We start from the raw sequence: 72,089 nt of genomic DNA on the forward strand, positions 1-72,089 counted from the left end.
AAAAGAATATCTCAGAAATAAAATGCTCAGTACATTCACAGTTCCAGAGAAATAGGAATTTCTTTTTAAGTATCTCAGTGAAAACCCAAATCTTTTACCGAAAAAGCCAAAAATATGAGTAAGTTTGAAAACTGTAATTTTTTTTCAAATATCCTTTTCATAATAAATAAGATGTTTCATTTTCTTCCCAGATAGCAAGTGTGAAATACCTTTTTATGCCCACATATCAATGTGTGTAAAAAGTCATGAATGACATGATACCGTACAACATGAGGAAAAATGCATCTCTATGCATGTATGTCATGTGTGCATGACAATGCCATGTATCTCAGAGATGAACCATGTACTCACACTATCAGAGTACTCAATCTCACTGTCTCACACTTTCCGCTCATCATGCTCAAACACTCGGTTCTGTATATGGCCCATAAGGCCTAGGGAAGATCCATCCCGGAATACATATATCACTGACCATCAGTCACTCAGTACCGAGGAAGGCCAGTCCGGCCCGTGGAGAAAATCCATCTCCAGGTATATAATGCTTCGGACAAGATCCATGTCCAGGGAAGATCCATCCCTTAATAATATCAACCGTGGTCACTGGGGGTGTGCAGACTTCGGAGGGGCTCTGTCACGCCCCGAACCTAGGAGCGAAACCAGCACCCGGTGCCTCACCTAATCTGGCGTACCATATTGCGACTAAGGGACTCTGAACATATAATGTCATACTTTGGCCATGGGGCCACCTTGCAAGACAATTTGCGAAGCAAAATATAAAAATGAATGGAAACTAGCGCTAACTAAACATCAATATAAAGCTAGGCCGACAAGGCCGTCATAGCTACTACAGCTGACAAACCACCAATTTATACAAACCCAACATACAACACTAACCAACAGGATATGTCTACAAGCCTCTACTGATAGATGTACTGTGATCGGAACAGGGCCCCGACCTACCCATAACATATATACAGATATACATAAGATGTACACAAAACTCTAGACCTGGCAACTCCGAAAGACATGGAGCTTACCGATCAGGCGGAACTCGGGAAACACCTACTGAGGAGGTCTACCCGTCTGTCTGTCTGAACCTGCACGCATGAAATGCAGCGCCCCCAGAAAAGGGACGTCAGTACGAAATAATGTACCGAGTATGTAAGGCAATAAAATAACTGAAAGCTGAAACTGAACTGATAATATGATAACTGAAATTAACTGGGAGTCAAAGATGGTCTGGAGATATACTTACGTGCTGATACTGACTCAACTCTCTCAATATATTAAGTAAAATAAATGTCCGGCCCTATAAGGTTCGGTACGTGTAACTGCTCGGCCGTAGTAGGCTCGCTCATAAGCGCTCGGCCATACTGGGCATCTGTACCTCGGCCATCCTGGGCTCGCTCATAGGCGCTCGGCCACAGTAGGCTCGGTATATATAACTTACCATCTGATCAGAGGTTGCCCAATAGGGGCCTGCCCACCGATTATAGCTCGATGGTGGTGCAAATACTATAATATTGTGTGTGTATATATATATATATATATATATATATAGACCCTCTGCTCTCTTGACTGAATAAAGACAAAACTAAACTGAATATGAAGTCTCGATAAGGAATAATATTGTAACTTATGAGACTAGAATAATGTGAATAAATTCATGAATACGAACTTCTCTTTATGTCTCATTATTAACACATGTAGCTACGAGATCATGCCAAAATGAAGGAAGGGATTAGCCTTAACATACCTTATCACAATCTTCCCAATCACCAAGTTGAACTCACCTCTTTGCACCTTAATCTACAAGAATGATAATAATACTATCGTTAAGTTACGAAAGGTACAACTATCGCACAACGAACGACAAACTTATTTTGTATTAAAACGGGCAGCATCTCCCCTATAATCCTTATTCCTCCAAATTCAAGATAACACCAACAATACAAGAACAGAACAATAACAACATAAATACATCATTTTCCAGCCCTATATACGCCATCAAACACTACAAAATAGCCCAACACACCCCAATCTCTTCATACTCAAAACGACCACCGTAGTAGTGTCAAACGACCCGAAAATGTTATGACGAATGACCAGCCAACCACCCTACATTTATATGGTGTTTCTACACCCCCTTACTCCTCCAAAACTCCACAAAATAGTAGTAAAACACGCAGCCCAACAGCAACATAAAACAGTCCACAAAACAGTCCGCTACAAGTGAATAACTCGAACTCACTGCTTTCGATCACCGTCCCGTTAGTTCTTACAAGTATAGAACGACTTGCCATGAATTTATAGAAGAACAAATGGATGAAAGAGAGCAGTAAACTCACCTTATTTGTTGGATAACTCAGCTCCTATCTTGGTTCTTCAAACTTTAGGTTTTACCTCTAATTAGAACTTGAAAGGTAGAGAAAATCAATTAGGGTTTGTGGGAAATTTTTTGGGAGGATTCTTTGCAGAGTTTATGTCTGGTTATTATGCTCTATTTTAAGTCTAATATATGAATAAAATGGGCCTTTAAAAGGCCTCTTTGGATGACCCGAAATGGTCCATTTTTGGGCTTTCATTTAAGCAAGTAGGTGACACACCTACTTGTCACCTAGCAGCTTGCGCAATATCACAAAAATGCCCATATCTCTCTCTACTCCGATGTCGTATTGACAAACGGTTTAATGCGTTGGAAAATAGACTCATAGATCTTTAATTTGATGGGTGGAACACCCCATAACTCTAAGTATATTGGGAGAAAATTGCAGTTACATTTGACCCAAAGTTTCAATAAAACTTATGAATGTAACTTGTGATGACTTTCATCGACTTTTGTTCCACAACTCGCTTGACTTCAAAACATAACACACGGATGTCATACGACTAATATAAATCATAACATAATCTCTTTATCATGTTAATCACCCTAGTCTCACCCCAAAGGTACATGTTATAACATTCCCAACTTGTCGACTTTCGACGAAACATTGTTTTATTCAATTGCTTTAGCTTCTGAACTGTCCAACCCTCTTTGTACTTGTTGTTCATGATCTTCAATATTTGTAACCTCATAGGTAACATGATTAACTTACTTTATATACTTTTAAATATTATCTCATTTTTGGTCCTACATTAGTTTGCTTACGACACATTTTTACGTACAAAAATATAGGGTGTAACAGGCTCCTACAGCCCAAGCGCTATAATCCGCACGGACAAATCACGTGCCATAATATTAATATCTGGATCCGCACGGACAACTCATGTGATATAGTATCAATATCCTCACAAACAGGCCTCTGACCTCACTCAGTCATCAATCTCTCCAGTCTCACTCACGGGCTCACAATGTCATGAAACTAGCCCGACAACAATGATATGATGTATCAATAAATAACAACTGAGACTGAGATATGATATGAATGCATGAATATGACTGAGTATGAAATATCAATAAAATCAGTGAAATGACGACAAGAAACGGCCACTATGGGTCCCAACAGTATCGGCATAAACCTAAACATGATATCTAGTATGATTGACAACTCAAATACTTTATCATATGGTAAAAACACGGATATAAACAAAATAGGACTACTATACAGTACCATGAAAACAACAGAGTCCCAAATCACTTGGTGCACTCCCACACACCCGTCACCTAGCATGTGTGTCACCTCAACACCAATCACATAACACATATTACGGGGTTTCATACCCTCAGCACTAAGTTTAGAAGAGTTACTTACTTCGAACAAGCCAATACCAATGCCGTGCAAGCCAAATGATACTCCAAAGATGCCATCCTGCATGTTCCAACCTCCAAACGACTCGAAACTAACCAAAAATAACTCAAGTACATCAAACAATGCTAAAGGAACCAATCCCAATCGAAAAAGATCAAATCTTGAATCAAAAGCCCAAATATCGGCCAAAGGCCCAACCCAGGCCTGCACCTCGGAACCCAACAAAATTTAAAAAATCCAACAACTCATTCAATTACGAGTCCAACCATACTAGTTTCACTCAAATCCGATTCCACTTCGATGTTAAAAACCGAAAAAATCACATTATGAAACTTTAGGCTAAAACCCCCAATTTCTCTTTAAAGTTCATCAACCAATTGCCAAAAATGAAGATAGATTCGTGGAATAAGATGAAAACCAAGTGTAGAATACTTACCCCAAATCCTTGTGGTGAAAATTTCTCCAACAATCGCCTCAATCCGAGTCCCACATCTCAAAATATGAAGAAAGAACCAAAACCTCGATTTATAGCTTCTGCTAGCATTTTCGCACCAGCGACACATTAGCCGTTTCTGCGACATAACCTCCGCTTCTGCTGAATCAGCTGAGGAATCGACCCTCGCACCTACGGACAACATATCTGTTTCTGCGACATTGCCGGTGTGAGCCACCATCCGCACCTTTGAAATACCATGCACCTGCGCATTCGCATATGCGCCCAAATCTCTGCTTTTGCGGTCTTCCTCACCCAGCACTATTTTCGCTCCTGCGACCCCTTTGTCGCTTCTGTGACCATTGCACCTGTGCAAACTAGCGGCAGGTTCGGTAACACTAGAACCAGCAATAGCAACATGAAGTAAAATGATCTGAACCTCGTCCAAAACTCATCCGAGCTACTCGGGACCCCGTCCAAATATACCAACAAGTCCAATAACATAACACAGACCTACTCGAGGCCTCAAATCACGCATAACAACATCAAAACGATGAATCGCACCTCAAATCGAAATCTATGAACTTTGAACTTTCAAACTCAATAAGTCGTGTCGAAACATAGCAAATCAATCCGGAATGACTTCACATTCTGCGCACAAGTCCCAAATAACATAACGAAGTTATTCCAATTCCCGGAATCACAATCCGAATCCGATATCAAAAAGTCCACTCCCGGTCAAACTTTCAAAATTTTAACTTTCGCCATTTCGAGCCGAATTCAACCGCGGACCTCTAAATCACAATACAGACGCGCTCCTAAGTCCAAAATCACCCAACGAAGCTAACGGAACCATCAAAATTCCAATCCGAGGTCAAATGCTAAAAGTCAAACTTGGTTAACTCTTCCAAATTTAAAGCTCCCTAGTTGAGAATCATTATTCCAAATCAGTCTCGAATAACTTGAAAATCAAAACCGACGATTCACACAAGTCAAAATACCTCATACAGAGCTACACATGCCTGTAAACTACCGTACTCAAAATGACCGGTCGGGTCGTTACATAAGCGCTTCGAGTCTAGTCGCCTGGATGCATACAGATGGCGTAGGCTATAGCAAACCAAAATCTGGGAATCAGATAAAATTCCAATTTTATGGGTCTAAATGCCAAAAAATGAGGAACGGTCATGGAGAAGCGATAACTATAGTTCCTTAGGCCGTTTTTGATAGGCCGGCAAAATTTTAGCCGATTTGGGTCCGATCGCCCAGATGCATGCAGATAGCGTGGGTTATAACACATGAAAAATGGGAATCAGGCAGAATTTCAGTTTTATATTCCCTAAAACACCAAAAAATAAGGAACGTTCATGGCGAATTGATGACTATTGTTCCTTAGGTTCGTTTTTATGGGTCGAAGGTCCGTTCACCCGGATGCATGCAAATGGCATGGGCTATAGCACACGAAAATTAGATAATCATGCTGAATTCTTACTTTATGGCCCTGGAACGCCAAAAATCGAGGAACAGTCACGGTGAAGCGATGACTATTTTTCATTAGGTTATTTTTTATGGTCCTGCAAAACTTTAGGGGATTCAAAGTCGGTCGCCCGAATTCATACAAATAGCGTGGAATATAGCACACGAAAATTTAGAAATCGTGTTGAATTCCTATTTTATGGCCCTAAAATGCTAATAAACGAGGAACAGTCATGGCAAAGCGATAAATACTGTTCATTAGGTGAATTTTATTATCCCACAAAATTTTAATCTGTTAAGCTATAGCACACAAAAAATTGAAAATCTTCCTGAATTCCGGTTTTATGGCCCTAAAACGCTAAAAAATGAAGAACGTTCATGGTGAAGCGATGACTATTGTTCATTATGTCATTTTTATGGTCCCACAAAATTTTAAGGGATTCGGAGCCGGTCGTCTAAATTCATGCAGATGATGTGGACTACAGCACACGAAAATTTAGAAATCATGTTGAATTCCTATTTTATGGTACTAAAACGCCAGAAAACAAGGAATGGTCATGGCCAAGCGATAACTATTGTTTTAGGTCATTTTTATAGTCCCGCAAAATTTTAAGCGATCAGGAGCCGGTCGCCCAAATTCATGCAGATGGCTTGGACTATTGTACACAAAAATTTGGAAATCGTGCTAAATTTCTATTTTATAGCCCTAAAACGCCAATAATATGGAACGGTCATGACGGAGAAATAACTATTGTTTATTAGGTTATTTTTTATGGTCCTGCAAAATTTTAGGAGATACGGAGCCGGTCGCCCGAATTCATGCAGATGGTGTGGACCATAAAAAATAGCACATAAAAATTTAAAAATCGTGTTGAATTCCTGTTTTATGGCCCTAAACGTAAAAAATGAGGACCAGTCATGGTGAAGTGATGACTATTGTACATTAGGTCTTTTTTTATGGTCCCGCAAAATTTTAGAAAATTTGTAGTCAGTCGCCCGAATTCATGCAGATGACGTGTACTATAACACACGAAAATTTAGAAATCGTGTTGAATTCATGTTTTATGGTCTTAAAATGCCAAAAAGAGAAACGGTCACGACGAAGCGATGGCTACTATTCATTAGGTCATTTTTATGGACCCGTAAAATTTTTGGGGATTCGAAGTCGATCGCCCGAATTCATATAGAAGGTGTGGACTATCCTGTTCTATGGTCCTAAAATGTTAAAATACGAGGAACGGTCATGGCGAAGCAATGATTATTGCTTACTCGGTCATTTTTTTATGGTCCTGCAAAATCTAAAGGGATTCGGAGTCGATTGCCCTAATTCATGCAGATGTCGTGGACTATAGCACACGAAAATTTGAAAATCATACTGAATTCCTGTTTTATGGCCCTAAAACACTAATAAACGAGGAACAATCATGGCGAAGCGATGACTATTATTCATTAGGTCATTTTATATGGTCCCATAAAATTTTAGGGGATTCGGAGCCGACCGCCCGAATTCATACAGATGGCATAGACTATAGCACACGAAAATTTAGAAATCATGTTGAATTCCTATTTTATTGCCCAAAAATAACAAAAAATAAGGAACGATCATGAAAAATAATGGTTGTTGTTCATTAAGTCATTTTTTATGATCCCGCAAAATTTTAGGGGATTCATAGTCGGTCGCCCGAATTCATGTAGATGACATGGACTATAACACACGAAAATTTAGAAATCATGTTGAGTTCCTGTTTTATGGATCTAAATGCCAAAGAACAAGGAACGGTCATGGCAAAGCAATGACTATTGTTCATTAGGTTATTTTTTATGGTTTCACAAAATTTTAGGTTATTCAGAGTTGGTCGCCCGAATTTATGCAGACGACATGGACTATAGCACACGAAAATTTGGAAATCGTGTTGAATTCCTTTTTGATTGCCCCAAAACACCAAAAAATGAGGAATGGTCATGACGATGCGATGATTATTGTTCATTAGGTCATTTCTTCTGGTCCCGCATAATTTTAGGGGATTCTAAGTTGGTCGCCTGAATTCATGCAGATGGCGTGGACTATAGCACACGAAAATTTGCAAATCATCTTGAATTCCTATTTTGTGGTCCAAAAATGCCAAAAATAAGGATCGGTCATGGCTAATCGATGACTATTGTCCATTAGGTCTTTTTTTGTGGCCTCGCAAAATTTTAGGCGATTCTAAGTCGGTCGCATGAAAATTTGAAAATCATGCTGAATTTCTTTTTTACGGTTTTAGAACGCCAAGAAAGGAGGAACGGTCATGGTGAAGCGATGGTTATTGTTCATTTGGTCATTTTTTATGGTCCCGCAAAATTTTAGGGGATTCAGAGTTGGTCGCCCGAATTCATAAAGATAGCGTGGACTATAGCTAACGAAAATTTAAAAATCGTGCTGAATTTCTGTTTTATTTTCCTAAAACGCCAAAAACGAGGAACGGGCATGCCGAAGCGATGACTATTGTGTATTAGATTATTTTTTATGGTCCCGCAAAGTTTGGTATTCGCTTTGGGGTTTGATTAATCCGGATTCGATTTGGAAAGTCTCACTTTAGGGGGTAAAGCACTCTCTACTAAAGGTAGGATTCAAATAATCCGAATTCGATTTGGAAAGTCTCACTTTAGGGTAAAGCGTTCCTACCAAAGGCGACTCCCGTTACTTCTGAATTAAAAATGGAGGGGCACTAACTCCCCAACAACCCTTTGATACTATTAATGGTGCTTAAGGAGATATTAGAATGCTCCTACAAAGTTTGGAGAGACCTTGGCCAGTGTCTTGTCGATTATCCTAATCCACCAGAATTGTGCCATCCGATTATGCTGAAAAAGAACCAAACAACTTTTGTAAAAGTAGGTGCAAGGATCCCTATTCCATAACTTGTGGTGACCACGCGTAAATGCTTAGTATATTCATATTTATGTATAGTCGTGTCACTTTCCTTGCCTTTCCCATTTTTACCTTATCTCCAACAACTACTTAACTAGTGCACGAACCAAAGCATACATTCAACTTCATACTCAGATTCTTGAAATTAATCAATTCTTGTTTGCTTTGTATTACCAATGGCTAATATGGTGAATGCTTCACCAATTGCTTTCACCAAACACCCCTCTCCTTCTTTTTCTTTCCTTAGTTCTCAACCAATTACCTCCTCCAAATTTGCTTCTGATTCTTTTAAAAGTGCAATGTTTAGCATTGCCAAAAGAAGGGCATTTTTTGCTCCTACCTTAGCTTACAAGAACTTGAATTCTGAAGATATTGTTGATATAAATATAGTTGAATTAGTGAAAGAAGATGAAGTGGAAGAAGAGTCTTTGACAAATGAGACACTTTTGTATTCATTCAGTCCTTTGCCGTTGATTTTTGCTGCTGCTCTTCCTGGAGGTAATACTGCTGTAATATTGGTTTAAACTTTTATTTGGTGGCCAAAAGATAACTATAGTTACAGTCCGTTATTGAAATTAGTAACCTAGAATATATTGCAGTTTACCACCTAAACATATTAAAGTGCACCAAAAAGGGTAGCCAGGTGTACAAGGTATCTCACCCTTACGCAGGGTCCGAGGAAAAGTTTACTATACCGCGGTTTGGTAACCTACAACATGTTAAAGTGCACTAAAAAGGGTAATCCGGTGCACAAGGCATCCCGCCCTCACGCAGGGTTCTGGAAAGAGCCGCACCCTAAGGAGTGTGATATAGACAGCCTACCCTAATGCAAGCATTAGTGGCTGTTTATACGGCTCGAACTCATAACCTATAGATCACATGGAGACAACTTACTCCGAGACTCCCCTTATGTTAAAGTGCATTATCAGTGTAAATTTTTTTACACAGTCGGTCAATGTATATAATTTAAATACATTTGAACTTCTTAACATATCCTGAAAATAGTTACCATAGTAACAAATGCTTATCTTCTTTGTTCATAATAGTATCTTTCATGTCCTTTTCCAAATGCCAATTTGACTAGAAATTTGTCAAATTTTTGTTGTTGAATTTTTTTTTTCTACCCGATATTTGTACTTGTATTGGGGGCCGACTAATTCCGATTCATGGGGCATGTTAAAGAGGGAGTTTCTTGTTGAATTTAAAGATTGTCAAATTGAATAAAGTACTTTTAAGATGAAGGAGTAAGTATTATTTTGAAGATTTTTGCTCAAAGAAAACTCTTTTTGACTCTTAGTAAGAATAATAGAAAACTTTAGTATGAATTATCTCATAAAAGTCGAATACTTCTTTCATATCCTTTCAAGTTTCAAGAACTGAGAAACCATTTTGATAGCTTTGCTTTATTCTTATATGCTAGTTAGTTAAAAGCAAATTGGCAACTATTAATATCTAAGTTATGTTGTAAATCCGCTTAGTAGAATTGTTTTCACAACTTATTGCTTGCATTTCAATTTATGTGCACCATTTAATTGGGAACGGTCCTTGAGCCGAGGGTCTATCCAAAACAGTCTCTCTACCTTCTCAAGGTAAGAATTACACTGAGTTTATTGTTGTTGCTGTACTTAATTGGGAACGGTGTTTGAGATACTAGTTGACTATATATTATACAGGCAACATCGGAACATAAGATAATATCGTTTGTAGAACAATGTCATACATTTTAGAACGCCGTACAAAAATAGAAAGAATGTCATAAGAATTGGGACGACATACAAGTTATAATTGTATGTTACAATTTAATCTGATAAAAATTGTTGGTCCTTTGATTCAGCTGGAACTATAAGGTCTTTGTTTGGTCCTTCTGTTGAGCTTGTAAAATCATGGAATTTACCAGATTGGCTTGTGCATTGGGGTCATCCTGGTAACATGGTATGTATGCTGTTAACAAAAGAATTCAGATGATACTAAATTGAAGTGATAAATTTGCTAAAAGAATTCAATTCCCTTTTCAGGCTGTTGTCCTCTTTGCTATGGGTGGATATGGGACTTACCTTGGTTTCCGAATACGCTTTTCTGATGATGTGGTAAGAACTAACGAAAATTTTATTTATATTGTCAGTGTTACAAAAGTTAAATTCGTAAAGAATTTAATGTTATTGTCTTTTCATATTTTTCGCTTTTTATTGAGGTGTTCGATGAATTATTTTATTTGAATACACTTTTCTGATGATGTGGTAAGAATTGACGAAAATGATTCAACTTATATACACGGACAATTTAACGAAAAATTCTTTTACGTTACCGTTAGTGTACAGAAGTTAAACTCGTAAAGGATTTATGTTGTTGTTGTCTTGCCCTCTTCACTTTTTTTTGTTTGTTTATTTGATTGAAATGTTCAATGAATTATTTTATTCTTTGGTAATTTGTAGGAGGAAAAGGCCAAAGCCAAAGATTTGCATCCAAAACTTCTAGGAGGAATGTTCTTCTTCTTTGCTCTTGGAGCTACTGGTGGAATAACATCACTACTTACTTCAGATAAGCCTATTTTAGAAAGGTAGCTTATTTAATCTCTTGCCACCAAAAAATTGCAATTTTTATAGATTCATATAAGAGTTTAAATTCTATGTGTTAAATGATGTAAAAAATATATTGCTTATAAGATAATTATAGTTAAATTTGATGATAACATCAATTGGTAACATGAATAAAATGGTAATTAACCTGTTGTAAGACGTTAAACTACACCGATAATGTCAAAAAAAATTACATTGTCAATATATATAACTTAAATCCTTTAGATAAATAGTCGAACTAATTTTTTCTGTTTTTATTGTAGTCCTCATGCTGTCACAGGTTTTATTGGCCTAACTCTTTTGACTATACAGACCATTTTACCTGCACTATTTGAGGTAAATCTGCTCAAATTGTCCAAATTATGACTCTTATTTCATCAAGAAAACGATTTCTTCTTTCTTTTTACATTAACAATAACTAATTTAGAATTAAGACATAGTTAATTGGTTTATACTGATATTACGTTCTCTTGAACTCGGTTTCTTTTTTTAGGGAAATCCCGGGTTGAGGAACGTTCATGGCATATTGGGTAGTGGCATAATGACTTTGTTTCTAGTTCACGTGGCACTTGGACTTCAGCTTGGATTAAGTTACTAATCCATTAAAAGATTAAAGATTTTGTTTAGAGGTGGGACTATTAATATTTTTTGGCATTATACAGAGAAAGAAACTGCTATTTAAGTGTAGTTCCAATTTGAGAAACAGTATAGTTATAATTAGTGGATTCAATAAATAGTAAGTCATGTTCAAATTTGCAAAAAAGATTGATTAGTAGATTCAATGGAATAGTAAATCATGTTCAAATTTGGAGGAAAAAAAAATTATTAGTGGATTCAATGAAATAGTAAGTCATGTTCAAATTTGAGCAAAAAAGATAGTTCAAAAAGATTAATTAGTAGATTCAATGAAATAGTAAGAAGAAGTATGGTCAGAAAGATCAATAGTGGATTCAATGAAATACTAAGTCATGTTCAAATTTGAAAAAAGATTAATTATTTGTGGATTTAATGAAATAGTAAGTCATGTTCAAATTTGAGCAAAGTATAGTTCAGAAAGATTAATTAGTGGATTCAATGAAATACCAAGTCATGTTCCAATTTGAGAAAGGGTATAACAAAGATGCATGTTTCTGCTAATTAATTGAAAATGCAACTTAATTAGGTATCTCAAAAGATTAAAATTAGAATTTGTCAGCTTCAACTGGTGATTTTTTTTTTTTTTGGGTTTTCCCAAATCAACCGCAGAAGTTGTAGAGTTTTTTTTTCACCAAAAAATAAAGAAAAAAGAATTGAACGATTCCAATGCCCATTTTATATGACTAGGATTCCAATGTCCGATCATGTGAACAGAAAAACAAATGATTTTGTTATAACTAAACAAACGAATAAGCAAACAGATTAAGAACTCTTTAACGTGTGATCGATACTTTTCTTCATCATTTTACATCCTGTCTACATTGTACTTGGTGGTAAAAATTTAATAATCAATAAATATAAAATATATATCACTTAAGTGAAAAGTAAAAAGTAATATGTATTTTATCATTTTGGCTTTTGAATGAGATGACCCTCATTTCCGGCCAACTCTTTCGAAATTTATTTTTACTTAAAGTTAATTTTTAATTGTAGTAAATCTTCTTTTATAATTCTATTGTTCATTTAGGACGTCCAATATTCGCGAGTTCACCATTTTATTTTTTTTATTAAAAAAAAAAAAAAAAAGCGTGTGACCGACACAGAGAAATCCTACTTGCATCATCTCTGGTCCAAGAAGTACAAATATAAACACTTGACAAGGTCTATATAGATCATGTGCAAAATTAGCTTAGCTTTAAGTGAACTGTCAATGATTGTAATTTGTAAGTGTAAGTTGTAACGGATCTAACTTCTTTTCCTCTTTTCCACGTTGGCTGGATCTGCCCTAGGGATCCACACATGATCTGTTCTTTTTTTCTTTTATTGGTTTTCTCATATTTTTTTTACTTACCTTGTCGGTTTCATTTTAAGAAATATTATTTTCTTATTAGTCCGTTTTAAAAAAATAATTCATTTTACAACAACAACAATAACATACCCAATATTATCTCACATCGTGGGGTCTGCGGAGGGTAGTGTGTACGCAGACCTTACCCCTACCTTGAGAGGATAGAGAGGTTGTTTCCAATAGACCCTCGGCTTAGGATAGTATAAGTACCACATTATTGAAAATATAGGCAAGAAGGGACAATATCAAAAAGTCATATAAAAGCACAATAAAACAACAAGACAGTAAAGTGATCAATAATGAAAGAACAACGATTAGTCATAAAAACCTACTACCAACAGAAAACGAGATTGCGTGCTAATACTACTGTTATGAATACTCTAAACTACCTACTCTACTACCCTAATCCTCGACCTCCATACATTTCTATCAAGGGTCATGTCCTCGGTCAGCTGAAGTTGTGCCATGTCTTGCCTAATCACCTCTCCCCACCTCTTCTTTGGCCTACCTCTACCACTCCGTAGGCCCTCCAATGTCAACCTCTCACACCTCCTCATCGGGGCGTCTGTACTCCTCCTCCTCACATGACCAAACCACCTAAGTCGCGCTTCCCGCATCTTGTCCTCAATAGATGCCATACCCACCTTATCGCGAATAACCTCATTTCTGATTCTATCTAACCTGGTGTGCCCGCACATCCATCTCAACATCCTCATCTCCACTACTTTTATCTTCTGGACATGAGCAATCTTGACTGGCCAACACTCAGCCTCATACAACATCGTTGGTCTGACCACCACTCTGTAGAACTTACCCTTAAGTTTCGGTGGCACCTTCTTGTCACACAAAACACCGGAAGCTTCTATTTCATCCATCTCGCCTCAATACGATGTGCGACATCTTTATCAATCTCCCCATCCCCCTGAATAATTGACACGAGGTACTTAAAACTCCCTCTCCTAGGGATGATCTGCGAGTCCAGCCTCACCTCCTCTTCCCCTCCTAGAGTCTAGCCACTGAACTTACACTCCAAGTATTCTGTCCTGGTTCTGCTCAACTTGAAACCTTTAGATTCCAGAGTCTGCCTCCATACCTCTAATTGTGCATTCACACCATCTCGCGTCTCGTCAATCAATACAATATCATCTGCAAATAGCATGCACCACGGCACCTCCCCTTGGATGTGGCACGTCAGTACGTCCATCACCAGAGCAAATAAAAACGGGCTGAGTGCTGACCCTTGATGCAACCCCATCATAACCAGGAAATGGTCCGAGCCTCCCCCCTCCCCCCCCCCAACCGTCCTCACTCGAGTCTTTACTCAATCATACATGTCCTTAATCAACCTAACGTAAGCAACAGGTACACCTCTAGCCTCCAAATATCTCCACAAAACCTCCCTCGAAACTTTATCGTACGCCTTTTCTAAGTCGATGAACACCATATACAAGTATTTCTTTCTCTCTCTATACTGCTCCATCAATCTCCTAACAAGATAGATGGCTTCTGTAGTCGAACGCTCCGGCATAAACCCAAATTGGTTCTCGAAAATAGTCACACTCCTTCTCACTCTTAACTCTACCACTCTCTCCCAGACTTTCATAGTATGGCTAAGCAGCTTGATACCCCGATAATTATTGCAATTTTGGCTATCATCCTTGTGCTTGTATACAGGAACCATCGTGCTCCACCTCCACTCTTCGGGCATCTTCTTTGTTCTAAAAATGATATTAAATAACTTAGTGAGCCACTCCACGCTCGCCTTGCCCACACTCTTCCAAAACTCTACCGAGATTTCATCCTGCCCGGTCGCTTTACCCCTCCTCATCTTACGCATAGCACCCTCAACTTCATCAACTCTAATCCGCCTACAATACCCAAAGTCACAACGACTCCCGAAGAGTTCCAAATTACCTAGTACAATGCTCTTGTCCCCCTCCTCGTTCAAGAGACTATGGAAGTAGGTCTGCCATCTCCGATGGATAAGCCCCTCATCTAACAAAACTCTACCTTCTTCGTCCTTGATGTACTTCACTTGGTCCAAGTCATGCGCATTCCTTTCTCACGCCTTGGCTAACCTGAACAACCTCTTATCCCCACATCGACCCTCGAGTTCCTTATACAGACGACTAAAAGCTGCAGTCTTGGCCACCGTAACTGCTAGCTTAGCCTCTTTCTTAGCCAACTTATAATGCTCCCTATTCACCCTCTTCTCCTCCTCATCTACATTTTCCATTAGCTTCAGATACGCTATTTTTTTTTGGTATCTACTTTTCCTTGCACCTCTCCATTCCACCACCAGTCTCCCTTGTGACCATCAGAGTAACCTTTTGAGACCCCTAATACCTCTCTCGCGGCTTTCCTAATGCATTGCGCAGTCATGGTCCACATAGCGTTTGCGTCCCCACTACTCCTCCAAGCCCCCATAGTCACTAGCTTGACCCCAATAACATACTTTTACACTTAGAAATAATTTAATTTTAAATTTTTTATTTTATCTTTAATAACATACTTTTATATATAGTTGCATGAGATTGACGCGTTAAAGACCACAAATTTTAAAATTTGTTCTTTCTTAAGTTTCATATCCAATCGAACTATGCTATATAATTAAGGGATTCGACAAATGTAGAATGCTTGGTCGAAGATTTAGTACAGTAGAATGCGTGTTCATTTTGGCTCCAGAGCTAGAACGATAAATAGGCGATGCACCATCCTTGTTGCTACGTAGTACATTATACATCTACTAGCTAACATCGGATGATGTTCGATTCTCATTATACGCAATGTGGTGAAAAAGATTAAATCAACGAGATGTGCCAACATGTCAAGAGTTCGGAGCATTTTCTTCACATTTTATTTTCACTGGATTTGGTTTAATTCAAGATCAAGTTGGAACAACTGTTTGGAAATGTACCTCGTGCTCACTTCATGTGCTTGAATTGTACTCAAATGTTTGCAAAGAGATTGAGCATTTATGAATCTTTGTAATTGCAAGAAATATAACAATAAATATTTAAGGAAATTGAAAACGATAATTGACATAAAATATAGTATAACATGCTTTTAAACTATACAAAGTATTCCGTGAAATTAGTCGATGGATGCAAACTGTTTCCGGACATCACGATTATAATATTTTTTTTTAAAAAAGGGGGGGAGTGGGGTGGGGAGGTCAAAAGTTGTGAAAGGAACAAAAAAACAGATCAATTGCTTGAGTAATTGTCAAACATACAGCTAAAGCTCTCCAAGATTTTTTTTGGTCACCCAAAAAAGACTTATTTGAGCTTTGACATATGTTTGCAATTTGCATTACTCTTAAGTCTTAAATCATATTTTAATCATTCATTTTTTGGTCGGAATGAAAGGGAGATCCGCCCTACAAGCCATGTTACTCTTGAGTCTTGACGTGGAACGCATATTTATATTTATACTATATTAAAAGCACGAATGCCTTTAACGAAATGTTATTCGTTTTTTATATTCCTTTACAATAGAATTCACACTAGATAAAATAGTCATTTAATTATTTTTCTATATTTAGAAATATTCATTTAATTAATTTCCTACTATTTAGGAACAATCATTTAATTATTCCCCATTTCTTTTAGATCTAAAATTTCAAGCAACTAAAAGTAGGAAAGTTTTCGTCATTCAACTAAAACTACAAATGTTTTGTCTTTCAACTAACTTAGGAAAATTTTATTCACTTTCAAGAAAGTATCGTAGGATTTTTTTTAGTTAATAAACTTTTGAAAGATTAATTCTTCAAACAAATATTAGGTAAAAAGGAGCAATTTGATTTCCTTTTTGGTTTAAGAGTCTTTATTTTCTAATAAACCATTAAGCTATACATAATTTTACTTTGTATAAATCCCTTCCTGTTTCAGATTATATACCCAAAAACTTTTATTAAAAAAGCTACAATTCTACGTTTTCATCATCAAAACTTTGCCGTATTGAGCAACAACTGTATTAAGGACTTTCAGGTTCTTCTTTGAGTAAAAACTTTTTATAGTAGTTGAATTTTGCATTCACGTGTTTATATTAATAGTTAAATTTTGCATTCACATATTTATTTTAATGAAATTTTGCATTCACATATTCAACAAATACATCTTTATTTTAGTATTCTTAATTGTGAATGTTGAATGAACATAAGCCTCTTGGGCCAAATTCTCAAAAAAAAAATTGTTTATAATTTTTACAGTATTTTTTATTAATTAATTTTTTTTTAATAATTCACATTTTGCTTGCGAAAAAAAGAAAAAGATCCTGTGTGTGTTTTTTAGAATGAACTTAAGAATATATACTCATCAAAAAGATTTCAAAAAGAAAAACTCATAAATCTTCAAGAGTTTATGTGCTCTTGATGAAAATAAAAAGAAGCACGACAACTTGTAAAATATAGTAATGAGTAAATTATAAGTTGAAAATATTGACTAGGATGCTTGAGGACTACTATTATCACTGTTTCTTCACAAGCTTATTCTATAACTCAAAAGTAATTAGTTAATATAGTATTTATGTTATTTTTTTTTATAAATGTACTTATTGAGACGGGATACGTGCGTTGGATACACGCGCAACGCGCGTATCGTATAACTAGTATATATAATTAAAGAAGATATTTTGTTTCTTTTGTGGTATTTAGTGTAATTTATCTTTTATTTAATTAAGGTATTTTAAAGTGTAATTCAATGCAAACCTATCACTTCATAACTTCACCTCATCTTGATTCGGTAGAAATCAAGAAAATATTCTCTATTAGCTTTCAGGATTTTATTCTCCAATGTTAGATCTGCCAAACAATCAAAGAAATTAAAGAATCAATTAGGCAAGCTATAATTTCTCTAAAAAGAATCTCATAATTAATTGATGAATCTCATAAGCAATAAATAGAAGTTGCAATAATCTAGTTTCTTAAACTATAAAAAGATCTTTTTTAAAATTAAAAAAAAAAGCATACAAACATGATTTTCGCATTCTTTCTTCTTCCATCTTTTCTTTCACATCAAACAAAATATGAGTACTATATTACTTAATGCTCGTTTGAATGAGCTTGTTTTAAGTGACTTTTAAGCCAAAAGCCATAAGTTAGGAAGGCTTTTGACTTATTTTTGTCATTTAAATTTAAAAACAAGTGGTTAAAAGCGCCTTTTTACTTTATCTAAACACTAAGCAATTTTGGCTTAAAACACTTAAAATAAGCCAATTCAAACGGGCTCTTAATTAATTGAGATATAAGTTAGAAATCACAAAGCTAAAAGGGAAGATATGAAGTTAGACTCTTTATGTAACATTATTAAATTGAATACTAAAAGTTTAAAACATTAGTTTGACTCGCATATTATGTAAATGTTATGGTACGGAAATTCCAATGTTTGAACGATAAAATATAATACAAATTAAACTAACCATTTAATATGTTAAATATTGTTGAATTTAAATACTTATATAAGTTAGATAAAATAATACTCCCCCAAAAGAATAACGGGATTCAGAATACGATGACCATCCTAAATTGGTTCCTATATTTTTTTGAAATAAGAAACTACATAAAGTAGATAAACTGCAATTGTAGCTGATATGTAGTAAATATTTAGACACTCTTAATGAAAAATTTATTTGACTTCAACTGGGAAGCATTTCATATTAGATTTTTTTTAATTACCCAAGATTCAAATCCGAAATATTTGGTAACTAGCTAAAGGATTCTATTATATTGTACCAACTTTAGATAGCTAGAGTTATTAGTGCAAATGTTTCAACATTTTGAAACGCTACACCATATAAAAAGTGACATATAGTTTGCAAAAAAGAGTATTTAATTTAATTAATATGAAACCTTAAACAAGCTTTTGTTCTACAAAACCTACCACTTCATTTCCTTCTACCAACTATATACAAAAAAAATCAAATCATGTCAAAAAGTAGGTAACTTCCTCCCTATGGTCAAAAGTGACATCTACCAACATCGTTGTTGGTGAGTTAAAAAGCCGACTAGTATGAAAAATTAATTCGACTTTTAAACAAGCAAATCCAATTCTCAAAACACAACGTACAACTCTGCAATGCAAATTCTCACCAACCAACTTCTTCTTATTCTTATTATTATTCTTCTTCTTATTATTATTATTATTATTATTATTATTATTATTTTTTCTTTCTTTTTTAAGATTCTCACCAACTTCTAACTGATAGAAAAACTTGCACAAAACCATGTAATAAGAACATGTGAGTCATGACTCAATGTGACGACGCACAAACCCCCGAAAATAGAATGGAAACGTACGTTCAAGATTGGCTCCACTGAATTTTAAGGATCATCTGAACCGTTAAAATAATAAACAGTGGGTCCCGCAAAGGGAGGGTAAAGTTGGGGTGCTAAACCGTGTTTTTAAAATTAAAAAAAGGTGTGGTGCTAAATGGGTCCCACAGAAGGTCATTGTGGGCCATAGGTTGGTTGGTGTACGAAATGAAAGTGAGAAGAAAAGAGAGATTGAGAAAGCGAGTGAATCATACGCGCCATTTCCCACTTCAATTTCGCTTGTGTATAAATACTGGACCACAACTTCCCCAAACTCGTGACCTCACACAGATCAGATCCAATTCTCTTGTCTTTCCCTTCTCTGCTCTCAAATTCTTCAGATCTGCAAAGTTTTCTTCATTTTCAGAGGTAGGTTTTTCAAATCCATGCCGCAAATTTATAGTTGTTACTTTCGTTTTTCTGTATCAAATTCGTAATTTGTGTTTACTCCTATTAGATCTGTTATGAATCTCATGCATATTTTTTGTTGATTTACGATCTAGATCTCAGCATTTCTGAGGTGAATATTCTCGTTATATTGAGTTATATTTATGAATATGAGTATCACACATGTTAGGATTTGTTTGGTAATAGTTGAATGTATGTAAATTTAGCGTTTGTCTTTCGACATTTTTCGATATGGAGTCTTATTCATGCATTGCTTAGGTTAATAGTTAGATCTCTGCATTTTTGCAGTGAATATTCTCGTTATATTGAGTTATATTTGTGAACATGAGTACCCTATATGTTGATTCGTTTGGTAATTGTTGAATTTCTGTAAATTTTCTATATGGAGGCTTATGCATGCATTACTTAGGTTAATGGTTAGATCTCTTTGTTTACTGGTGATATTATCTTTGATTGTTACGTTATTTGTTGATATTGGTAAAACTAGTAGTCAGATCTCATTGATAAACTAGTTTTACCGTAACACAGAGTTGTATTTCGACAAAAGTTTGGTACTTTTTCGTAAATTTGGGTAGTTTAAGTGTTAATCGTGAGTATAACGGCATAAGCCTGTTTGATCTTGGTTAATTATTGAAAATGAAAAAGGAAAATAGTTATTTTTGATTGTTGCGTTGTCTCATCTGAAGTAATACTCAAATCTCATTTATAAACTCCGTACAAGGTGTTGCATCTGCATAAAAAATGTAAATTTTCGTGAATTTGGGTGATTTAAGTGCTAACAATGTAACTCTTCATTGTTAATTTTAGAAAGGAAAAGCCAAAAAAGCAACAAATAAAAACGTTGACTCTCATTATTATATTGTCTTCTAAGGTTATTTGAAGTGTGTTAATCTCATTGCTAAAAACTGGTGTTTACAGTAGAAAAGTTGCATCCTGTACTTGTATGGTCTACAAGTGCTATCAGCAAAATAATTATGGAAATGTGTTATATTATCATATGAATAAAAGCTAAAATAGTGTTCAGATTGATGATTCAATCTTGTATTGCTTACATTAAGTTAGGGAAATGTTTTATGGAGTTCTCAGCAAGAATACCAAGGATTTTTGAAAATGTCTGAAGTTGAGTTTTGGGTTAAAATCTGTGATGAATCTTCATGCATATTTGATCCTTAAAATGTTCTGGTCCACTAGATCTTTTTAATAACAACGTTTCCACTACAATTATGACCTAGTTATATTGCCAAATAAGTGTTAATATAATAATGGAGGTCAACTCTGGTTATTCCATCAGCTTTAATACTTCTGGTCTTCTGCCTCTAGGTGGAGAATTCTTTTGTCTTTGAGCACCTCAAATGGTTCCTCGAGATGATTAAATTTCTTTTCTGTTATTGAGTTCTGAGTTCTATCTACTTTTTATTGTCTCATGTGTAATGCAAGCAGCTTTTCCTTGATTTTCTGGTAAATTGAATATTTTAAGATAGGTTTTAACACTTGCTCTTAAATTTGATCAGGGCAGACATGGAAACTTTCTTGTTCACCTCAGAGTCAGTCAATGAAGGCCACCCCGACAAGCTCTGCGACCAGGTCTCAGATGCAATTCTTGATGCTTGCTTAGAACAGGATCCAGAAAGCAAGGTTGCATGTGAAACCTGCACAAAGACAAACATGGTTATGGTCTTTGGAGAGATCACAACCAAGGCCACTGTCGACTATGAGAAGATAGTACGTGACACATGCAGAGGCATTGGGTTCACCTCAGCAGATGTCGGCCTTGACGCTGACAACTGCAAGGTCCTTGTCAACATTGAGCAGCAGAGCCCTGACATTGCCCAAGGTGTTCACGGGCATCTTACCAAGAAACCAGAAGAGATTGGAGCTGGTGACCAAGGTCACATGTTTGGCTATGCCACTGATGAAACTCCAGAGCTCATGCCCCTTACCCATGTTTTGGCCACTAAGCTTGGCGCCAAGCTTACTGAAGTGAGAAAGAACAAGACTTGCCCATGGCTCAGACCAGATGGCAAGACCCAAGTTACTGTTGAGTACAAGAACGACAATGGTGCCATGGTCCCCATTAGAGTTCACACTGTTCTCATCTCTACTCAACATGATGAAACTGTCACAAACGACCAGATTGCCCAGGACTTGAAAGAGCATGTGATCAAACCTGTGATCCCAGCTCAGTACCTTGATGAGAATACCATCTTCCACCTCAACCCATCAGGTCGCTTCGTCATCGGTGGACCACACGGAGATGCTGGACTTACCGGCAGGAAAATTATCATTGACACCTACGGAGGCTGGGGTGCCCATGGTGGAGGTGCTTTCTCAGGAAAGGATCCTACTAAGGTGGACAGGAGTGGTGCTTATATTGTTAGACAGGCAGCAAAGAGTGTGGTCGCCTCAGGACTTGCTCGCCGCTGTATTGTGCAGGTTTCTTATGCTATCGGTGTGGCTGAACCACTTTCCGTGTTTGTTGACACTTACAAGACTGGAACAATTCCAGACAAGGATATTTTGGCTCTGATCAAGGAGAACTTTGACTTCAGGCCTGGAATGATGTCAATCAATCTTGACTTGTTAAGAGGAGGCAACTTCAGGTACCAGAAGACTGCAGCTTATGGTCACTTTGGCCGTGATGACCCCGACTTCACATGGGAGACTGTCAAGAGCCTCAAGCCAAAAGCTTAAGTGAGGTCTTGCATTTTGGCCATTATTTTTCTTGCAGACCAATAAACAAGCTTCATCATATCATGCATTGTTGGCAGGAGAAGAGAATTTGTGTCTCCATTGAGGATTCTACGAGCTCTTGAGTCATTGAACATTTGTTATTTTTCTTTCTTTTTTCACCCTTTTCTGCAGTACCTTATTTTTATGTTGTTACTGTTAAGTAGCAGTAAGTTTCCCTGTTAAGTAGCAGTGAATTAAGTTTCCCTTGTTCTATCATATTATAGATGAATTTGTCAAATTATCTCCCGAGGTGAAAACTTCCTTTGTTTATCAATTGGTTTGCCTTAGTCTGGAAATACTGTTATGCAAATACAATCAGGTAATAGTTTATTGCTACCTGTGAACTTCCATGCCCATGGTAAACTGATAATTGTGATAAAACTAAAAGCAGAAATACCAAAATTTGGTGATCTACAATTGATAATAATGAAATACTTTTAGTCTGTTGACGATACAAAAGTACAGTAATCTATTATAGTAACTGCCATTCAAGATTTAATGATTTGTTTCTGTTAGTTTACAACATGTATATAGTGTAGTATTGTCCCACATTAGTAGTAGAAGAGTAGTATGTCCTTGTATAGTATAGCTATAAATAAGGATCTTTTATATTGTATTGTTCATCCAATATCAATAACATATTTTCTCCTGTGCCTTCTCACATGGTATCAGAGCAATTGTGAGAGACTTATCGCTGTGCATAAATTCCAGCGATTCCGGGAAAGAAAAATCGCTGTGCATAAATTCCAGCGATTCCGGAAAAGAGAAATCAGTATTTTTTAAGGTTGTTTTCTATCTGCTTCATTTCTGTCAGTGTTGTGCAAAATCCAACACTACCACAAGAGTCGTCACTGTCCGGCGACCAAACCCCAGTGAAAAACTCCGGCATCAGCCTCCTCACGCGCCTCCACGCGCCACCAGAAGCTCACGCGCGTGAGCTCACGCGCCGGCGCGTACGACCACTTCCGGCCATTTTTTGAAAATCTTCCTTCAGAACAGTTGGGTTGCCTGGTAATTCCGATCCTACCCCTACTGTTTTCATTTCATTCCGACAACTTTGAGTTTTTTCCGGCAGCTACAGTACTATTCCGACAGCTACAGTACTATTCCGGCAACTACAGTAGATTCCGACAGCTACAGTTTTTCAGTATTCTATTTCTGTGTTTCCGTACACTGTTTTATTGGATTACAGTTGATTCTTTCTCCTATTTGGTAATAATTTGCAACAATGTCTTTGGGATTTGATGCTTTTGGGTCTAGAAACATGAGTTCTGGAAGCTCTAGTGCTATTATTACCTCGGAACCTTTAATGGGAGGTTCAAACTACTTAGCTTGGGCTTCATCTGTCAAGTTATGGTGTAGAGGTCAAGGTGTTCAAGATCATCTAATCAAACAGTCTAGCGATGGAGATGAAAAGGCAATAGCACTTTGGGCAAAAATCGATGCTCATTCAGCTGCAGCACCAAGTCCACCAGTGATCTCATCACAGATACTTGATTCCTTTGTTCTTGCATCCCAAACAATGGATGTTCGGGCATCTCAAACTATGGAGCATAGACGAGGAGAATGTCGTTTTGGAAGATCTAGACCCAAGTGTTCTTATTGTCACAAACTTGGACACACTCGTGAAATGTGCTATTCCTTACATGGTCGTCCACCCAAAAATGCTTACATTGCTCAGACAGAGACTCCAGGTAACCAAGGATTTTCTTTATCTAAAGAAGAATATAATGAGCTCATTCAGTATCGAGCAAGTAAGCAGACATCTCCACAAGTAGCCTCAGTTGCTCAGACTGATACTTCTGTTTCTGGTAATTCTTTTGCTTGTGTTTCCCAGTCTAGCACTCTTGGCCCATGGGTCATGGACTCTGGCGCTTCTGATCACATCTCTGGTAATATATCACTTTTGTCAAATATTGTATATTCACAGTCTCTTCCCACTGTTACTTTAGCCAATGGATGTCAAACTAAGGCAAAAGGAGTTGGACAAGCTAATCCCTTGTCTTCTATCACCCTAGATTCCGTTCTTTATGTCCCTGGCTGTCCTTTTAGTCTTGCATCTGTTAGTCGTTTGACTCGTGCCCTCCATTGTGGTATATATTTTATTGACGATTCTTTTATTATGCAGGACCGCAGTACGGGACAGACAATTGGTACAGGACGTGAATCAGAAGGCCTTTACTACCTTAACTCGCTCAGTCCTTCCAAAACATGTCTAGTTACAGATCCTCCAGATCTAATCCACAGACGTTTAGGACATCCGAGTTTATCCAAACTTCAGAAGATGGTGCCTAGTTTATCTAGTTTGTCTACATTAGATTGTGAGTCGTGTCAACTTGGGAAACATACCCGAGCCTCCTTTTCGCGTAGTGTTGAGAGTCATGCAGAGTCTGTCTTCTCCTTAGTTCATTCTGATATATGGGGTCCTAGTAGAGTCAGTTCATCCTTGGGATTTCGTTATTTTGTCAGTTTCATTGATGATTATTCAAGATGTACTTGGCTTTTCTTAATGAAAGATCGTTCTGAGTTATTTTCTATATTCCAGAGTTTCTGTGCTGAAATCAAAAACCAATTTGGTGTTTCTATTCGCATTTTTCGCAGTGATAATGCCTTAGAATATTTATCTTCTCAATTTCAGCAGTTTATGACTTCTCAGGGAATTATTCATCAGACATCTTGTCCTTATACCCCTCAGCAAAATGGGGTTGCTGAGAGAAAGAATAGGCACCTTATTGAGACTGCTCGCACACTTCTAATTGAATCTCGTGTTCCGTTGCGTTTTTGGGGCGATGCAGTTCTCACAGCTTGTTATTTGATTAATCGGATGCCTTCATCTCCTATCAAGGATCAGATTCCGCATTCAGTATTGTTTCCCAGTCACCCTTATACTCTCTTCCACCTCGTGTTTTTGGGAGCACGTGTTTTGTTCATAACTTAGCCCCTGGGAAAGATAAGTTAGCTCCTCGTGCTCTCAAGTATGTCTTCCTTGGTTATTCTCGTGTTTAGAAGGGATATCGTTGTTATTCTCCAGATCTTCGTAGGTACCTTATGTCAGCTGACGTCACATTTTTTGAGTCTAAACCTTTCTTTACCTCTGCTGACCACCATGATATATCTGAAGTCTTACCTATACCGACCTTTGAGGAATTTACTATAGCTCTTCATCCACCTTCGACCACAGAGGTTTCATCCATACCAACCGTTGAGGAGTCTAGTGTTGTTCCCCCTAGTTCCCCAGCCACAGGAACACCACTCGTGACTTATCATCGTCGTTTGCGTCTTCCATCAGGCCCAACTGGTTCTTGTCCTGCACCTGACCCTGCTCCTGCTGCGGACCCTGCTCCTAGTACACCGATTGCACTTCGGAAAGGTATACGGACCACACTTAACCTTAATCCTCATTATGTCGGTTTGAGCTATCATCGTCTGTCATCTCCCCATTATGCTTTTATATCTTCTTTATCCTTGGTTTCCATCCCTAAGTCTACAGGTGAAGCGTTGTCTCATCCAGGATGGCGACAGGCTATGAGTGACGAGATGTCTGCTTTACATACAAGTGGTACTTGGGAGCTTGTTCCTCTTCCCTCAGGTAAATCTACTGTTGGTTGTCGTTGGGTTTATGCAGTCAAAGTTGGTCCCGATGGACAGATTGATCGACTTAAGGCCCGTCTTGTTGCCAAAGGATATACTCAGATATTTGGGCTCGATTACAGTGATACCTTCTCTCCCGTGGCTAAAGTGGCTTCAGTCCGCCTTTTTCTATCCATGGCTGCGGTTCGTCATTGGCCCCTCTATCAGCTGGACATTAAAAATGCCTTTCTTCACGGTGATCTTGAGGATGAGGTTTATATGGAGCAACCACCTGGTTTTGTTGCTCAGGGGGAGTCTCGTGGCCTTGTATGTCGCTTGCGTCGGTCACTTTATGGTCTAAAGCAGTCTCCTCGAGCCTGGTTTGGTAAGTTCAGCACGGTTATCCAGGAGTTTGGCATGATTCGTAGTGAAGCTGATCACTCTGTGTTTTATCGGCACTCTGCTTCAAGTCTCTGTATTTATCTGGTAGTCTATGTTGATGATATTGTTATTACTGGCAATGATCAGGATGGTATTACCAATCTGAAGCAGCATCTCTTCCAGCACTTCCAAACTAAGGATCTAGGCAGATTGAAGTACTTTCTAGGTATTGAGGTTGCCCAGTCTAGCTCAGGTATTGTTATTTCTCAAAGAAAATATGCTTTAGACATTCTTGAGAAGACGGGGATGATAGGTTGCAGACCTGTTGACACTCCGATGGATCCGAATTCTAAACTTATGCCAGGACAGGGGGAGCCGCTTAGCGATCCTGCAAGCTATAGGCGGCTGGTTGAAAAATTAAATTATCTCACAGTGACTAGACCCGACATTTCTTATCCTGTGAGTGTTGTAAGTCAGTTTATGAATTCTCCCTGTGATAGTCATTGGGATGCAGTTGTCCGCATTATTCGATATATAAAATCGGCTCCAGGCAAATGGTTACTCTTTGAGGATCGAGGTCATGAGCAGATCATTGGATACTCAGATGCTGATTGGGCAGGATCACCTTCTGATAGACGTTCTACGTCTGGATATTGTGTTTTAGTAGGAGGAAATTTGGTGTCCTGGAAGAGCAAGAAACAGAATGTAGTTGCTCGGTCTAGTGCAGAAGCAGAATATCGAGCAATGGCTATGGCAACATGTGAGCTAGTCTGGACCAAACAATTGCTCAAGGAGTTGAAATTTGGTGAAATCAGTCGGATGGAACTTGTGTGCGATAATCAAGCTGCCCTTCATATTGCATCAAATCCGGTGTTCCATGAGAGAACTAAACACATTGAGATTGATTGTCACTTCGTCAGAGAAAAGATACTTTCAGGAGAGATTGCTACAAAGTTTGTGAGGTCGAATGATCAACTTGCAGATATTTTCACCAAGTCTCTCACTGGTCCTCGTATTGGTTATATATGTAACAAGCTCGGTACATATGATTTGTATGCACCTGCTTGAGGGGGAGTGTTAGTTTACAGTATGTATATAGTGTAGTATTGTCCCACATTGGTAGAAGAGTAATATGTCCTTGTATAGTATAGCTATAAATAAGGACCTCTTGTATTGTATTGTTCATCCAATATCAATAACATATTTTCTCCCGTGCCTTCTCACAGTTTCAATTGCAAAAGGTACTGAAAGTTACTTCTAAGAGTGCAACCACAGACGGTCGTACAATCGCTCTTCTCCTCCACCAAACATCTCATCAACCCTCTCACCATCTCTGTAGAAATGAAAAGTTGGCGTGAAACGAATGTTTTGAGTTGTCTCTGGACATTCATCGATATCAGCATATATGAAAGAGAGTTTTGGGAACTTCTTGCTCAACTCCTGAAATGTAGGAAGGATCTGGTTGCAGACACGGCACCTGCAAATGCAAAAACGATAATTGTCGGTACCGGAGAAATTAGAACGTCAAACACTTTTGAGTAGTTTCTTGATCAATTAATATCTTTCAGAATACAAAATTCATCACATTGTGACAGTATAATTTCCATACATTGGTCTTATGATAGCAACATAATAAGTTCCAGCTGCCCACCAAAAATCGTATAGTAGAGGCAAAACTCACACCCATAGCGTCTTAATTCCATTTACTTTTGCAAAACTGAGAAGCGGTCACACTTGTCTGTTGACAACAATGGAACATTCTCTTTATATCTGCTTTGTTCATAGCCGAACCTCTAGGAGGACTTAGAGAAGATACAGAGCCATGTTCACTAGCTAATAACAAGATTGACAATGGAAGACAAACTAATTTCAAGTAGTGTTTTGAAACAGAGGTGTTAAAAGTGCAACTGTCAAATTGAGAGTTATTATAGCAGTTTTGCAACTTCAACTCCTAAATGCATATAAAGACTGCGTCATCTAGAACTCAAGACACCATGAAAGCTAGGAGAACTTCAAGAAGATTTAGAGCCAGGGCCTCCTGTACTAGCAAGTAACGAAATTGACAGAGGAAGACCAACTAATTTTAAACGGCGCTTGGAAACATAAGTGTTGGACGTGGAACTTCTGAATTAAGCATTGCAGCAGTTCTACAATTTAGAACTCCTAACAACAATTAAAAATATTACATTCTAACTGCAAAATTCCATTATTGGACACTTATTGGAGATCATTGAGGACATTTCACATCAAGGATTGATTGGAAAACCTATGTGGTACACTACACCTTAAAGTTTCTTTTCAGACTACTTTCCAATCTGGGAAAATATTATTGCTCTGGTTTTGCTAAAACAGATTTATATGAACAGCAAATAGCTATAACTTTACCTCCACCATTTGCAGTTTTTGCTCTCAGCACTTATCCAATTCTCTGCAGTTGGTTTATTCCTACTCGATTCATTCATATTCTAGTTGAATTTCATAAAAGATGCAAGAAAGAAGTGTATACAAATCAGGCATAGTGGTCAATGAAGTGAGTTTGAGAACCACGAGGTCTTAGGTTCAAAAACTCATATTCCAGCAAAGAAAAAAACTCTAAGGGGTCGTTTGGTTTGAAGACAAGTTATGATGGGATTAGTTATCCTCATATTATTTCTTATTGACTGTTTGATACGTTGTATTAATCCTGAGATTGTCAATTTTACTGCTTTATCCTGGGATTACTAATCCACCCTCTAGCAAGTATAAGTTATCCCGGTATTATTTTTAATCCTGGGATAACTATCCCAGGATTAGTAACCAAACAACGGATCAGGCGGGATTAAATTTTTATCCCAAGATTATTTTTGTTTATCCATCGTACCAAACAACCCCAAAGTGATTTTTCTCATAAGCCTTGGCGGACAGAATTAACATGTACCTGCGCTTACAGGAGGTAGCAGGTATCACATGAAATTAGCCAAGTTGCACGCAAGTTGGCCTGGACACCATGATTATAAGAAAAAATTAAGATTTGAACCAGAGATGTAACATTAGGATTGACAATTTTCCATTCCCTACTCCTAGAAGTAACCCCCCCCCCCCCCCCACAAATTGCCCCCTCCTCCCTCTTCTCTCCCCCAACTCACACCTCATTCAGATTGGTATACCTAACTCCATAGCAAACTAGGGAAAGAACACAAAGCAAAAGCATAAGCACTTCCAACCAAAGAGAAATACAAGATTATGCTAGAAATAGGGAAAAAATCCAAGAACCCAGAAAAGAGAAAGACCAAACAAAAGATATTTAGTGAACTATTGACTTACCAAGAAGCCCCATAATTGATTACAGCCTGCAAACACAGTTTTCCCAAAAGCTTCAATTCATTATTATCTATAAGTAAAAATGTTAAGTTTGCTTTTTTAAAATCTTTGTACAAAATAACTTAACTAACCGGATTTTTAGTTGTTCTAATACTGTGAAAAATATCCTTGAGATTTTCGTCACCTGTGGCTGTCTTCAAGTTCCCCTGCTCTTCACCCATTTTTCACTTCTTTTTTTCTGAATATTATGAAAACCCAATAATTATTAGTCCAATAAATACCCCCACTACCTACCTATCTTACCACCCCGTTTAGTCCAATTTTTTCTCTTGATCAATCTACCCCTGAAAGTTTATAAAATTTACGGGAAAAAAGTTCAAATTTATTCGTATACTATTCAAAATTGCTCAAATTTGATCCATTTATATCTTTGTCTTCCATAAATATTTGTATGTATCATTGCATATTGTATTATATCGCATTATTATTAAATATAATATTTATTTTGATTATTACTTAAATTTTATTATATCGTATTGTTAAATTCGTCGTTAAAAAATGACGAGAAGTGTCATAAAGTAAGGACCGATTCGATGTAGCTGTGTCGTTACTTTATTTTTATTCTTATTTTACCCTTTTTTATTATAACCCTACCTTTTTATATTATAATTCTACCTTGTACCTTATCTTTTTTTATAATATTATAAATTTATTTTTTATATTATAGGTGCATCATTGTAAAATAACATCAAATAATATAATCTATTCAAATATTATATACATCAAAATAATATAATACAATACAATATAATACGATGTAACAACCATCTAAACGAGCTGTAACAAAGCTGCAACCAAGACATGTGAGCTTCACGTGTCTAAATTCTTCCATAAAAAAGTCTAAAAATGAGATAATTTTTTACCTATTAGACTAAACATATTTAATAGAGGGCAAATTGGTAATTAAGACATTTACAAATTTGCCCCTTCTCCCTGAAATCCACTTTCCGTGCTTTTCTTCCATTTTCTCTCAAAATTTGCTCTCAAGTTTTTCTACCTTAATATTCCCAAATTTTTCAATATTTCATTCTTGAATCCCTTTATCAAAGATTTCAACTTTATTCCCTTAAGCAGCTAAAACTTATCTTTTTACACTGATTTAGTAGTTTCTATGGCTAAGGGAAACCATGTGTTCAATTACAAAGCTTCTGAAACTAACTCCCAAGCCACATCTTTTTCTTTTGCAAAACTGTCCAAATATGAAACAATTATTGAAATTTCATGCACATTTTGTCACAACTGGCCTTTCCAATGACCCCCTTTTCCTTAGTGCTATTTTATCTTTTACTGCACTCTCTCCTACTGGAAATTTAGCTTATGGCCATTTAATTTTTGACCACATAGATTCACCTAACACTTTCATGTTTAATACTATGATTAGGGGTTATGCTTCTAGTTTTAATCCAAGTAAAGCAATGAGTTTTTATGTTAAAATGTTGCAATTTGGCTTTGTTCCTAATAATTATGCATTCCCTTTTGTGATTAAAGCTTTGTCTAGGACTAAAGATTACTTTTTTGGTGAAGCCTTACATTGTTCAGTTATTAAATTTGGACATATTTTGGACCTACATATAGCTAATTCACTTTTACATATGTATGCTAGTTTTGGTTTGTCCAATGATATTATGATTCTGTTTGATGAAATTCCTGAACCAGATATAGTTTCTTGGAATGTGTTAATTGATAATCTTGGTCAAAATGGTTGTTTTTATGAGGTTCTTGGTGCAGTCAATGAGATGTGTCGATACGGGGTTGAGCCTAACTCGATTACACTTCTTGGACTTGTCTCGTCGTGCTTGAAAACGGGGGATTTTGGTATAGGGAAGTTGATTCATCTGTATGTAATAAAGAAAGGGATACACATTAGTGAGAACCTTGGAAATGGTTTGATTGATATGTATGCTAAGTTTGGAGATATGGAATCAGCTGACAAACTGTTCAATAGGATGCAAATGAAGACAGTGGTAACATGGACTTCACTTCTTGTTGGTTTTATACAAAAAGGTGAACTAGAAAAAGCTAGTGTAATTTTTAATCATATGCCTAAGGATATTACTGCTTATAATGTCATGCTTAATGGATATGCTGAGGCTCGCGATATGAGTTCAGCCGAAATGATTTTTAGAGCAATGCCAAATAGAGATTTGGTTTCTTGGAACACTATGATTGTTGGCTATACTCAAAGCAAGAAGTATATGAAATCCTTAGAGCTGCTAAGAGAAATGCTCTGGTTCGGATTGAAACCTGATCGGATAACATTAGTTGGGTTGTTCTCAGTATGTGGATATGCAGGTGTACTGCGTATTGGTGAAGCCGTTCATTCTTTCGTGGAAAAGCAGAACAAAAAGGAGGAAGAAGTTGAGGTAGCTTTGTTAGATATGTATAGCAAGTGTGGTGATCCTGAGAAAGCTCTTAGAGTATTTGAAACGATACCAAGAAAGTCGGTGCTAGCTTGGACTAACATGATTGTAGGAGTAGCAATGAATGGTCTTGCAAATGAAGCTCTAATGTTGTTCAATCAAATGTGTGATGAGGGAATAAAGCCTAATGAGATAACATTTATAGGTGTTTTATGTGGTTGTAGTTATGCAGGTTTAGTAAAAGAAGGTAAATGGTTGTTCAATGCTATGAGTCAAGTACATGGTATTACACCAAGATTTGAGCATTATGGTTGTATGGTTGATCTTCTTGGTCGAGCCGGTTTGCTAAAGGAAGCAGAGATGTTTATTCAAGATATGCCAGAAAAGGCTGATGCTGGAATCTGGGGTGCATTATTAGGAGCTTGTAAAATGCATGGTGAGGTTCAATTAGGTGAAAAGATAGCCAAGATTGTAACTCAAATGGACCCTTATCATTCGGGGCGTTACATTCTTCTCTCCAATATTTATGCTGCAGAAAATAGATGGATTGATGCTGAAAAAGTAAGGAAGAAGATGAAAAGTTCAGGTATACATAAAACTCCAGGCTTTAGCTTGGTTGAGATGAAAGGTGAAATGCATCAATTTATAGTAGGCAATCCTTCTCTATGAGGAGGATTGGCAAATTTGATGCGTGTATGTACCAAGAAAGAAAAAAGCTTGTGCATTTTTTAGTATAATATGGTGTTCAAATTGGTTAAATATTACTTTCTCTATTCTGTAAAATTTATAGTGGACTGGATTAATTTTCAGTTTAGCATCAGATACTAGAAATTGTTTCCTCAATAACAACAAAATATATATCTTCACAGAAAATGGATGAAAGAACAATTGAAGCCATTGCAGTTAGGAGGGAATGTTGTCAATCTTGTAAATGTGTAATTGGAACAAGTTTTGTTAGACAAACTGTTCCAAGCTGATAAACAACACGAATTTGAGTATGAGGTTAACCTTTCTAACTTTTTATCCTAACTACAAGCATAAACTGGTCTAATAAATTACGTAGAGTGATTGCAGAAATTATTCGCAAGCTTGCGTGCACGTGGAAAAGTTGAAGCTTTCTGAGAGTAGAGAACCCTGAATGGCCATGGAGGCCTGAAAACAAAACAGTCCGAAAAAAGGGTCTTGTGTCTACACGCTTTCGAGAATAGAATAGAATAGAATAGACGAGACGGTTGTGATTTGACAAAGTAGGTGGAGGTGAGTCTTGTCTCCTTTCACTTTGTCGTACTCGGAGGAGTGGTGACCCGGACGGTGGCTCCATACGGGGGATTGTCGGGTTCTTATGGGTGCATTAACTAGAAATTGCTTGGAATTAGAAGTAACTGAGGAAGGGAAAGGAAAAGCAAAAAGTTATATACATAAAAATCAAACTTTTTCAAAGTGAAAGACATTTGGAAAGATGTTTCAGAAATTCCTAATCAAGAAAAAAAAAATTGCTCAAATCCTAAATAGCAGTTGTATCATATATATATAGTCGTAACTGACTGTAGGCTGCCAATACAAAAGGCCACTTTTAGTGGCGACTTTGTTGTCACTGAATGTAGTCGCCAATACTAAAGGCGACATAAAGCACCACTTTTGGCGACTTTGTAAGCCACATACAACTTTTTGTGGCGACTATAATGGTCGCCACCAAAAATCACGTAGTGTGAGTTATTGAAGCCAATTAGATTATTCTTTAAATTTTTATTTTTCTCATAGAAAATATTAGTTAATCCAAACTAGCGGGATTACACTGGATTTTTTATTATTGTTTGTAAATGTGTAATTGGAACAAGTTTTGTTAGACAAACTGCCCAAGCTGAAACAACATGAATTTCAGTATGAGGTTCAAACTTCCTAACTTTTGATTTAATATAAACCAAACATTTCTAGAGTTAAAAGACATTTGGAAAATATTTCAGAAATTCGTAATCAAGAAAAAAAAAATTGTCAAATCCTAAATAGCAATTGTGTCATATATATGTGTACTAGTATCTGGGTTAATATTTGCATAATATATATTTATAGTTACAAACTTATGTATATATATTCTAAATATATTCGATTGAGCTATAAATTTGAAATTAAATTTTAAAAAAAAATTAGTATTATTGCATATCCTTAATACTACCTCTGATGAATGAAGTCATCGTACTATGTTACATTTTTCAATCGTCATCCTATCAATTAAAATTTTTCTTTCTAAACTACGTAAGCCATATTTTTTTTAATTTCATGTACATGTCAACCAAAAACATTGTAATGGTTTATGTATATGTCAACTACAAATGTTGTAATAATCACTACCACAAAGCGTAATTACCTTTCTTGTTTAAGGGCAAATATTACAATATTTTATAAAACAATAATAAATTTCAGTTTAAATATTTTAAAAATATTTGTTTGGAGTTTAAAAAAGAAACAAAAGTATACAATTTGTACAAGGGACGAAAAAAGCTAAAAGAACTATGCCCTTTCATTTTTCGATGTCAACCTGCGTACATGAGACCATGAACATCTACATTTTTAGCAATTTCTATTCACTTTTTCTTTCAAAATCTACTACCTTATCAAATCAGAGAATATATCATAATATGCAATGCAATATATACTAAGATCATGATTTGCCCTATATTTGATATAAATCAAACTTCACAAGTGTAGAAAATAAAAGATTAAGTTTAGAAAATAAAACCCGATTTTATCTCCACTTTCTTCTTGATATAAAGGCGAAAAGAGAAATCAACCACTTGATTTGTCATCTCCATAATGTTGCAAAAGTAAATCATCAAAATGATAGATTTCTGTATTCTTTGACAACAGTGGACGTGTTTCTCGTCTCAAAGGAGCATTATGTACCGCCCGCATATTTTCCGACCAAATTTGCCGCTTAAAGGGCTGCAAACCGAGCCAAACTTGGCTGCCAAAGACCAGGAGGTCTTTGCACATGGAGGCAACAATCCCACAGGCTGTCAGGACCCTCATGGAGGCCACACTTTGCCAGCAAGAACACATGCTGCTCAGCTGGGTAGGACCCTAGCCATCCAGGACAATCATGGAGGCAATTATCTGCCAGCAAAGGCATGTGTTACACAGCTGGGTAGGATCACAGCCTGTCTGGGCAATCATGGAGGCAACTATCTGCCAGCAAGAACTGGGGCACAACAACTGGACAGGACCATTGGCACATGGGCTGCTAACACAATCATGGAGATCACATGATGCCAGCATAAAGCAGTGCTACACAGCTGGACGGGTCCACCGCCAGCAACTCTACAGTGGACATTCATTGTATATATAGACATGTATATGCCTTGTTAGAAGGCAGATCTCATACACTTATATTTTCTTCTTTTGTATATGAAGTAAATCCGAAAATTGGCTTTGGCCTCCCAATCCTTGTGTCTTTCATTTCATTATCTTCTCAACCTTTGAGTTTGTATGATTGCCTTGGTTCAAGCATGACATTGTGCTTATTTCTTGGTTAGGACTGAAGCTAGAATAGCAGCCGGTCTATCTTGCTGTCCGCATGGAGCCCTTAGAAAACGGTCTCGTGACAAGTAGTATCAGAGCAAAAGGTTATTACCATGGCAACCGATGGAGATAATGTTACCTTAGACAACATTCGGGGGAGAGACGAATTACCAACAAGGAGACCGAAACCAAAGAAGAGAGGGACGAGCAAAGCGCAAGATCCCACCATAGCCGTAACAAGTAAGGTGCCAGCTTTTGTGTTACCCCCACAACAGGTTGGTCGTGGTGAAGATTGTGAGGTTTCTGCCTCAAATCTTTTAGACGTGAGAATGGATCTCACCGAGGCTGGTTTAGCGCATTAAACCGGCGTAATGAAGTTGTTGAACACAACTTCTGCTCACTTGAGTCTACTGCCCTAGAAGAGTTAGGAGACGTCAAAGAAATGTTAGATCAAGTGTTCAAAGAGCACAGGGATGGACTGACCAACCTTGAGCTTAAACTAGCTGAGGCTGTATCATCGTTGCACAGGGAAGTTGAAGCCCTAAAGCAACAACTGCAGGCAGCAAAGCTAGCTGGTGGCACTGGATATATAACAGTTTGTGAAACCAAAATCGAGGGCCCAAAACCGAAGGAGTTTAGGGGCGAACGAAATACTCAAGAAGTAGAGAACTTCATTTGGAAGATGGAAGACTACTTTGAGCACCTCAGCATCGTTGATGAGGCTTCCAAGATCCGGGCAACAACGATGTACCTAGCCGACACCGCTATGCTGTGGTGGAGGAGGAAGAAAACTGACATGGAGAAGGGAACTTGCTCCATCAAGAGCTGGGAACAGTTCAAATTCGAACTGAAGCGCCAGTTCTACCCCCAAAACGTTGTTAATGAGGCACGTAGAAAGTTGAGAGAGCTCAGGCAGACAACTTCCATTAGTGAGTACGTGAAGGAATTCACTAAACTCATCCTGCAGATTCCGAACATGGCAAGCGATGACTTGCTATTCACTTTCATAGATGGCCTTCAAAACTGGGCCAAACAGGAATTGCAGCTGCGTCAAGTCCAAGACGTCGATGAAGCTATCGCGGTGGCTGAGTCCTTAAATAATTATAGGACAAAAGCCACAAAGGCAAAGGACACCAACTTCAAACCTGGTGGAGACCATGGATATAGGGACAAGGGCAAGCAAGTTGCTGCCCTTGACCGCAATTCCAACGAAGAAGGCAACAAGGCGTCTCATTGGCGTGACATGTATGGCCAAAGGAAGAAGAAAGTTGGTCCCCGCAATGGTTGTTACATCTGCAAGGACCCTAGTCATGGCTACAAGGATTGTCCTTCTTTGAAGATACTCGGTGCCTTAATTGAGGCCGAGCGGAGGCTAACAGAGGAGAGAGTCCAAGCTGACGAACAGGCCGAAGAAGCAGTTCAACAACAGCCGGGCATAGCTCATCTTGGCAACATGATACTGGGCACAGTAGTAGCCAAAAAGCCTGCTTTAAAGCCATCTGCCCAAGGGAAGCATGACATTGCCAAACTAGTTCACTCGTTAGGCGACGATGTGATTGGCAAGGATCCCCGATCGAGAGAGCCAGGATCCCTATTCGTGGATGCAAGATTGATCGGACAGTTTGTCCGTATCATGGTGAACACCGGCGCGACACACAACTTTGTGTCGGAAGCAAAGGCTAAGTCACTTAGCCTTGCAGTTGGTCCTAGCAGTTCTGTGCTGAAGACCGTAAACGCCAAACCCACCAACGTGAAAGGAGTTGCCCGCAATGTGCAGCTCAACTTAGGAGCTTGGCAGGGAAATGTGAGTTTCTTTGTCGTTCCCTGGATGTGTTTCATCTGGTACTGGAGCTGGACTATTGGGATGAAGTGAAGGCCTTCATCTGCCCATATCTCAACCAGATCTACATTTATGGCCCGAGGGGTCCATGTGTTGTACCGACAGTTCGGGTGCCACAAGTTGTTAGTCAGCTGTCCGCGATGCAAATCGTGAAAGGCTTCAAGGAAGAAGGAGCAACGGTTTTGGCAGTCGGGACAGAGACTAAGGAGGTCAAGGTGGACGAAGCCTTGACTCCATGTGAACAACAAGTCCTTAATGAGAATAAGGACTCCATACCGTGGGCGAAGCCACCTGCTATGGGTCCGTACATGGCACCTACAGAGTTGGAGGATTCAACGAAGCAACCCAAAGAATTGCTTGAGTCGCGGCCTGTCAGTCCGTCACAGACTATATTATCTCCTGGACTCTGTGTTATAGGTCTAGTGTTTTGACGCCTATCCTTGTAACAGCCAAACCAAGATTTGAGCAGAACTAAAATATAAGCAGCCGAACCGAGCCAGCTATCCAGGTGGTTTAGACATTGTAATACCAATGAGGTGCTTTACAAGGAGCTAAGAAAGTGAAAGATAATAACATATTGTAACCAAGTAAATTGCAGAAGACAAACTACTAGGATAGAATATGAGAGATACTGTGTCAAAGAAAGGCTTGTTAGGTCCCAGAATTTCAATAAGCTTTAAGTAATTGTGTCTTAAACAGTTAAACTGTATGAAAGAAATAGTTAATATTGGCATTAGAGTTGCAGTCGACGAGCTGAAACAAAGCTACTCCTTTCTCTTTCATTTTCGAGCAAATTATTTTCCTCTTGATCCTTTTTCTTTTCTTTCTGGTGAGCCCATCCTTCTCCTTCATTGTTCCGGGGAAGTCATTAAACCTTCAATCTCCTTTTTGGCATTTGTAAGTCCAAGATTTAGAGGCCATTTTAGGCAAATATAACTTGGATATGCAAGCCAAGAAGGATGATGATTGGAAACAGTGGAAAATGCATGTCACTCAATTTCAGAGAATGCACCGGCGTGAAATTTCTGGCACAATGACTGAGAAGCAGCTTCTATTCTTGATAGATCCTACAGCAACACAACATATCCTATTCAAGTTGATGAAAAAAGAAAATGCTTCAAAACTGATGTGACATCTTCATCAAGAGGTCTTTACCTTTCCTTCAAATGTAATTACAACAGGGCCTTCTCTTGATCTGCGATAGCCTCCTTCATATCCAAGAAAACAGGTAAGAGTTACTAACAGGAAGGAAGGGAAAAAATTGGATGGACTGCGGGGAAGAAAAAATGATTTACCTATGTAAAGATCAGGGAACTGAGCGCAAAGCTTTGACAAAGGTTGAGCAACTTCGACCTGCAATACAGAGTGATACATAATGATCAATGCAATAGGACAAAATACGAAGTATTAAAAATCCATTTCTGACATTATGTGATAACTGAAACTAACAGTAAATGAACTGCACCCAACTGTTCTAGAAGGTTATCCAGGGTGAAATATACAATAAATGACACTCCATTGATGAACGAATAGATATATTGTTATCTCAAGTATCTGTAACGATGATTGCATGATAGCTGCAATACAGAGCAGGTTCCATTACATCAACTTAATCGCACTAAGATAGCAGCCCATAGACAAAGTGAAAGTTATTTGAGCATATGCATTTTTCAGTTATAGCATACCCTCCATGACTCATAGGCGGATCTAGGATTTCTAGAAATGTTATCCTTGTATGAGCACATAAGAAACACATGGGAAAAGGATCTTAAGTTCACTGGATTGTGGTGCCTTTTTCTGCTATGACAAGTCCTTTCAATGCTTCAGTTCATTTAGTATGCTAGTTCAAATCTGTTGTAAGGGACTGAATATTATTTACCTGATTTATTAATAATCCATTTTTTTCTTCACTTTTCATTTTACAATATGGGAACTACAGATTTATACATTATTCATGAAGTCTAGTAAAACAAAAAGGAAATTTGCTTTTCAGAACTAGAACCTAGTGATAATCAAAAATTTGTCAGGTACAACATTCAAGTTCCAAGGAAAACACAAAAGACAATAGTTACCCAAACCAGGGAGAAGAGTTCCCATAAGAAAGGCGAAAGCAGGAGTCTTTTGTCCTAAAAAGAAACAGTTTGGAAGAAATGAAACTTGGAAAGGCCACTTACTAGCACATGGGGAAACAAGGGTTCAAAAATACTAATGATATAAAAGGAAATGACTTCTGTAGTTCTAAATATTACACATCAACAAGGAAACTATAAAAAGGGGCATAAAAGAATCTAAGAAAGGGTTACGTAGCACTCACATCAGAAAGAGTTGTTGCAAAGCATTTTGATACAAATGGATCCATCAATACCAGGATGCCATTAGATTTTGCCAATTCAATCAGACAATCCCATTGCCGATCCAGCTCTACAACATTTGTCGCAGTGAGAATAATCACATTATGGCACTTGATCTACAAAAGACAAAATGCACATGCTAAAAAACTTTTTACTTCATAAGTATCTTAAACAATTAGGTAAGAGTGTCAGAAGGAATATGAACATAAAACAGCCCCGTGTAATTAAAAGAATGAAATTAAAGAGGGAAATCGAGGCAAAGACAAGGTAGCTTCACTGTCAGCTATCAGCTTTTTCCATATTTGTTAACCATATTGACAGCTTTGCATAAGCCAAAAAAATTGTTAGTGCTATATAAGAACATCTATTTAACTCTCACAATCAGTGATCCAATTTCTTATATCATAAAGATTCTCCTCTTTTCTTTTTCTTTAATAAAATCCATCTTCTTTAGAAAAAAACTTCAAAGGCTAATAAGCAGCTTAGGGCATTCAATCAAACACTACCACTAGAAATATCTAGAACGAAAACTTGCAACAATAGCAACAATCATGCCATAATCCCTACATAAGTTGGGATCAACAATATGAAACACCCATATCCATTCGGCTCTATTTGCGCCCTCGGTTAAATGAATCATCATATCCATTTGGCTATATTGAACTCTTTTCACTCAAATATGCAATATTTTAAGATGAATTAGTTTTTCTATAAAACCAGAGGATCTCTAAACCTCACACTTATTTGTACACAAACATGCATATCTCTAAAGATGACGGACAAATACCAGAGAAAACAAAAAATAGGAAAGATGACGATTTTTAGATGTGTGCCTATTTGGATATAATAGAGTCAGATTCAAACATAGCTGGCCAAACTTCGGCGACGAGAGGAAGAATCTATAGAACATTTATATTTTAGATAATGACTGCAGGGGCCCAATCAAAACTACGCTTGTAAGTTGTAGGTAAATAAGTCCCATGCCCCCTCCTGCTAACAGGAAAACAGAAAAGGGGAAAGTTGAAGAGTCATAGATGTGTGCCTATTCAGATGTGATAGTTTCAGAATTAAGAACATCGTTGGTTGGATATAAGTGTAATTTTTTTTTTGATAGGCAACACGAGTAGTATTTTTTTATCAAGACAAGATGAGTAACGACAAAAAGAACTATATCAACCATACTATAAAAAATGCATTTTATATATTTGGCTGGTTCCTTAGCTTCAGTCTTCAAATATGGCTCTTTGGTATTGAGGGCAAAAGTCTACTAGTTGCTACATGCATCTAAAAAGATGATTCGACTTGTCAAATGAAGACCTCGAAAATTTCACCGCTGAAGTGATAACCCAAAATGGACAGCTCTTCTATAACACGGATCTTTTTATAGAAACAAAAATGCATTTTCTACAAGAACAAAAAAGGTCCTGACTTATAGCTAGATACATTCAGCCGTTTGGATCTTTTTTGTTGGATACTCTCAAATCAGTATGAATGAGAATTGATTCACTGCATGAAAAACAAATCTACTAAAACCACTGGCTTAAAAAAAATTATGAGGTTGTTGCTTGCCTTTTGCACCCTATGCCATTCTTTTGAGGTGTTTTACCACTTGATGAAAAGAATGTCTTATTTGATTTCCAAATTCTAAAAATTAAAGTACATGGGACTTGAGAAATTATTCCTAGCATGCTATTTAATAAGTAGTATCAAAGAAAAGGCCTAATTTACTGAATTTCCAAATTTGACAATAGAGCTTGGCTAGTCAATTTAGTAGATGACAATGTTAAGAAATGTACAAATAAAGCAAAATTTTCAATTTGACCATCCACTTGGACACTAGGTAGACATCTGATAGAGACATAATATGCATGTAATGACCAGAACAAAATGGAAATAAAAACGACCAGCAGATATAGAACAATCTACTTATGGTTGGAAAACTGTGTTGGTCGGATATGGGTCAAGTACCCAATACGAGTGTGGATCTAGAGGTCGGATTCGTCATCACATGAATTTTGGAATTTAGGGGTATGGATCCGAGTGCGGATATATATAGATGCTAGGATACAACTAATAATATAGCATTTATAACTATGCAACCATTAAGGGTAAAATGGAAAGTTTAAAGTTAAATTGTTCCTAAATATAGAAAGGTATCATTCTTTTTTTGGGACGGGCTAAAAAGGAAAGTTCATCACATAAATTGGGATAGAAGGAGTATATAATAGTTTGAAATGGAGAAAAGTAACTAGTTTTGTTAGAATTTTGATTCGAATCAATCATTATCTATTTATGCTTCTTGAGCTTCATTAATATCTAGAAAGCAAAAAGTATTTGTGGTAGAAATAACTGTCTTTAATAGCCAGAGCAAAAAGTACTGTGGTAAAAACTAAACTCTTTGTAAACGCTTAATATTTTATTCATATGGTATCTTGTAAAATAGCAAATTGTTCTAGTACTTAGTGAATATTCGTATGACATAAACCAAAAATCAAACCAAATATCCAATCAACCTATACTTCTTGACGATAGGTATAGTCACAGTACCCAAGTTAGATTTTGACCAAATCTGGTGCAGATCCCACACCCACATCCAAACTGTGTCGGATGGACAAGGATGCACAAAAGATTTTGAAGGATCCAAGCAACATTGTTTAGAAAGATAGACCATTCTAGGGGCTGATAGCTTCTTACTTAAAAATAGACAGTTTTCAGGGCAGTAAGCTGCATGTGAGTTTCATTAAAGCTATTTCCATAAATAAATATAAACGATATTTTTACTTAAGCCTAAACAATCCTCAAGGTGTGTGAAAAGATTTTTAAGACAACATACAAACAAAAACTCAGCAAATTAAACAAACCTTGAGTTGAAAACAATAATTAGAAACCTAAGTCTAAACGTCCTCTCTAAGTGTGATTGAAGATGTTTTAACACAATATAAAAACAAAAACTTGGCAAAATATATAATGGTTGAGAATGAAGTTGGATATCATTTTATACATTCTCTAAGATAAATAAAACATCAAAACTACAGAAAGAACTTAAAATAACCATCATAGTTCATAATGGCCAACATACCAAAGGCACAGGCAGCTGTTCATGATGCAACAATTCTGTAATACCCTCGGGCAACAGCGCCATCTGGAATAGGAAAAGAAACAAGGGTTACCTTTATAAATAAGGATGTTTTTTCCTGAAAATGATAACTAAGTACGTTCTCCCTTCCACTTATTTAATTTGTATCTTTCAGAGTCAGTTAGTTGATGGGCACACAAGATGGTGCATCATTTCAAAATCAGTTTAGTGGAACAATCTCCGGAACGACAAGAATTCCAGAACTGCCTTGAAGAAAAGTATCAGGGCTTGAAACTTTGGAGTCAGGATCTTTCTAGTCGCATGTAATCATAAATGGAAATGCTTCTGAAAAGGCTGATTCATCCTGTAGAAAAGTAATATCTTCAAGCTTTTCCTTACCGTTCAGATTATTACTTGCTTTCGATGTCTAATATTTCGTATATGAGAACTATATTAAAAAACCCTTAATATTATTCAGCTAATTTGAAGGGGAGCCTTGGCGTAACTGGTAAAGTTGCCATGTGACCAGGAGGTCACGGGTTCGAGTCGTGGAAACAGCCATACAGAAATGTAGGGTAAGGCTGCGTACAATAGACCCTTGTGGTCCGGCCCTTCCCGGACCCTGTGAGCTTAGTGCACCGGGTTTCCCTTTTTATTATTCAGCTAATTTACCAATCAAGATGCAGAAATGAATTCCAACGTTTCAAGAAAACACTACAATTTTGTTCATGTAAACTGGATTCCTAGCCTATCAAGGAGCTTTTTCATTTAACCTTTCAATCGACTCCTAACAGAATGGAACGAGAGATTTCTTGATACCAGTGCAATAGAAGGTAACTGAAGCAACAAACTCAAAAAGCACAGGTAAGATAGTAACAACACTGTGCCATTCTTGCCCACGATATTGCATTTAAAGAAAAGCTCTGACCTCGTTCTTGTCACCAGAACATTTTTCACCTATAAGGTGCCTCAGATGTTCTTCAAATTCTTCATCAGGAGCCTGAAAAAGAAAGTAATGGAAAGATTTGAGACACTGATATATCAGTAAAAAGCGAAATATCAAATAACATTTCTGAAAGAGTGTTTCATAAATATTACGGACACTGGAAAAACTGTTGTATCTTTCGGACATGCAGAATGACACAAGGATTGTAAAATAAAGTACTCGTGAACATTTAATTATTTAAAGCATTATAGTCGTATTAACATATCTAAAGCTACACGTAAAAATCATATTCACATTTATAAACACATAATCATAGACATCTATGCATCAAATACATTTACCAATAATGTATCTAGGTGACTTTACCATGGTAATTTAAAATTAGATGTTTGATCATCCTTCTCTTATTATTTTTTTTCTTCATTTCTAATAAGACCTGTACCTTCATTTAAACTTTTAACTTGACTAAACCATCCATCCCAGTAGAAAAGAAAATAAAAGCAAAGAATTACCCCTTCAGATGTGTTCTCTCACAGAGATACAACAGACACCAATGAGGGAATTTTTTTTTGAAAAGCAGCCAACAGCATACCACACATGGCACATCAAGTTTACGACATATGCAACATCAGCCAGACATGTAAATCATTTAAAAGTTTCCATGTTACAAAGTTAAATCATTCAGAAGCTATTTCTCAGGCTAAGTCATGGATTAAAAGCACGCAGAAGGATCGATATTATGTACCATGCGAACACCAAAGGCTTTTGCTACTCCTGCTACAGTAACATCTGAATGCAACGGACCTATCCCACCAAATATAAGTACCTGTTGGAAGATAACAATTTTAAAAACCTATGCTCAGAGCTGATAGTATTTCCTCACAGACAATTACAGACATACAAAGCTAATTGCAGACCAGTCTATGATATAATCCATACTGACAAATGCTTACCATATCATCTGTGGACTTCCGTCTCTCTACTTCCTCGGCTACAGAATCTATCTGAAATTGAGAAGGACAAGATTAAAAATGGAGACTAGAAATTTAAAAAGGTTTAAGGTTTCCCAATTATCAAGGTGGAAAATAGAGGAAAAAACTGGCGTGCTTCAGGAAAGCAATTACAATTGACTGTTATAGCTAATAATTGGCTTGGGATGGTAATGAATCTTTTCCAATCACTAGGGAGATATTCAGGTTAAGCTATCCATTTTATCCCTAAGCTTATTAGAGAATTCGAGGATTTTATTTCTATCTTTGAAGTCTTTTTAACTGTGTGCACAGTTCAAGCAAACATTGCAAAAACTCCCAATAACATATTACTTACATCATTTCGAGTGACAGCAACTCGCGATACTGCCCAACCAATAGAATGGAGCTTTTTACACAACATAGACCCCAATTTGTCCTCTACAGTGCCAAACCTGAGCTATGGAACCAAGAGAAAAATATCTGATAAGCAAGCAGATGTAAAGAGCACAGAATATTAGATTTTAGGTTCAGAGCGAATATATATTCACTTGTCTCTAGCCTGTTAGCTCTCTGCCTCAAATGGCTGAGTTTAATGTAGAGCAAACTGATAAGATAGACTATATTTTGCAATACACAAATCCGCATAGTAAACTTTTCTAATTGACATAGTTTACCAATCAAACGAAAAATGTAAACGTCTACTTTGACAAATGCACAGAAATTTAACGGTGTCCCCTTATGTCCATCCGGCTACCAAAAGAGCAAGTCAAAATGTGTTAATGACACACATCAACTAGAATCCAAGACCATACTCTGCCCCTCATCATCAAGTCACTGTCTTTTGACTAACAACAACCCAGTAAAATCCCAAAAGTAAGGGGTCTGGGGAGGGAAGTGTGTACGCAGACCTTACCCCTACCCCCATGGAGTAGAGAGGCTGTTTCCGATAGACCAAATGCCAACGTCGTTTACATGCCTATGAAAAAATATTATATCCATTTAACCAGATAAAGAATAGAAAATTCAAATGAAATCTTGTAATATAAAATGCCAACGTCGTTTACACTTCAAAATAAGATTGTTTCATTCCTTCTGGATTATAGACTCGAGTTCAATTTAGAGGAAAATTTCCATTGAAGTAGAGGATAACTTGTTTCCGAAAATCAGCTGAGATAGCTGGGTTAGGGAGAAACTATGTGCTTGCAGAAATTTGATTCACTTGCAGGAAATCTAGTTACCCAAGAGATTAAATGTGTTCCAGGAACAACTAAAGTACATTCAGGTTCAACAATTTATAACTTTTAAAAAATACTCTTAGGTTCAACAATAGCTGATCATAAAAGAACCAACAACTAGAACATGAAATCCAAACAGATCAATTGAAAATTCAAAAGAACAAACACTAAAGGAACAAACACTAAAGGACAATATAAGTGATAAAGATTTGGCAGAAATCCAACAAAAATTACATATAACGAGAAGAAGCCACTTAGAAGAGCATGTCAACATGATAAAAGGATCATCAAATACAAATGTCAAGCAACAATAACTTACAAAATTTCATCCCCCACAGAAATAATCGAGGCAGTAAGCATGCTACCGGAATTCAAATTCTCCATTTTCCCTCCATTGCTAATAGAAGATAACTTCCCACACACCGAAGAAGGGTTCTTCTTTACCCTTCCAGCTCTTTCCAACCTTCCATCAGCGAGTAAATAGGCAGGTTTAAACTTCTCTTCACTATTGTCCGAGTTCCTGATGCACAAAAGTGCATTACGAACAGTGTCATGAATGCTCCCTATTGAGGTATACCTACAAGAGCAGTAAAATAAATAGATGGTCAAATCAATGAGAATATACATCTGGACGTTGAAGTTCCAAAGTATAATTCATGAGTGTTAAGTAGCACAAATCAGATCAGCAATATAAGAGATACTATCATACTAGTATAAATCTCAAAAATAAAACAGAAAGATTAAGATTTCATATGTTTCATGTAATTGCAGGATGATGAATCTAATAAATTTTGCAGTAACACAACAGAAAATTACCCCTGATCATAAAGACTGCAGTACTGAACCTTGCACACCAATAGGAACGCCCATACATCTCTGCCGCATCAAATTTTGCAGGTTAGTTATTTTAATTCATCCAATAGGAGAAATAAACAGTAAAGTGGATGATCAAAGTCATAAAAAATACACAAAATCATGGCAGATCAAATCAAAGAAAATTTGCCAAATGAACATCTTCCATTGAAAAGGGCATGCAAAACCCTGAACAAAGGTAAAATCAGTGATGCAGCCAATTCAACAAGGGTAAGTATTGAAAGAAAATGTAAACCACACGAGTCATGATTAATAGTTTTTTTTGGAAATGAGATAATGACTAAGAGTTTGGTCATCACTATCTTTAGCTGGATTACGTTGGATTCCAGACCTTTAGGTTATTCCAAAGGTTAAACTTTTTTGGATTGTTTGTTTCAATACTTCTGAACATTCTTTCTTGGTTCCAGGGAAGAAGTACATACATAATAATCCCATTTAATGCTCCAAAACGATAGTAAAAAAACATTCAATCCTGCATTGACATATTGAATCAATTAAATACAATGGAAAATTACACATTCAGTACTTGCCATGACCAACAACTGACGTAATGTTTATCTTCAAGCCATAATTTGTTCGAGTATATTAATTCGAGCCATAATTCTAATGAAGTGTAAAGTTTTGTACTCCTTGATTTCCTAGGCCTTACATCACACTTAAAATCAACCCAGAGAACTGCCAATTCCGAAAGATAAGTCCAGTATCTTTATAGTAGTGCTAAGGCTACCCCACTTTTTCTCTCTCCACCTACCCACTTCAGCACTACCACAACTCCTAATTCCATTCAAGCAGCTATTATCCCAGACAACCACTAGCACACCCTTTTTTCTATACAGTACCATGAGAGAACAAGAGAAGAGACTTATTTATAGGTAATACACATAATATTTGTCCAAATGTGGGACAATATTTAACAAATGAAATTAACACTTCTAACATTCTAACACTACAACTTAATATTCTAACACACTCTCTCAAACTCAAGGTGAGGAAACCTACTTGAGTTTGCTTTTCTTAAACTACTGAAAAGTAAACAGCCACAGAGTAACTTGAAAGTTCTCTCACCGGGATCTTATCAAAAACATTCTGCGTTCCGCTCATCAGATTGTTGCTGGAGAATTAGTATAGAAATGATCAGGAAAATGGAGAAATAGTGAATGAAAGAATGGCCAAGAGACTCAGACACGGAAGGGATAGCCTAGTGCAAGAAACCCTCTAACTCCAACTAGGTAGGTTGGAGGTTTGGGGGATTGGGTTTACTATATCAAGAAAAAAAGATGCTGAAATACTCGTGGAAAAAAAGTTGTGCCATAAGTTGCTCGGACAAGGGTGCGGGTGTCCAACACGGGTACGGATCTAGAGGTCGGATCCTTCGAGATGTAATTTTTAAGATTCGGGGCTACGGATCCTAGTATGGAGATGGTGCGGGGATCCGGCTAAAAATAGTTCAAAAAAATAAAAATATCTCTAAATTATGAGAAATTTTGTGGAATACTTACGTATAGCTTGTAAAGTGTGAATTTATTTTTATTCTCAAGTTGTAGATAAGTAAAGGATTGATTTCCTAGATAAGGTATGCTATTTTCTTCAAATTTACCCTAGTTTTGGTTCTGATTTCGGGAATTAAATTGTATCTCATCTCGAATTCTCCCGTTCATCGTGGTCAAAGTACCCAAAATTGTTTGACCAGATCCAGTACGGATCTCATACCCACACTCATACTAGTGTCGTGTCGACACGGGTACGGCACCTAAACTGCCGCATCGGAGCAACTTAGGTGCCACCAGAATGATTATCGTAACAAGGGTATGCTGCCAGAATGATCACCGGAACAAGGGTGATGTTGCAAAATTCAACAACATCAAAAATAGACATGTTGTCTCTTGAACGACCACCGGAACAGTAACAGTATTGCAGGAACAGTCATATGAAAGGTCAAGAATAGTACAGCTGCGAGTAAAAAACTTCGAAAGGGCAAGTGGCGCGCGGTCACGCTCAGATAAATGGAAGCTATTTAAGACACTGCCAGGATCGTAGATATTCTGCTACCAGAAAATAAGAATTAAAGAACAAAAAGAAAAGATGTATCTATAACTCCATAACACACCATTTATAGGTGTCAAACAGATACACACACGATATCTAACGTAACAACCTAACATTTCTAAATTTCTAACCAAATCACTTAAATACTAGCAAATACAAGATTCCAATAGGAGAGGTGGGTTTTTTTTTGGGGGGGGGGGGGAGGGCGGTAGGCAAGGACACATACATCTTCACCTTTTTATTCAATTCGTTAACTCTTTCAACTCCACCTTCTCCCTCAATTGAAAGTAACTTTTTTTAACAGGAAGGGAGAGCAAGAACCTAATGCTAGCCCTTCACTTTGTCATAAGTGCAATTCGCCTATAAGGAAAATGAAGCATGCTATGAAGCCTTGACATTGGGTTGGCTTGGATTCAGAGTTATGATAACTAGTTGCTTGCTTGGAAACATAAACAATAGTATTATGCTTGTCACTGTTGGATTTTTATCAATTAATATCCTACGAGTCTGTTAAGCTCCTTGCCATAAAATAACACCAAACAAAGACCAAAACCAGTCCCTGGTATTATAAGAGGGTTTTCCTTTTGTAGGTAAGAAGCAACATGCTTGATAATCAATAAACTCTTCCTCCTTTTTCTTCCTTATCTCTTCGGCCTGCTGTCTTTCTTGGGCCTTTTTCTTCATGTATTTCACCAGAAAAGCAGTTCTTTTGTGCATCAATGCATCAAAAGTGCTATCTTTAACACTTAAGTACATAATTGTTCTTCTGAAGTTTGAGGCAACCAACTTTTAAAAGAAATAGTTCAAATCAACCATTGTCTACTTTTAAACTATTCTTGTGAACTCCATTTGGGTTAATTGATTTAAAATCCTTTTCTGTAGATACAATAATTGCTTTCTTATACTCCTTGAAAAATTAAGCTTTAATCTCAATCCGACTGTCAATGGACTTGAATGCTAGTGTTTGCACTTCAAATCCTCCAATTCTAGGGCTACTAATACTTCTGACAGTATTTCCGTGAAAAAATCATGAATCTCACATGAATGTCAATATCGACAGTATATTAATATTAAGCTGTAAGAGCTTTTTCGTAGTCATCTCTTCTCAGATGAAAATGGTAAGGTGTGAGGATAATTAATATCCTATTTGGATTCATATTTTAAAGTCTAAAAGAATAAGATTGAGAACTAGTTAAATTTTCTTACTACTTCCATTTTTATCTGCATTGGTGAAGTTAAAGATTATTTACTTTCATCAGGTGAAGAATCCTAGTTCGTTGATCGCTCAGTACAGTTTTCAATATGCTAATAAATAAAAAGAACTTTTCAGCAGTATCACATGCTTAATTTATAATACATCTTGATGAACCATCAATTTTACTAACTTATCTTGCAAGTGTATGGAGTTGTATATAAGGTGTAGTCAAACCTGTATGACCAGTCCAAAATTGGATTCACCCTCATGAAAGGTGGCCACCCAGGTGAGCTAGGTGAGAATTGCTCTTGACCTACCTGAAACATACGTTCCATAAGCAGTGGTCAGCCACATATCATACTGGTCTACATTTAAAAAATCATTGACTAGTTGGAATAGTTAACTAAATATTTACTGCAGTAGGATCTCCGATTCGGACACCAAGAAAAATAGCTCGAATTGGATTTGCCTTTAGCAGAGCCTCCAGACCTGATTTAAAATCGAGTCTAATAATATCCATTTGTATGTTGTAACTGCAAGAGAAGAGTGATCAAGCCAAATAATTAATAAAGGAAATGACATCATCTACAGCGACACCATTGTACCATCTTATATATATGGAATTTGGTAGGGAAAGGGGGTCGAGGTAAACTATTATCTCACTTACGTTGCTGCAGCTTCATAGGTAAATGAGTTGATTTCAGGGAAAGCAGATGGGCTCTCAAAATATATTGTTCGTATCGGGAATGTTTTTCCACCATCAGCTGCATCTCCTCTTGAATTATTTTCTTCAGCTTCATGCAGAAAACAGCCTGCTCTTAGCAGGTGAAGCAAAACCTGAATCACAAAAATTCACATATTTGGTCAGAACTTTTATGAAAAATGAACTATTTAGACCTCAACACCAAGAAACGTGTAAAGAACTTACAGTAGAATCTTTCCCTCCATTAAAGCTTAACGCGACCTCTTGTACACTGTTCAGTGGGGGACATAAGCAATATCAAAACGAGGAAAGCTGAGAAATGCTTAGCCAACTTCATCTTAAAACGGAAAGAGTAATAGTGATAGCTCTCAGATCAAATCATGTTCCTAAGATGCAAGTCATGCTGTTTAATTTACACACTGTCTTAAGCCTTTGGAGAGAGAAAAAAAGGACATCTTTCTCTAAAATACAAACTATACCATTTTCCAAAAGTCCAATTAACATAAATAGTATTGATTCAATCATTATTGAATTTTATGCGACACTTTTATACTTTTTTCAATCGAGGAATTAGTTTCACAAGTTCTCTGCTGAACCTAGATATAATAACTCATTCAAATTATCTCCCCTTAATATCCAAGAAATTTCAGCTAGGTCAACACAACAAGGATAGAGGGAGTATAGCTTATGCATCTATGCGTGTAGACTTGCAGTTGCTTTCTTCTCATCTGCCTAGGTGGGTAAAGTTACTCCTACTATATTGGTAAAAGGATGCATAGGCGGAGCTAGAATTTCAATGTTATGGGTTCTGGATTTTAGAACAACTTTAAGTGCTAATAAATGGGTACTAAACCTTATATTCGTATATATTTAATGAATTTCTTAACACAAATACAATGTTTGGACAAAAGCTACTGGGTTCAACCGAACCTGTATCAAGCTTCTAACTCCACCCTTGAGAGGATACAGGTACCCAGTGGAATAGCCGAGATAAGCGTAACGGTCATAGTTATAAATTCAAAGAAAAAAATAAAGGTGAAGTATAACTCACTAATAATTCAACAACTTCAAATAAAAAGTGAAATCTTGTGCATTTATTGCTCAGCAGCATACTATAAGAGTATAAGGTAACAAGAGAATAATATGCTCTGATATCACAATGCTGTGAACTTGAAAATAAAGTATTACTCTATATGTTATACTCCCAAGTCCCGTCCAGTTGCAAATAATCCCTCTATCTCAATTTACGTGTCATTCTTTCCTTTTTAGTCGGTTCTAAAAAGAATATCATTTTTTCTACATTCAAAAACAATTTAACTTTAAAAGCTTCCCTTTAACGCTTAATGCTATCAATTATAATCACACAAACTACAAGTTTCAAAAGTCTTCCATTTCTTGGTGCTTAGTCAAACTGGGCCGCATAAATTGGGACAGAGAGAGTAACATTGATTCTTTAAAATTGCACAAACTTAGAGCAGATCAATAAAGTTGAATCCATAAAAGATTTTGAAACTTACGAGTAAAGAGCCAGTGCTCTTTTAATAACATAAATGGCGTTATTATACTTAGTCTTCAATCTTCCATCATCACATTCTCTAATTGCTTTATCGATCTCCATCTACACAAATTTGAAGAAATTTCCGTAAATCATTTCTAATAATTAAACATGAAAACCTAGATTTAGATTCAGAAATAAGAATTTTGAAGGGTTTAAGAGAGAACTTACCTTGGGGTTGAACGGCTCAAACAGAAAGAAATGCGAAGGAAATTGAGAGGAATTCAGAGAATTGGCTATAAGAGAACGCGCTCCACAGATTATATATCTGTTTCTTTCTTTCTTTCTTTCTTTCTTTCTTTCTTTCTTGTGTGGAAAAAACAATTATGACTAAAGTTTTCTAATAAAAAGACAAAGAAGATAAGAATTAAAATGGGTTTTGCTTTGCTTTTAAATGCATATAGTTTACGTTTCTTTTTGAGGGGTACAAGAAAGATGACTGAACAAACTGAATTTCTACCCATGTTCCACATTGTAACGGTCAAGGTCACAATTCAAAGTACTTCTATCTATTTCCTATTAGGTATTTATTTTGGTGTATTAATCCGGATTTGGATCGGAATTTGGATCATAAGTCTTATTTGAAGGTAAATTATTTTTTTGTCAAAGGCTATTTTAAACCGTTGGTAAGTTAAGAATTTGAGAGATACGGATATGTTTGGCCATAGATTTCGCTAAAATAAACTTGGGTTTTATTTGGCAAACGCATGTTTGACCATAAATTTTGCTTATATTTTGGCCAAATTCCAAATTTCAAATCCCAAAACCAGCTATTGGGCCAAAATATCACTATTATATTTTTTAAAATTTATCCCAAACTTTTGTATTTTATAAAAGAGCCCATCATTTATTATTTTGTAACGATGTTGCTTCGTCTTCTTGGTCATCTGATAGTGTATCATGTAGTTCATTATAAAAATAATAATTTTGTATCAAATTTATTTATGTTCAGGACTATGGTTTGCGATAATATAATAAATGTTATTGATAATGGTATTGTTGGGTATTTGTGATAGTTTTTAGAACTTGTGGGTATAAGTCATATTTCATATTTTTCCAAACCAAACTTCACCCAAAACAGATGTCCAAACACATTTTCATCTTCAAACCAAGTTTCACCCAAATCAGATTTTTCAGAATAAATTTGGGAATCTATGGCCAAACGCTAGCTTAGAAGTCAGTTTGGTATGATGAATAAGTAAAAATAACTCTGGGATAAAATAATAACGGAATAACTTATATCTCAGAGGATAAAACAGTAATCCATGGTTAATTGACAATTTCATGATTAATATAACATATCAAACAGTCAATAAAATATAATATTAGTATAACTAATCTCTACGTAACTAATTACAACAACCCATACTATTAGCATAACCATTGCTAATACAATTCAAAGTACTCTTATGCACCTATTCTTTTATCACATTGAATAGTCTTAATTTGTTGCTTTCTTCTTCTTCTCTTTTGAAGTTAGGACTATGAATATTAAGCATGGGATGAAAGTTGGAACTATGACTTTTATTAATAAAATTATGAAGATTCAACGTAAATGTTTAATATTAGTGCGAATTATTTATGTTGTGACACTTCTGGTCAACCAAAACTATTGAAATGTTCTAGTTTTGCGAGATGAAAATGTCTATAATGCGTTTTTATTTTTCTAGTTGGTATTGCCGCTCTCATAGTCATTACTTAGTACGTTTAGTTTTTTTTTTTTAAATGAAGAGGCTCTTTTAAAAGTGTTTTTAATTACTTATTAGTTTTTGAGAATGAGAATTTCTATGGTCTTTAATAATATTATCCTCTACTTTGTTTTAAAAAAAAATACAGACTTATTTACATTGACTAGAAAATTGAAGATAGAAATCCAATAATGGTAAAGAAAATTATTCTTCAAAATACATAATGACTATTTGAAAGTTGTAAAAGCAACACATTTTAGGATAATTTACTTAGATCCTAGTACATTAGAAAAACAAAATGACTTTCAACTCTAATTTGAAACATGTCTTTTTTGACGACAATTCAAACTAATATTTCGGTATACAAGTCAATTGTTAAAAGCAATATTGTCATTTCTATCATTAGCCAATACTTAATGTATCCTGAAATTTTAAATTAAAAATCTTAACTTCAGGATATTTTTGTCCTGAAAAGTTGAACTAGAAAACTAAAATTCAGGATGCACTGGCTAATTCCTAAATAACAACCTTTTAGAGTGCTACTTGGTATCATTTCTATCAATAAAATGAAGTTTTCATTTCAACTCTATTGATTTACCCAAAACCATAAGAAAGAGGTTTGAGATAACATTTTTTTTTTTACTTTAACTTGATATACTTGAAGTGAAACGCTCACCCATTTAAAAAATAGTTAGGAGTAATATTTATGTGCTGTTGTTCCATATTTATTTTGTTTTATTTTATTTTATTACTTTCATTCAAAGAGGAAAGTAGGCAAAGTTGGTCCGATGCCAAAGTAGGGAGCTTGGTCAAAGTATGCAAAAATTCCACACCTTGAACTTTTGCTTATAAGTGAAGGCTTTTTATAATTCTAGTTTATAACCTATTTGGCCAGACGCTTCTATGCCAAAAGAGTTTTTTGTTTTAAAAAACAATACTTACGTTAGAGAGTTGAGTTATTTGGTCAGCTTTTAGTAGCAGAAGTTATTCTTTAAAAGCTAAAAAAAAAAAAAGCAATATTTCCTTAGAAGTACTTTTGGAATTTTTGCAAAGCATAAATTGCTGCTATAATATTGATAAAATTATATTTTTAAATTATTAATTAGAAAAGCACTTATAACAAAAAATATTTTTAAAAATAAACAAATTTTAAACGCTTGGCAAAATAGACTTTTAGTTTTGCTAAACAGAGGAAGGTTTAAACAACTAATATCCTAAATTTATATGCTGAAATATTATTTTATAAGCTTTTTGAAGCATAATTAAATTGCATAATGTAGCATGTGTCGTTTACAATTATGTAATTCCCAGTAGCTTTTAAATTGGACTGAGTTATGAAGAACCCATATGGAACGGTTCGAAGGAAATATAGACCGCAGCACCAATTAATGCTCAGGTGCCGCGCCATGCAGTGCAGTGAGTGGGGACCACTAAGGCGTGTTTTCGACACCATGGCACTGCACTGCATCGAGGCACTATGCAAGGTGGCGGAGGCTGAGGCATATTTTTAGTGCGATGGTGCTGCGTAGCGCCTAACTAGGTGCCAAAACTAGCGTGATGGCCAAGCACCTAGCTCAATGATTGCATAGAAAGTATATGTAAACATTTTAGACGACAAGGATATAAAAGATACATTATTCTCGGACCTAGTTGAGATCTTTTGAGAAGGATTTGGACTTAGGCACTTCAAGATACTCTAAAGTGAGAAATTCTTGACAATTTAAGTAATTTGTGAGTGTTTACTCATGTCCCTAAATCGAAATATGTGACAAATATTCAAATTTTAAAATCAATCACATGATAGTTATGTTCTTAAAACTAAACGATGGAAATAACACTTGAAATGAAATATTATAAATTTTTAAACGTATGTTTGATGCTAAAGGCAAGAACTGTCAATTGGGTGAGGATTTCATCATTGTTTCTAGTGATGCATGCAAGTGCTATTTGGTTTAAATGATGTATTTCATTAGTATCTAGGCTTAGCTAAATGTGTGTGGGGGGGGGGGGGGTTACTTGATTCGATATAAAATGAGATTTATGACCATATAAAATTCTAAATACATGATTTATGATTTGATTAATGTTATAAATATATGTTGAGGGGCATGTGAGCCAAGGTTTATGAAGTAGAGATTGTTAAGGCGTATATGTGTCAAAAATTGATAAATTTTTATTATAACAATATTTTGGGAGTTAGTAAAAATGATCGAGGACAATATTCATGAGTCCGGAACTAAAATATGGTTCTTTTGAACTCAAAGAACCAAAATATGTGGGGAAAAAAATGGGGGACCATAATATGTATAGCGCGGTGAAATACCGCGCTTTATTTGAACTTAAATGGGTGGGAAGGTATAGCGCCCTTATCTACCGCGCTACAGTATAGCGCAGTAAATAAGGGCGCTATACCTACATAAATAAACGGGCCCTTCTCCTTCCTCACCACCAAAACCAGAAATCCCCCCCCCCCCCCCCCATTTTTAATGAAAAAACTCGGTTGAAGCCCACCGGTCCCACAAAAAGTATAGATTCTCGGTCTCACATCGTATCTAAGGCGTTATCTCGTAGTGGGTTGCTCGTTTCGGCTCCAAATCACCAAATCTTCAACTTTCCAAAAAATTAAAATCGATGTATTCCGACTTAGTTTTTGTTAAAACTCATGTATAAAAAATACATATTAGTTGTTTTTACTGTGTTCTATGTTATTTTGTGATTGTTTTGCAATTTAATTAATTTTTTATTTTTTATCCGGATTATATTATTAGTGTGATAAAAAAATTAATAAAATAGAGAAATTGTTATTAGTTGTTTAAAAAACATTAATTATTTAATTTTTACTTTGTTATATATTTTTCGGGATTGTTTTGTGATTAAATTAATTTGTTGTTTTTATCCGATTTAGATTAGTTATTTGCTAAAAGATTAGTAAAATAGATAAATTATTATTTTAGGAATAATTAATCTTATTTAAATGTTATTGTTGTACATATATGAATATGTGACTTTAGTTCCCTGTAGTAGTATGTTGTGCCCGTAATTTTAATGTAGTGATCGTATTTGTAATGCAGTGCCTTTTAGCGTAGTAAAATGTAGTGCCATTTAGCGTAGTATCTTTGTAGTTATTGAAATTAATCATTTAATTATCTGTTAAACCCAAAAATATCTGAAAAAAGTTGATAGTTCAAACACAAACTCTCTCGAATTTTAGTTCAAACACAAACCCAAAAATATCTGTTAACAATATTTGTCAAACTAAGTATTGTAATATGAATATTTAATAATTAAATCTTGTATATTTATGAAAATTAATTATTTAATTTTATTATAGTAAAAAAGAGGTGAGTAACAAATAAACATATAAAATAATAAACTAACATATAAAATAAGAAACAAATATAAAATAATAAACTAACATATAAAATAAGAAATAAACATATTAAATAATAAATTAACATATAAAATCATAAATTAACATATAAAATAATAAACTAACACATAAAATATAAAATTATAATATAGAAAATGTATCAACCTAATTAACAATATAGTAAAAATATCGAATAAATTTTAATATTTAAGATATTGCAATATATTTAAAGATGTTAAGCAATTAAAAAGAAAAATACTTTAATTAATATTGTTCAATGTACAGTAATCGTCATGGAGGTTCCGCATGTGCATCCTGGACCTGCATCGCTAGAGCTACTATTGCTACAGGCCGAGTATAGGTCTTCATACATATGGTGGGACAGTGTTTGGCCCAGACATTCCGTGCTAGACGGGTAAACGATATGTAGGACTTTTTTAGGGCCCACCCACTCCATCCATGTATAGTTAGACGCCTTCAGGATACGGGTTTCTATAGGATCATAGAGATCGGTCGATTGCAGTTGGACTGATCATTGATCACGAGTTTGATAAAGCGGTGGTGACCGGAGACGCACACGTTTCATTTACCCATTGGCGAGGCTACTGTCACGCTTCAGGACGTGGAGGTTCTGTATGGGCTACCGGTTGATGGACATCATGTAGCTTACCCGCATGCTCTCAAAGAATATACGGGATTGCAGTACCTGGAGATGTTGCAGCGGCTCACCCGTTTCCAACCAGCGGAAGAGGCTACATTGAGTAGGGCCAGTCGTTTGCAGTTGACGCCCGTCCGGATGCATCTGGAGGCGATGGATGCGGACATTACAAATGATACACCAGATCTTCAAATCGACCGGTACACGAGATTGTTGATGATGCTTATGTTTGGTGGGGTATTGTTCCCGAACATTTCGGGAAACCTAGTCAACTTGAAATTTCTTCATCATCTTGAGCGGCTAGATGATTTACCTAGTTACAGCTGGGGTGAAACTATTCTAGGTTACTTGTATAGGCAGATGCGTCGTGCGAGCATGGGCACCCAGTGAGACGTTGCCGGATTTTTGCCGCTGTTGCAGGTGAAAACATAGTCAATTATTTTCATGATTATAACATACATAGTAAAATATACCTTAAATTTTATGTTCACATTGTATATTAGGTTTGGGCCTGGGAGCAGTTCCTGCAGTTGCAGCCACCTCTACCACCCATCGCTCCGGATGCACCACCTCCACCGTTTCTCCCTTTAGCTAGGAGGTGGGTTGATAGGCGAGGCTACGGGCGCGAGGTCGAGGCTCGACATAATCTCCCCTATTTTAGGGATTTGTTGCATTTGTTGGAGGGCACGCAGGTACATGTATACTTAAGTTTACTTGCCCTACCTTTATATGTGTTGTGTTTACTCACGATTCCTATTTTTACTTAATAGTTCATATGGAGGCCATACAACGACGAGCTAATAGCTGGTTTGCCCGATTATTGCTCGAGCGGCTGACTTATGTGGAGCTCTTTTGTCTCATTGGTGTGTCTCGATATTGTCGAGCATCATCCCACCGAGTGAGTCCTTCGCCAGTTTGGTCGACCGCAACTTGTACCTATTCCGCCCGCTTGTCTTAGGACACAATACCAGCGGAATGATCGTTCTAGGGTTGACCAGACATACATGACCTGGCTAGAGGTGCAGATTGAGATTTGGGACCGTCGGCATGACCTGATTCCGCCACCCCTCCACCTGAGCGTACGGATGATGAGCATGAGTATATGGGTTGGTACCGCAACATTACCCAGCTTTTCGTCGGGAATCTCGTTCATCACACCGGTGGTCGGTACATTCCATATGTCACACCCCTTTTTTTTACCCGCAAAATAATATTGTGGGGATTAAAGAGTTTTTCCAATTAAAGTGACGAAATTGAGTAGGGATTATTTTATTTACAGAGTCGCCACTTGAAATTGATTTTTGTTGGTGTTCCAAGTCACCTTTTATTTGAATCCCTAATCAAAGGAAGATTTGACTCTATTATTATTGGTCTATGAAAATAAAGTCCGGGTAAGGAATTCTGTTAACCGGGGAGAAAGTGTAAGGCATTCCCCGAATCCGTAGTTCTAGCACGGTCGCTTTTATTGACTAAAATTTGGCTTGAATTATTTTTGGATAAAGTGTGTATTATTTGCCTTAAGTTACTATTGTCTAGTACCGCTTAATAATTAATAATTTTGGCCTAGGAGGCGTGCAAGCACACAAGGTCCTTATTTGATTATATGTATTAAAAATAAAGAACGTGTCGGTACACATGGTTTAAATACAATTAATATTGAAGAGTCAAGGAGCGGGAATGCACACATGACTATTTTATTAAAAAAAATAATAATAACGACCAAGGACCGTGTATGAATACATGGTCTACATCTCAAACGTGCCTAAAATTGCCTATCGCTTAAATTAATTAAAAAGCGCTTCTTTTTTATATTTATTACTTGTTCGACTGAAAAAATATAATATTATTATTAAAAATAATTTTCACTAATGCAAGACTTTAAACCCGGGTAAACTTATGTTAAACTTTTATGGTATTGGGCCACTTATTTTATTTAACAATTTTTTTTATTGGTTTTAAAGAAAATATCCATCTTACTTTCTATTGTCATCGGGCCTATAAATTTTAGCTTATTTGGCCCATGTTGCTTAAGAGCCTCGATGACCGAGACAACACAAAATAACAAGTATTCTTCTAAGCCCAAATTGCTTCTTACATTGATGTCCAAACTAAATTTTTTTTTTTTTTTCATAAAAGAAACTTACATGCTAATTATTATCTTTTATCTTCTTAACCAACTTATTTCTTAAAGACTAACATAATATTTCTACTCATCTACACCAACATGGCACTAATCAAACTACACTCATTAACAACATAAAAATCATGACTAAATATAAAAACTACAAAAAACGGTAATACTTCAATGCTAAAGAGAAGAACTATATTAAGCATAACATTATGTTGACTATAATTTAAAGTTAGAAGTCTTTCTTAGATAATTATACATGAACCATGAAAGTAACTCACGAAAAAGAGCCCAAACTAAACAAACATGGTTAAAAGTGGGGTCTTTATCTTTTCCTTAAACTAAGTAATCTTAACAGAATGCAATTTCAATCACATATATAAAGAAGAAAACGATAATTTAACTAATCTTTAATAGATTTACATGATGATAATACTAATATAACATTCATCTTGAAACAAAATCAGATCCAATATATTTCATCAATCAAACCGGGATCAAATCCTTCTTATTATCATCAGGAATCTGCAATATAAGAATTTGAAAGTTACCTGGTTTGTAGAATAATAAAATACAGCAGTGCAGCAACAAAAAACTCAGCAGCAAATACAGTAGAAACAGCAGCAACTCAAGTGTTAAGACAACCCAGAAAACTCAACAAAGATGCTTGAAACTAGTAGCTATCAACTTCACAAATTGCCTAAGGGATCTTTCTATTTTTCTCGAGGTTTTTGCACTCAAATAATCCTCACAAAACTCTGAAATTTCAGCTTGTTATATGTGTTAAGCTGCTGATTTTTCTCAAAGATATATGTCTTTTTTGCAACTCTCCAAGATGTGTTTAAGTATAAGATAGAGTGTCCCCCTTTTCAGTGAGTAAGGAACTCTGCATTCTAAGTGTAAGACAGTCCCTTTTATAGGAGAAAAACAGCCCTTTCAATAGGCAAATAAAGTTAGATTTTTGGACAGATTTTGGTTCACCAAAAATCTGTCCAAAAGACTGACTTTGTGTGCTAAACACTGTTCAAGGTCTGTCCCAAAGGTGAAAGGACAACCTGAAAATCTGTTGTGTCAGAAGCAAGGAGAAAAAATGTCCTTTCAGCCACCCTACTAGTAAAAGTAAGCTACTATTACCCTATTTTGTGATAAAATAAACTAAACTTCAGATTTTAAACATCAACAATAAACTACTTGCTCAACACAAATCAAACTTGGACAACTATGAACTGACAAAGCATAGACGAGACTAAAAACGTAATTGAACTAAGTATTAAAACCAGCTTGATGGGAATGAATTGGATTTGTGCAAACTAATTACTAAACAAATAACTAAATTCACAAACTAATTCTCAAAACAGAACGAGCATCGTTAATAATCGAACAACGACTAACAATAACTAAATAATCGACTAACTAAGTGAACGATTTAATTAATACACTAAAGATCATATTTAAATCAATAACGAATCTAACAAACCACTAAACTAAATAGAGATAGCTAATTAAATAAACCTAACTTGAAACTCTAATTAACAAGAAATAACCAAAACAGAAAAAATAAATAAATAAATATATAAAAAAATCAGAAACTAATCTACTAAATAAAAAAATCAGAAATTAATTAAAGAGATGACGATTATACCTAACAAGTATGCTTGAAGCCGAAAAATAGCTAAAATGGGAGTTCGGTTGGAGCTCTATCCATTCATGTATGTGTTGTAGGGTGATGTTGGACGGAGCTTCAAGAATTTGGACCAAAAAGTGGCGGCTAAAGTTTCTTAGATCTAAAATTCAAGGAGTTTGAGGGTTTTTTTGAAGGAATTGGTTTGGAGATACGGGAAGAGGAGGTTGTGGAGATTATATGGTGTTAATTTGGAGGTGTTTGGAGGTGGTCCGCCGCCGGTGGGTGATTTCCGGCGGCGACGGCGGCGGTGGAGAGAAGAGAGAGAAGAGAGAGAAGAGAGAAAGAGTTATGGGTGAAATGAGGAAAATTTTCAGATTTTTGAGGCTTTAAATACCTCTTGAGAGATCAAATACGGACCATTAGATCAATGAGTGATTAATGGGTGAGATTTGATCTTGGGTCACTTAATGAAACGACGTAGTTTTGAGGCAAAACTATGTCGTTCCGGACCCTTTCAAAGGCAGCCCCTTATCTTGCACTTTTGGCCACTTTCTCTTTCAAATTTGGCCCAATTTCTTTCTTAATCCTACTTATTAAACTAAATTTACACAAACAAACAAATTAATTAAGTAACTTATTCAAATAATTAATTAACTAGATTAATTCACCAATTGAATAGTTAATTAATTCTTAAAATGCACAAATAAAGAAAGAACTATTTTTTGGTATTTTTATGATAGGAAATATGCAATCAAAGACACAAAAAATTGGGAAATATAATTAAAGCAACAAAACACTAATGACTTTAGGAGGTGTTAAAATAGTACAAAAATTAGGTATTCACACCATACGCCAGGAGGCATGAGGCACTGGTATGTTATATGTTATACTTACTTATAACATTAACCTAGCGTTCCGTAATTAATATTTTACATGTTGTGCAAGCTATTGACTTACATCTGTTCTACCAGTTGGGGTAGCAGATGCAACAACATACCGGCGAGGGAGCGACAGCTTTGCACTAGTATGGCCGCCAAGTTACAGATCTGGTTTCCCAGACATTGAGGCGATCCCGAGATGACGAGCGCTTAGAACACGAGGCTGATTATCTGCCTCCAGAGCAGTACTATCGTGGGCCAGCAGTGGAGCCTGAACGTGGTTGACGTGGCAGGCATGTTCAGAGAGGAAGAGGTATCCCACGAGGTCGTAGGGGTCGGCAAGGACGCGGTCCCCAGCAAGGGGGCGTTGAGACACCTGTTGAGGATTTTGGAGTTGATCAGCCGGGTGACCACCCTGAGCCAGACGATGCTCCTCATGATATGCCGTCATTCAGCCTTTAGGTGACGCCAGGGACTTCGCATGTGACCTCATCAACTCCATTGTTGATCGCGGTCACGTCCATTACGCTACAGGAGTGGGATCAGTATTTTCCTGGTCTCCCAGAGCTATCGACGGTTGCTAATGATCGTCTGACACGAGATGTGCATAGTGGGCGCCAACTGAGTTATGGGTCATCATCGAGGGATGCTGAGGATCTTTCACATGCGCATGTTTATTTGTATTACTATTATTTATATTTGTTTTTATCTCATTGATCAGTCATTAATATCTAAAGCGTTTTTATTTTTTTTAAAGGCATCATCCTCACCGGTCACTGAGGCCACTTTGTGCGATACTAACATGCATAAGATGGATGATTATATTCAGGATCCCGCCGAGACCATGGTAAGACCATTAAAAAAATGTTAGCTAACACGTACATTAGTAATATATATTTCATATACTAAAATATCTTATTATTCTATAGGTTATTGTTGGACCGAAGACCCTTTCTACCGAGCCTATCAGCCTTACCAACGATCATACTGCAACGCATCCTCTGATAAAGAGGCGACGTGATGAGGATGATCCTGATAGTGTAGCCGGGAGGGATGGAATGCGCCTCAGGCTAGCCAATACTTTAAAGCATACAGGTTGTGGGACACATTGACATTTTTTATTATCTGTACATATGACATTCAGTATATAATAGCAACTTTATTTATGTGTTACACTATTTGCGCATGTGTTTTTATTTCTAGGGTTATTTATTAGTTTGTACCGAAGTATTAATACTAAATATCAATTAGATTTAACCCCATTGGAATAATAATTTTATTTCATACATTTTGCAAGCTGAACATTTACACACATTTATTACAAGAAATTACTGCAACAAAACACTACGTGTATCTTTGATAATTGGGCACATTAGATGAACTTCCACTGGGAGCTGAATTACCACTGCTACCCAAATTAACTGAAGGACATTTACGGCGGCCGTGTCCTGTTTGGGAACATATGCCACATTTACGCGCATAAACGACATCACCAACATCCATTTGGTTCCGTATACGCGTTCTTTTCTGCACTTGTCGTTGACGCACATACTCCTTGTTACACACCATTTTAAATGATTCCGGCGGCCAATAATGCTCAACACTCACTGGCTACAACTGTCCACTATAGGTGTTTAAGTATGCAGCAACACTATATTCTTTATCAACGTACCTCGTTGCCGCGAAACCTGTATGTTGAAAGCACTTCATGGCATTTGGTTCCATATACGCGTTCTTTTCTGCACTTGTCGTTGACGCACATACTCCTTGTTACACACCATTTTAAATGATTCCGGCGGCCAATAATGCTCAACACTCACTGGCTACAACTGTCCACTATAGGTGTTTAAGTATGCAGCAACACTATATTCTTTATCAACGTACCTCGTTGCCGCGAAACCTGTATGTTGAAAGCACTTCATGGCATATGAGGACGGCATGTGATAGATGGACTATTTCCCACAGAAGCATAACCTTTTGGTTTCATTGACGGTGTGTGTATTATTCCCCCGGTTATGATGAATAGCGGTGCGAACTTCAAAAATATTTTGCTCGTTGCAATACTGCAAAAATGAATGCCACTGTGCTCGCTTCTTGTATTTCTCAAATCTTTTCATTGGTATTGGCGTGAATTCAACACCCCTTTCCATAAGTGAGGATGCACCTCTAGACCTTTCAACAAACCTCTCCGCCATCTGCTTGAATGACATCTACACCACGGCAGTGACAAGCAATCCACATGTAGACTTCAATAACCCGTTGAAAGACACTGACACATTTATAGTCAGAATTCCCCATTTTCTGCCACCATCCGCATGCAAAGTCCACTTGTTAAGCTCATGTCGCCTCAACCAAGTATAGGCTCCTTGGTCTTCTTGCCTGGTCAATTCCATTCGCCTCCTGAATTTACACTCTTGGTGATCTATAGCTGCCATCCACATTAAATCATGCAAGTCCTTGTTCGGATAAGCCCTTTGGAAGTTGGCCTTCAGGTGCCTCACACAGTAACGGTGGTAGGCATACGAATCCTGCCATGCACGCAAATTCTGTACAGAACTTAAAATACCGCCATGACGATTAGATATTGGACAAATACCTGAACGTTGTCTGACAATGTGCTCATTCAAGTGGTTCAACAATAATGTTTACGTCTCTTGGCTTTCATTGGCACAAATAGCAAATAGTAGGGGAAATATACTTCCATTAGCACCTACTGCAACGACAATCAACAACTTAATATCATACTTTCCATAGACATGAGTGTCGTCTATGGATATTACCGACTGACAATGTACAAAACCATCAATGGCTGGTTTAAATGCTATGTGTTCTGCTATTCCCGGACTCCGATCAAGCTTCCATTCAACAACAGTCCCGGGGTTAAAGTGTTGCAATGTGGCCATGTACCTGGGTAGAGATGCAAAGGACTTATCCCAGTTGCCATAAACAATTTCAAACGCACGTTTGCGCCCGAGAAATGACTTTCTTTTGGTAATCGTACACCCATATACCTAGTGGACAGATGTTATGCACTCTTTGATCTTGTACCTTATGGACACTCCAATGTGTGGAATCAAGACAAGAGAAATAAAGTCAACATTCAAGTTAAAATGATTCCCATTGAATGTGTCAATTTCACAATTGTGGGTGCCAATGTATTTACCCACACCCCACATATTTGTTTTCAGCTTCCTCGCATGCAGTATCCAATTACAACCCGTAAACCATCTATGACAAATAACCTTGTATACATCCGGAGATGACTCATGAACCACGATCTCACGACACTCTTTTATGTTGTACATTCGCACCACCCTGCTTAGGCACGATTTATCAGCAAAAAGCACGCCCTTTGACAACACCGTTGCTCTAGATTCATCCTTTATTGCTGTCCGAATTTCATCAAGATCCCTTGTGAGGGCATCCACATCCAGCATACTTGGAAAATGATCAAGATAGGGAATCTCCCTTGAATGAAATGGCACGTGGAACTCGTACACTCTTGGTCTAACGTGAGGTGGAGTATGCTCCCTCGTCAAATCAGGTTCAACGTTCTCTTCCTCCTCATCATCACCCTCATTGGGAAAGGGTGTGTCATCTCCAGACTCATCAGCATTATTGTCATAATCACTATTCTCTTCCTGACTCTGCGCATCTGCTAGATCTCGATTAAATATATCGTCTTCAGGCAATTAAGTAAGGACAAGACCTTCAAGTTGCTCGTTTTCATTGCACAACCAATAAAATAATGAATTTCTCAAATTGATCCAAACTTTACATATAGCTTTATCACTTCACTTACAAATCATAATGTGTTGATATCACATGATGGACATTATCCTGTTGATGATAACTCCCGTATGGACCACCATGATCCAACACACCAAAACTAGGCATATTCCAACTGGGCGTTAGTTCATAACTTGTAAAATTCATATCTAGCCGGTACCCCATGTGGAATATATGAGTGTTAATACAAATTCATTACATAAAAATAAACATCGTAACATAAAGGAAAATGGGAGTTTACCACTTGGCTTGTGGATTATGTAAACTAGGGGAGAAATTATTTTCTCGTTCCTCATTCGCCCATGAAGATAAGTATAGATCAGGCCAAACTCTTTCACCCGGAACCTATTCGACTAAAACTGCTCCAAAATAACCACCCGATAATTGAGGAATATCCCTACTTTGTGGAACCTCATTATTGCGAACGTCTTCAGCCTTGACGTACATTTCCAATATTTTTATCACAAGATATTCCCGATGTTCATCCGGAGTCCTCAAAAAATCTCTCAGAGTTTCATCGTCTTCAATGTTAAACTCAGCATAACAAGCAACCCCTTGCGGAGTAACAGAATACGTATATCTTCCGGTTACTTTAATATTCACCGAACATTTGCTCACACTCATTGTTTTTACATAACAACGATACCAATGTATCGTACTCCATTGTAAGTGGTAACTTAACATGACACTATAGAAAATAACTATAGTGTACTGAGTTATTCTCTACCACAACCTCACACCCTACCCAAATATAATAAAACCTTAATTCTTCGCTCTTCAGACATTATGACAAAATGCAAAATAACTTAACGAACAAATATTTCGGAAGACTTGAAGAATTATGAATGGACTTTTACAAAATCCTCCTGAAACTCTTTAAATAAAAAAAAAATTGATGTATAGCGCCTTAAATATGCGCGCTACACCCAATAGAATTATTGGTCTGTCAACTAAGTACAGAAAATTTATTAGTGGCCCCAAATTTTACGTATAGCACGATAATTCACCGTGTTATACCCTGTTGAAATACTGGTGTGTCGGTTAATACCGGAAGAATTATTGGTGGACCCAATAATTAAGTATGTCGTGGTAAATAACCGCGTTATACCTTAACGGACAAACGGTCGTTAAGTTATAGCGCGGTGGAATACTATGCTATGCATATTATGGTCTCCAATTTTTTTCCCACACATTTTAATTCTTTGAGTCCAAAAGAATCATATTTTGGTTCCGAACTCCGGTATCCGTGCAGTAAGTATTTTTGTCAAGAAATCATACAAGTCAGTGTTAGTCGTAATATGTCACATAGACAGTAACAATTACAGGTACAAACCCCAAAGAGAGTATACAAATCTTATGCTAGCTAACATGCTTATTGAATTGTACGACACTACAGTGAAACACCAGTCAAATTGGATGGTGACTTGCCCGCTATAGTGCACATATGGCGAAAAGTTACTATGTCAATATTTAATTGATACTCCATATATAAAGTATAGACAGATATGAATATGTTTTAGGCCTAATGAACCAAACTTGATTTCAATCATTAATTTCATTTAAAATGTTTATGAGTTCTTTTGAGTTATGTTTTGATATAAATAGCTTAATGCTTATATCATGAATATTATTGCATATGCAGGATTTTGTCTAAGACTTGTCGTACCTATCGGAGAGGAAGTCAATGACATTTACTAGGCGCATTGGTGCTCAAGTTTTAGCCATACAACCAATGCTAATTTTTGCTGTTACGAAATTTCTAAGGAAATCAGATGTAACGATCTGATCGATCGTTTTGTGTAATTGCGTCCCATTACCCTTTTTATTGCTTCACACATGTGTGTTTATACTTTTTAAATTTGCGGGGTTGATTAGTTTCATTTCGGGAAGCTTTCGGGTTGATTTAGACCATTGATTCTTGACGTAGAAGTCTAAATTTAAATATGTTGACCAAACTTTGATTTTTGTGAAAATGACCCCGGAACTATATTTTTATGACTGCGATAGCTTCGTATCATGATTTCAGACTTGGGCATATGCCCGAAATTAATTTTAGAAGTCTGTAGGTTGATTTGTGTTGATTTACCAAAATTTGGTAATTTAAAGTTGAAAAGTTGGATCGTAGGTTGACTTCTAGCTATCGAGATCGAAATTCAAATTTGGGACTTGGAATAGGTCCATTATGGCATTTAGAACTTGTCTGCAAATTTTGGTATCGTTTGGAGTTGATTTGATAGGTTTCAAACGCTTAGTCGTAATTCTAGAAGTTATTGAAAATTTCATTGAAATTCATGCGTTCCAGAGTTCAATTCGTAGTTTTAGATGTTATTTTTGTGTTTTGATCGCGCGAGCGAGTTCGTATGATATTTTTAGACTTGTGTGGATATTTGGTTTGGAGTCCCGAGGGCTCGGGTGTGTTTCGGACGCTTAGCGGAGTGTTGTTGGAATTAAAGTTTGCTGGTTTTCTGCACAAACCTCAGATCTCGCATTTGCGAGATTTTGGTTTCGCATTTGCGAAGGTAGGCCAAGTCTGTTGGGTTCGCATTTACGAAGTGTATCTAGGAAAGAGCTAGTTCGCATTTGCGATCGACCTGGTCGCATTTGCGGAGGTCCAGGGTTCGCAATTGTGAACTATTCATCGCAATTGCGATGACAACATAGATGGAAGGGTCTTCGCTTTTGCAAGGGATTCTTCGCATTTGCGGGGTTCGCAATTGCGAAACTCAGGTCGCATTTGCAACATCTGCGACTAGACAAATAGTTGAGGGACATGATTTTTGAGTTTATTCTCTCATGTTTGAACCCTAGACTCGGTATGAGGCAATTTAGAGAGGGGATTTTCACCTAAAAACCTTGGATAAGTGATTCTAATCTATTTCTAATCATATTCCATCAACATATCTTAGATTTTAACATCAAAATCATGTGAATCAATGTAGAAATTTGTGAAACTTTGTCAAATTTTTGAAAAGAAAAAAAAATTGAGTTTTGAGAGTCGATTTGGACTCGAATTTCGAAACTAATCACATATATGAACTCGTGGGGTCATGGGTAGACGGAATCTGCCATTGGACCCGAGTTTTGATCGGGCCCCGGGTTATCTTTTGTTGACTTTTTGAGAAAAGTGTAAAGATCTTAACTTTATCTATTGTAATTGAATTCCCTAGCATTTTTTTGATGATATTTAGTTGATTTTGATTAGATTTGAGCCGTGTGGAGGTGGATATTTAGGGAAAATCTATTTTCGAGTGTTGAATTGGCCTAGTTGAGGTAATTGTCTTGCCTAACATCATGTGGGGGAACTACCCCTTAGGATTGGTATTATTTGATTCAATTGTGCTAAGTGAAATCTGTGTACGCAAGGTGACGAGTAGGTACACGGGTTGTACGTTGTATTTGACCGGTTTTGGTTACTTAGACTAATTCAATGCTTTAATAGAAATGCCATATTATGTTCTAAATTTTCATAGTTAAATTATCCTTAGTTGTGGTAGACTGTCCTTAAATGCCTTAGTTGACTTGTTTAGTATTTTTTCTACATCCTACTTGTAAATTGCTCCCATGCTTTAGTTGAACTCGTTGTCTCCTTTATTGTTACATGTTATCTCTTCATTGTTAATTATCATTATTTGAATTAATTGTTCATGTTATCCCTTTTACTTGTTGACTTCTATTATTTGAGACTCATTGTTGAATATTATTTCCTTTATTGTGAGTTAGTCTTATTTAATATCGTGGTTATATATAATTTTCTCATTGTTGAGTTATTTGGTATTGAAGTTGTGAAAGTCGTTAATACATTGATGCGATGTTGGTTATTGTTGAAACATCTATCTTATTGAGCATTTTTCATCCATTGTTGTTGTTGTTATACTTGTATACACTGTGGTGGAGCCATGGGATATTGTTATGGAAATATTGATATTGTTGTTGTTGGAAAGTTGTGATATGTGGGCACTTGTGGTGCGAATTATTATTGTGATATGATATTGATGCGCATGCGGTGGTATAAAACTTGGGTTGATGTGCATGCAGCGGTCTAAGGTGTGACTTATGTGCGTGTTGCTTGTAGGGGAACTACGTGAAGCCACGTGGCGTCATAAGGTGGGCTAAAGTGCCTATAACTATTTCGGAAAAATCGTTTTCAAAACCTATTTTCAAATGTAAGGCTCACGCGGCGGTATAAGAAAAGATTGTGATTGAAATTGAGAAAAGTGAATACGAGGCGGTACCTCGGTTGTAATTCTTGATTATACGAGGCGGTACCTCAATTTTGATCTCATTATACACGAGGCGGTACCTTGTTGTGATTCTTGCTATTCGTTTTATGTTGCAAGGTATTTTCGGTGGAAACATATATCTTGTTGTGTCATTCCTTGTTTGTTCTAGTAGTTGTTGTCCGTACATGAGCATTGTAGCACATTAGTTGCTTCTTTATGTTATTCCTATTATTGATTTCCGGTACTAGTTCTTGCTATTATATTTTCGTATTAGTTATTTCTTCACTTTCCATTACATATCCGTGTTACAATTTCATACTGTCTATTTTATATCCTAGTAGGTGTTTTGACCTGGCTTCGTCACTATTCCACTGAGGTTAGGCCGATACTTATTGGGTACCGTTGTGGTGTACTCATACTGCACTTCTGCACATCTTTTTATGCAGATCCAAGTACGTCTTCTCATGCTAGTCGTTAGCGAATTGTTGTAGCTGCTGCTTGGGAGACTTCAAGGTATACATGCTCCACGACCGTAGGCCTCAAAGTCACCTTCCTATTGTTTTCATTCTTTCTTTGGATTTGAAGTTTTCATTCTAGTTTTGAATTGAAGAAAGGTTGAAAGAGCCCTTCGTTGAAACCCTAATCCTAGCCTAGACAAATATACGGCTCTGCTATTATTCTCACCGCTCAGTAGCAATTTAGAGACACACCAATAAAGGTAACACTCTTACCCTGTTTAATATATCCACCAGTTTCTTTGTTTTCTAATGTTTGATTCTGTTTTTTTTGTGAATACTAGTGTGTTAGAAATTTTGTGAATCATAATTAAAGAAAAAGAGAAAAATAAATTAAAGGGATAAAATTCTTTGAACTCTATACCATTTATTTTATAATTTTAAGAGTTCAGTCCAATTTAGACTCATGAAGATAGAGACTTCTAAATATTCTTTTTTCTCTCTCTTCATATTAGTGTTATTACATATATTGATAATGATTTGGAAACTCTTTTAAAGGAAAAATAAAAAAAAATACGAGAATTAGGGCTGATTCAGCTGACGAAGCGAAGCTAGAGAGGGAGATTAATATCTAGCTTTGCATGCAGGCGCAATTAATGGTTGCAACAATTGATAGTAGTTGTTAGTAAAAACTGAATTTGTAACCCTAGCCATTGAAAAA

At 36.6% G+C, this 72,089-nt stretch overlaps 5 protein-coding genes across 6 annotated transcripts; 3 read left to right on the forward strand and 2 right to left on the reverse strand.

Moving 5' to 3' along the window:
* Window positions 1–8,635: 8,635 nt before the first annotated feature.
* LOC104103658 (uncharacterized) lies at window positions 8,636–11,930 on the forward strand. Its single transcript, XM_009611577.4, has 6 exons — window positions 8,636–9,070; window positions 10,407–10,504; window positions 10,588–10,659; window positions 11,005–11,129; window positions 11,412–11,484; window positions 11,642–11,930. Exons 1-6 carry the CDS (start codon window positions 8,749–8,751, stop codon window positions 11,744–11,746), a joined length of 795 nt encoding a protein of 264 aa, XP_009609872.1. The 5' UTR covers window positions 8,636–8,748; the 3' UTR covers window positions 11,747–11,930.
* Window positions 11,931–19,654: 7,724 nt separating this feature from the next.
* Window positions 19,655–22,854, forward strand: LOC104103657 (S-adenosylmethionine synthase 3). Its single transcript, XM_009611575.4, has 2 exons — window positions 19,655–19,811; window positions 21,362–22,854. The coding sequence occupies exon 2, from the start codon at window positions 21,369–21,371 to the stop codon at window positions 22,539–22,541; it is 1,173 nt and encodes a 390-aa protein (XP_009609870.1). The 5' UTR covers window positions 19,655–19,811; window positions 21,362–21,368; the 3' UTR covers window positions 22,542–22,854.
* Window positions 22,855–27,653: 4,799 nt separating this feature from the next.
* Window positions 27,654–30,088, reverse strand: LOC104094427 (thioredoxin-like 3-3). 2 transcript variants are annotated; one of them, XM_009600361.4, is made up of 3 exons: window positions 29,963–30,088; window positions 29,835–29,860; window positions 27,654–28,008 (listed from the first exon to the last, which is right to left on the reverse strand). In XM_009600361.4, the coding sequence occupies exons 1-3, from the start codon at window positions 30,050–30,052 to the stop codon at window positions 27,789–27,791; spliced, it is 336 nt and encodes a 111-aa protein (XP_009598656.1). In that variant the 5' UTR covers window positions 30,053–30,088; the 3' UTR covers window positions 27,654–27,788. The 2 variants fall into 2 exon arrangements, with proteins under 2 accessions (XP_009598656.1, XP_009598657.1); XM_009600362.3 differs by having other exon boundaries at window positions 29,835–29,901; window positions 30,016–30,067.
* Window positions 30,089–31,018: 930 nt separating this feature from the next.
* Window positions 31,019–32,920, forward strand: LOC104094428 (pentatricopeptide repeat-containing protein At2g29760, chloroplastic-like). The gene has a single exon (XM_009600363.4). It carries the CDS (start codon window positions 31,019–31,021, stop codon window positions 32,918–32,920), a length of 1,902 nt encoding a protein of 633 aa, XP_009598658.3.
* A 5,279-nt stretch (window positions 32,921–38,199) lies between these two features.
* On the reverse strand, window positions 38,200–52,862 carry LOC104094429 (uncharacterized). Its single transcript, XM_009600365.4, has 17 exons — window positions 52,730–52,862; window positions 52,521–52,621; window positions 51,229–51,274; window positions 50,968–51,137; window positions 50,716–50,833; window positions 50,535–50,617; window positions 47,003–47,062; window positions 46,506–46,763; window positions 45,307–45,403; window positions 44,934–44,984; window positions 44,726–44,806; window positions 43,963–44,034; window positions 43,038–43,100; window positions 39,922–40,074; window positions 38,903–38,960; window positions 38,763–38,815; window positions 38,200–38,674 (listed from the first exon to the last, which is right to left on the reverse strand). The coding sequence occupies exons 2-17, from the start codon at window positions 52,619–52,621 to the stop codon at window positions 38,597–38,599; spliced, it is 1,542 nt and encodes a 513-aa protein (XP_009598660.1). The 5' UTR covers window positions 52,730–52,862; the 3' UTR covers window positions 38,200–38,596.
* Between the last annotated feature and the right edge of the window lie 19,227 nt (window positions 52,863–72,089).

This window comes from Nicotiana tomentosiformis, chromosome 7 (genome assembly GCF_000390325.3).
Source record: "Nicotiana tomentosiformis chromosome 7, ASM39032v3, whole genome shotgun sequence".
NCBI lineage: Eukaryota > Viridiplantae > Streptophyta > Magnoliopsida > Solanales > Solanaceae > Nicotiana > Nicotiana tomentosiformis.

Excerpts from the sequence above, each read along its gene's own strand:
- LOC104103658 (XM_009611577.4), top strand. The coding sequence starts at position 8,749 with ATGGCTAATATGGTGAATGCTTCACCAATTGCTTTCACCAAACACCCC. Across the intron at positions 9,071-10,406 it reads TGCTGCTGCTCTTCCTGGAG|CTGGAACTATAAGGTCTTTG; the intron begins GTAATACTGCTG and ends CCTTTGATTCAG. Across the intron at positions 11,130-11,411 it reads GATAAGCCTATTTTAGAAAG|TCCTCATGCTGTCACAGGTT; the intron begins GTAGCTTATTTA and ends TTTTTATTGTAG.
- LOC104103657 (XM_009611575.4), top strand. The coding sequence starts at position 21,369 with ATGGAAACTTTCTTGTTCACCTCAGAGTCAGTCAATGAAGGCCACCCC.
- LOC104094427 (XM_009600361.4), bottom strand. The coding sequence starts at position 30,052 with ATGGGTGAAGAGCAGGGGAACTTGAAGACAGCCACAGGTGACGAAAAT. Across the intron at positions 29,861-29,962 it reads TTAGAACAACTAAAAATCCG|GCTGTAATCAATTATGGGGC; the intron begins GTTAGTTAAGTT and ends CTGTGTTTGCAG. Across the intron at positions 28,009-29,834 it reads ATCAATTATGGGGCTTCTTG|GTGCCGTGTCTGCAACCAGA; the intron begins GTAAGTCAATAG and ends TTGCATTTGCAG.
- LOC104094428 (XM_009600363.4), top strand. The coding sequence starts at position 31,019 with ATGTGTTCAATTACAAAGCTTCTGAAACTAACTCCCAAGCCACATCTT.
- LOC104094429 (XM_009600365.4), bottom strand. The coding sequence starts at position 52,621 with ATGGAGATCGATAAAGCAATTAGAGAATGTGATGATGGAAGATTGAAG. Across the intron at positions 47,063-50,534 it reads ATTTTGGACTGGTCATACAG|AGATGTATGGGCGTTCCTAT; the intron begins GTTTGACTACAC and ends TTGATGCGGCAG. Across the intron at positions 40,075-43,037 it reads AACAGCTGCCTGTGCCTTTG|ATCAAGTGCCATAATGTGAT; the intron begins GTATGTTGGCCA and ends TGTCTTTTGTAG.